General features: G+C 38.0%; 1 protein-coding gene across 1 annotated transcript; it reads right to left on the reverse strand.

Moving 5' to 3' along the window:
• Positions 1 to 10,717: 10,717 nt before the first annotated feature.
• PKIA (cAMP-dependent protein kinase inhibitor alpha) lies at positions 10,718 to 54,339 on the reverse strand. The gene is made up of 3 exons (XM_050313761.1): positions 54,172 to 54,339; positions 18,088 to 18,265; positions 10,718 to 13,257 (listed from the first exon to the last, which is right to left on the reverse strand). Exons 2-3 carry the CDS (start codon positions 18,236 to 18,238, stop codon positions 13,178 to 13,180), a joined length of 231 nt encoding a protein of 76 aa, XP_050169718.1. The 5' UTR covers positions 18,239 to 18,265; positions 54,172 to 54,339; the 3' UTR covers positions 10,718 to 13,177.
• Positions 54,340 to 72,089: the final 17,750 nt, after the last annotated feature.

Raw genomic sequence — 72,089 nt, forward strand, 5'->3', positions numbered from 1 at the left:
GAATTGCACTGTGAATTCAGAAATCTGTACTTGCCATCAAAATAGCATATGAACACCCTGTAAGGTAAATTCTCCCCTTTTTTGTTTGCTGGAGAGAAATGATTTCTTTCCTAGACCCATCACAACCCGTTTTGTTTACAGCTTTAAAACTCCTGCCATTCCTACTTTGAGGAAAAACTATTTTAACATAAAACATTGTTTAGTTATGAAACAGTCCCTTTACTCCTATGGATCATTAAACCACTATGAAAACAGCAGAGAGGCTGAATTTGGATGCTGCTGTGCTGCTGTGCTATAGAAGATTTATTGTCCTTATCCTTCTGTTAGTAATTCTTTGTGGAGTGAGATTGTCAGGCACAAAGCTTTCTACAGGCTTAGGAAACCATGCAATATGAATGTAGGAATCATCAAGGAAACTCTTTTAGATTGATTTTCAGGAAGACAAGATTTCTTTTCGGAAATAAAGATTCTTCCTTTTCTGGTAATCATCTTTAGCTACAGTGGTTTTTTTTTTTTTTTTTTTTTAAATGACCAGTAGAAAGCCTTTTTGTGAGTGGAAGGACTTTCTTAAAGGTAAGAAAAATTTCCTTCTGGTCCAGCTGCATGCTAAGTAATAAAGACTGAAAAGTACTATAAAACCAAAACTAGGTGACTTGATGTGGGTGTGCATTGGCACTGAATATTAGAACAACAAAACAAGCCTTTCATTTTGCAAGATGTGATTTTTTTTTTCCCCTTAATAGTACCTGGAAAAGTGGTATTCAGTCTTAATAGCCTTGACTTGAGTTCCTGACTTTGTAACTAAAGAAGGTTATACCCACATAACTGGTGTAGAGAAAATGTGACCCCTTGTTATTAGTAGATGCTAAAGCTCACTTACATCCTTTCATGGGTTCAGTTTGTGCTTCCAAAGCCATCAGCCTGAGATCTGACCTCACATTCTTGTAGTTTCTTACATTATTCTGTGATAGTTACTATGCAAACCTCTCCTTCATTTCCAAGAGGAATTTGATTTAAAGAGTTGTGTAGAAATGCTCCTGTTCTTTATTCAAGTTGAATTCCTAAAGTTGTAAAGGTTCAGCTCAGTTAGAAAGCTTGTAAATAGGAGTAGAGAGTGAAACACAGTGATGTGGTCAAATACCATTTCAAATATTGTAGTGCTATTCACCTAACAAAAGACAACACAGAAAGAATCACGTCTCGTCGATATCACCTGGGGAGTTTTTCCACTGTGCCTTTTGCAACCGGACTTGTCTATCTCGCATTGGCCTTTTTAGCCACCAGCAGTGCTTGTAGCAAGCGTGGGTAGAGCCCTTCTCAAATCTTTGTTCGAGAAGCCTAGCCATGATTCACCTAACAACCCTCCTGAAATTCTAGGCAGGCCCTGATAGAGTACTCCTTTTCCTTCTTATACAAGCTATTGTAATATTATATGAAACAGGAAAGGCAGTCACGCTCAGAGCTTTTTAGTAATGCATGAAGTAATAATTTATTACAGCTTTTTCATTGGTGAGTCCTTCCAAATTTGCTAGCCTTGGTAAGGAACTGAGAACAGATCTCTCTCTGCAATAGCCTCTTCCAAATGAGAATTTATGAAAGTGGTAACAGTACAGCCTGCGCTGCCAGAGTGAGTCCTTTGGCATCTGAGCCTCTGCCCAGAGAAGACATTTCACCTGACTGGCAGTGCTACCTTTCCTTTCTGCTTAGGTTCCCAGAAGTGTAAGTTTTCATTGTTTTGGGTACACAGCACTGGCTTACAGGAGGAATTTTGTAAGTGTTCTTTCCTTAGTGCAATACAACCAAGAAAAATGCTGAAAAACCTTGACAAGGAATGTTTTCTCATAAAAAAGAGGAAGACGAAACTGTCCTGATCTGTGATTGCCTTAATAGATATCCATCTATGTGACATATAGCATATATATGCTATACTGCATCCATCTGCCCTGTGACTAACTACATAAAGGATGACTACAAATGACTTTCTGAAACTCTTAAAGAAAAGGATCTCACTCCAGAACTCAGACTTGCAGGACTTAAAGCATGAAATGGAACAAGGTGAAGTGTAAAAGAGGAAAAGGTCATCTACAGTTATTCAGAAAAACAAAATTCTGACTTGTCTGTACAATTCTTAGAATATGCTTCAGTTTGGGATGTCTGACTTGCTGTTGGAGAGGTCCAGTCCTAGATGGAACAGAAAGGTAACACATTCTGTGACCAGCAGGACTGGTCATGGGACAAAGCTCAGCATTTCTAGAACTGGAGTTGCTAATGACACACTTCAAAAAGAAGAATCAGGCTGGGAAAGTCAGAGGAAGTGTATTCACAGAAGCGGCAAATAAGACCTGTCATTGCAAAGAAATATGTCCCACCCTTTTCTTAAAAATACTGCTGTAAACCAGAAACTGAACCAGAAGCGTGGTGTTCATCAGGTTTTCGGAACCTCTGTGCACACTGACTGTCTGTCTGTCTGTCTGCTGTGTTCTCTGGCCTTTTAAATGTTTTAATTTCTAATAGTCCTCTGTCATCTCTTCAAAAGCATTCAAACCATAAAGAATTCCTCCAAGAAAGGCAGTGAGCTCTGAAATATCTTTGCTGGATTCTGTTAAGGATAATTTTTTAGGATACAAACATTTTACATTAGAAGGAACTCCAGTCCAGTGTTGGACACCCCCGCTCCCTACTGATGGACTTGAAGTAACAATTTTGCAGTAAATACCCTAGGAATAAATACATTTATGCACGGATTTAAATCCTGCTAAAATATGAATCTGATTTACAGCATGGGCTTCATACAGAAATATAGGGGGTACAGTCGATTCCTGCCCTCAAAGCCAATAAATAAGTGTAATATTCAATTCAGCACTATTACTCTAGATTTACATCATGGGAGCTGCATTTGATCCAGCAGTCTCAAACCTACTCAGGAACAATGGATTTTAGAGAAATGGAGTCAAGGGAAAATGCCTACTTGTAATTTTCTTTTTTCAGAAAGTCACTTAATTTCAGTGTCTGACTTCATCGATTTCTCTAGTCATAGCTATAGATATATGGTATACTTTTCTGTCACATATATACCTATTTCTATGAATATAAATCTTTCTGATAAACACAGCTGTATAAGTTATATATTTTTTCCTGTTAGTTTTAAATGCATTTTCTTAGTGAAGGGTGGGTAGGTCTTTATAAAAGTCTTGTCAAAGTATTTGTTTGGAAAAGAAAAAAAAAAAAGAAAAGAAAAGAAAAAAAAAGGGAAAAAAAAAGTAAAAGCAACTGCTAGGTGAGGAAAGGACTAACTCCTATGGTTTTGTAGACTTTTTTTTTCTTCCTCTGCACATAAATTGTATTTTTCCAGTTGCATGTTCCTCTTGATAAAGGGTATTTTGGGATTTTTTTATGAACTAGCAACACCATACATGAAAAAGGCAGGTTGTGTTATAAAGGCAAAGACTCTAGGATGGGGAAGGAGTGAGTAACTGACAGCTTCAAAAGCAGCTGTTTGTCATTAACCTCTCTCTGGAATACTAATGCCAGAAGGAAATCTGCTCCTGGATGCCAATATTTTGTTGAATAATTATAGTTTAAGGAGGTTTTATCATTCTCGTTGATGGAGGGAAAATTTCAGATCAGTTGTGGAGTTTGTGATCTCTTATGTGAGAGCTGAAGAGTTACTAAGAGTTGGACTGTGTTCATGAGGAGGATTCAACTATTGCAATTCTCTGTCCTCTGAGGATGCCTACACTGACTCTGGGTTATGGGCATAGAACTGGGATCTGCAGAAGTCTTGTGCCTGAACATAACCATGTAAAGAAGAGCACTAAGTGGTGTTTAAGACCTGCTTGTCAAGGATGTAAATCTCTGCCTTTGGGCTTGGGGGTGCCTTTCTCTTCTTTGGCTTGGCTGCTCTTATTAAGTATGCAAATTCCTTTGAGTAGTTTCCTTTGAAGATGAGATTATCAATCCTCTCTGTTTCCTTAAAGAAAATAATCAGCATAGTTTTGGAGCCATTGTGAGGTAATCTAGTGGTTAGGGCGTTCATCTGGGAGAAGGTAAGTAAGGCCTTTAATTTCTTTTTACACCTAGGAAAATGCTTTAAAAGGAAGGCTTGAGACTCTCAGCACCAGAATAATTTCTTGCCTAGAAGGTAGATGATGGAGATCCAAAGCCTCAGACAATGGATGGGAATTTTTCTAAACCTCTGATGTCATGGATCAAAGCTTTATTCTTCAAACTGTTGTGGAAACAGGCACTATTGCCATATCCTTTGATAAAGTGGTGTCCTAGGAAGAATGACTGTTCGACTAAGACCCAGTGTACTTCTATGATCATCTGCCCCTGGCTTTGTTTCATGTATTCTTGAGGTACTTTCTTAAAAGAGCAAAATGACCCAAAGTTTCACAGAATATGCAAAGCTGGAAGGGACCCACACTGTTTGTCAAGTCCAACTCTTAGCTCTGCACTGGACAATCCCCAAAAGTCACACCATGTGCCTTAGAATATTGTCCAAATGCTTCTTGAACTCTGTCAGGCATGGTGCTATGCCCCCTAGTTTCTATGGCTTCAACAAGAAAGAGGAAGAGATCTTACCTTCAACCACAAAAGGAAACAGAATCTGGACTCTGAGCTATGTTTAGGTCCCTTATTTAAGGTTTTGAGTTTTGACTTTAAAAGATCACTGGTAAAAGTGGTGAACAGCTGTCTTAAAGAGCAGGAACTCAATTTTCTGGAAGAATGAAGGGTTTAGGAGGCAGTTCTGAGTCTCATACACAGTGGCTGCCATATTCAGAGCCGCTATATGAGCTTAAAAACAATCCCTGTGGGAGAATGCTTCCCTCCAATGTTTATTTCAGCTCTCTGGTAAGGATGAGTGAACATACTGGTTTATGGCTAGAAGATGATAACGGAAAGAAAGAGCTAACCTTTTCCATGTGTGAAGCTTCAAGGTTATATGCTGCACTTTCACTTCATGTACAGCACATTTGTACTTCCTTGTGATGCAGCCTGGCAGATTTGTTCATGGAAATCACAAATTTCAAAGCCCAAGCTGTCACACTGCACCACGAAAGCTTTTAAGATAAAATTGCTCCCTTGTCCTGTAACGTATTTGCAAAACGCTTGGTGTATTATCTTTGCTGGAATATAAATGCTAACGTGCCATTACAAAGACATTTGAACAAAGACAAAAATAATCTCATCCTGCCTGGACTATTTAGGTATTACAATGCTCAAGAAAAATATGTTCTGTTTTCCTATTGCTGGAGTTAAAAAAATAAGAAGTGAATTGGCACATGATTGTAGCTACTGAGTCACGTGATTTCTCTACTTGGGAAATTGTACAGTTGTGTCATTACAGAGATATGTAATATGCCACATATACTTATCTATATAGATCTATATGATTATATCTGTATAAATGTACTTAGTATATCTCCATATGGCTGTATCTAATCCACATGATTAGATGTATAGACATAAAGATATATAGCTGTAGATATAAATACATATTTTACATATTAATCAATATTTTATCGATGATCTTCATGTTTCAAGAAAAAAGTAGTAAGAAAGGGAGCCTTTCACTGGCCTGAACTCATTCACTTATTCACTGAGCAGAAACGTATTACTCCTGGCTGAGTAGAGGGATAGATTGATTTTCTTAGTCAGTAGGCCTCTGTATTATGAAAAAAAGCCTCAGCATGATCTTTCTGAAGCCCTTCCTAAGTGTTCTGTGTTCTGTAGACAAAAATGCAGAATAACAAAACCTGAATTTTCACCTTCAAACTGTTACCTACAGAGTGCCTATGCTTCTCTGAAATTGCATGTTTCCTAAACAAAAATGTTCAGAAAGCCTTTTCATTTTACTCAAGTAGGAAAAATGAGCTAGTATTTAATATATTAAAAGCAGATGTCTCAGGCTCAAACAAGCAATGTGTTAAGTGTTCAGAAAGTGGCACAACAAACTAGATAGAGACATGTCAGTATATGGTTACAGAAATAGTAAAAAAGGAAATCAGTTTAATAATGTGTATGAAACATATATTGATACAAAAGTAATAGATTACATGTAAATGTATTGAATTCTATTAAATAACATGTTCAGTTCAAGGCATTACCACTGGTATAATTCATTATCCAAGTTCTTCTGTTATATTCACTTTGCAGCACTACTCAAAATGTTCAAATAGAAAAGAATATGGTATAGATGCAAATACATTTCAAGTTGACATCTATCTTCTGCCTCCTTCTACCATGTGAGTGCAAATAAATGTGGTAACATGAAATACAGTATGAATACATGTCATCCTGTCTCTTTAAAGTAAAATGAATGGCACAATCCAATCCGCACACAGCTTTTTCACATATGAAAAACGTTTTCAAGTTTTCATAGAAGAACAATTTTCAAAATCTTATCAAGTACCACTGAAGGTGCTCTAGGATGACCCTGCTCGAGCAGAGGGGTTGGACCAGGTGACCCACTTTAAGGAGTGGGTCAAGCTCATAATTTAATCATGTAAAATGTGTAATTAAAATACTTTGCTCGCATAATTTTCAAAGATTTTTCCCAATACCTTAATCATCCCAGATCCATTGTGGCTGTTTGGACCTCTGTTCCTATAGCTTGAATTTCAAACCTTTCTATTTAAAAATACACCCTGGTGCCACCAGGAGGTGTCCGTGTGCTATTTGTCGGTTATTTTCCAGGGTACTTGTCTTTTTTAATTTTTGGGGGGAGGAGGGCTCCATAACAACAGCACAGTGGTAGCAGTTTCTATAGGATCATTATTATTATATACCGTTGGTGTTTGTAATTCCAAACAAATGAGGATGTTGTGTTTGTGTCCAGAGAGAGTTCTTAATTCTTTCCATGGATGAGAGCATTATGGAAGAAAAAGACCTGTTAAGTCATTCATTTTCATCCCTTTCAGCATGCCCTCTTCTCTGAAATATACTTTATAATGTATTGAATGAAGATATCAGTCTGTTGCTAGGGAAATGATGACTATAATCAGATGCTACACAGTCTACATTTTGACTGCATTGCAGGATCAAAGATGAGGCTTTGGAAACAAGGATATTTTCTTTCATTGAAACACATAAGTTGTGTCCTATTTGTACTTGTGTATAACTTCCAGGAAAAGAGGAGTGTATACTTTAAAAAGTTAAATATCACACAATATTTTTATGTTGCACATTTTCATTTGGTCTGTGATGTTTAACTAGAAAATATATCGTGTAGCTGCAGTGCAAATATACAGATAAAATATGTAGAGATCCATAGGACATTACAAATGACAAGACATCCTATTAGACTTCAGCCTAAAGCAGAGCCATTTTTATTATCACATGGATGTTCAAAGGATACTTTAGAGTGAATAATAAATTTTCATTTGAACATCAGATAGGAAGAAATAAATTAGTTGATAAAAATATGATCAGCCTTGCCTGGTGATAGAAGGTATGGTTCAGATGTACTCCACAGGGTCTCTTGAAAATCCTGTTCCAACCAAATTAAAATATAGTGTGTTGCAACAGTCACAAGCACTGCCTGCAGATGCTGTGAGGGAGGGCAGTGTACAGAAGTGATACTTTTTTTATGGCTGTACAGTCAGATTGACCACTTCTACTTTTTGCTGAATCTTCTATCCAATGTGTTTTGATGAAGTGCATGCCATCCTTGTTCAAAAGAAATGATTAGCCTAAAAAAGATTTCCAAATACAATGGCATACTGTATGCGTTTGGCAAAACTTCCTAAAATGTTAAAAGGTTTTTAAGTTTTCCAGATCTAATTTCGTAGTCACACTTCAGTGAGGATATGGTTTTCAGGCTGCAAATGTAACCCCCCCTCTCTTACCCCTCCCTCCCCAAAATTTTGTGTAGTGGTGGTAGTGCAATAGCTTTATTATTTAATAAATACAAAACACTTATCTGTGTCTGTTATTGGAGGAAGATGGTGTGGATTTTTCACATGTGTTTTTGTCTCATTTTGGGAGCACTCAAGATCATCTGCTTCAGTCAAACCTTTATAAGGCTATCACCTATCACACTAGCACATGGATCAGCACCAGAGAATGCCTTAATAGCAAATAGGATTGAAAGTGTACACTGATGGCTAATTTGCTAAAAGCTTACCTTAAAAACTCATAAACAAGTCATCACTTGCATTGGTCCTTTTATAAATACTTGGTTTCAGGGTACTGAAGTATGTGTTGCCTGAAAATACAATGAGGTCATTTGTACACAGATGTCATGTGTTCACAAGTCTGTCCTGCCTTCCATCCTATAATATCAGCAGCTCCAACCCATAATGTAAGAATCAATGTAGAAAGACAGAGTGTGAAGTCCTGCTGCTTACAGAAGACAGAGATGCTTTTTATAAGCATGAGTGCACTATATTTTTGTTTAGCTTTACTCTCTCCTTTTAAGATTTGTTTCTATTAACACTCCCTAGTTAACTCACTATATAACTCGTTATTAGATAGTGAGTTAATAGCAACATGAACCAATCCAGAACACAGTTATCTTATTTGTCCAGATCACTGTTTGACCATTATTTTCTCTCAGACAGATATTGGCAGTATGTTACATGAAATACTGGAAATGTACCAAAAATCTATATTGATTACTTCTGTCCCCACTCTGTGGTAGGAAAAAATAAGTTCAGTCTCAGCATGCAGAGATCAGTGAGAATGTTCCTGCATCTCGATTTCTATATTTTATCAGCTGTTAATTATTTCTATGTTCTGTTGTATTGGATCTGGCTGAGATGGAGTTAATTTTCAAAGAAATCTCTCATTCTCTTTCATTAGAACCCGGTGATGCTATGATTAGTCTCAAGGGTAAAGTGCCACAGAAATATGGATGCTTCTTTTGAAAAACTGAAGTTGGTTCTGAAATCAAAATATCACCTAAAATTGAACAATTTGCCTCCTTTTTAGCTATTAGCAACACATCCTGACTGTTCATCATACGATGGAGAAAGCTATTTTCTGCACAATTGTAAGGCCCCACCTGCCTTACTATTAAGAAAAGATATCTTCCTTATATTGCTGTTCTATCTTCTTGAATTCTCACTTCCTTCCTGGCTCTATTGCTTCTCTCACAATGAGAATTTTGAAACAGATCCCCCTTTGTGCATTGGTCAAAAAGATTAAGTGACACAACCCTTCCAGTACAAGACTAAAGTCACTCAAATATACAGGTATACAGCACTCCATATCCATATACTTCTAGGGTATTGTTTTACATGAGGGAAGAATAAGACAGAAAATAAACCAGTCAAAAAGAGAGGCAGAGCAAAACAAATAAGTCAGGACAAAAATACAGCAGTTCAACACAGGAATACTGCTGAGGTAAGGCAAACTGTCAAACTCGAGGTTACTATACTGTGCTCAGTCTCAACAGCATCTCTCAGTCTTTCCATTGCACAAAATTCACTGATGCTTCTGAAACATAAAACACAAACATCAAGCACACCTGAAATTATTCAGTTTAGCTGAGAAAGACATTAATACTGTAGAAGTTCCAGGTTAACTACTTTGGTAGTTGCTCCTTCTGAGCACCACATAATTATCCATTTGCACTCATACCAGGATACACTTTTTCCCATTTCAAAATTGTGGAGAAGAAAACCTGGCAAAGGAAATTACACAGCCAAATAGCAATCAGAATACCGACTTTGTTCATATTTATTTAATAATTTTTGCATGGAAGGTCATGGTGAACTTTTGGCTTAAAATGATAGTTTAATGAAGTAACAGTGTGTGCATGCTTGCTGCTGTCTTTCAACAAGTGCTTTTTGAAGCACATGGCCAACATTATCGAAAGAAGCAGAAGAAAGAAATGTCAATATATCTGTCCAATTCTAGTTCTAAAATCTGTATGTTTCAAGTGGACAGGTAACCTAAACCCTGCAAGTGGAATGCTTGCAGACATAGTCATGGACTTTATCATGAACAAAAGAATAGGAGTACAGAGACTTTTTAAGTGATGGTCTTGCAGGGTGAAGGAAGCACCAAAAACATCCATCTAAGACAGTAAAACAAACAAACAAAACCGAAAAAACCCCATCACCATCCCACCAAGGCCAAACCTTTAAGGAGTATTGTATCTTGCTAATATTCCAGAACTAACATTGCTGAATTTATGTACGATTTTGGGAAGATCTTTATAAGATAATCATGGATTAAAAAAACATTTAAGTATTTACTTACATGAAAACAATATAATATGTAGACGACACTGGAACAGACACCAGAGTGTCAAGCTTACTGAAAAAGATAACTGGCAGAAGGAAAAATAAGCCAGTTAAAGTCTAGTTCTGCCACCAGTGTCCTTGTTATAATACAGGGAATTAATAGTGAGTATCTAGCTTCAGCTAACTTCAACTAGCTCTTCTGTAATTGCTTTGGTGATAATAATACTCAACATATAGTGCTGTGACTTGGCACAGACTAACCACATGTTTACATTAAGTGAGGCCTGCTTATAGATGCTACAGAAATACCCCAAATTAAGAGAGCAAGCAGAGTTCAAGTGATAAAGCAAGCACTCATACACTTTTGGGGGAAGAGGAACATAAACAGCCTTTTACTCTACTAAAATTAGCAGTGCTATTTTCCATCACAAAGAGATGTGTTTCAAAATCCAGCAGAGGCCTCAATAATTTCTTTAAAAACAACAGAAAATAAGATGAGAAACAGAAGAAACAGGTACAAAATAGAGAAGAAAGGCTGAAATAAATTTTATTTAAAACACAAAAGAATCAAGGAGGAAAGTGTACTGAAATAAAGCACTGAAGGAAAATAAGGAAAACCATCACTTTAATGTACTGTAAATACTTATTTCACTATTGCCTTTTTCTGCAATATTTTACTGATGATGCTTCATGGATCATCAATAAAGTAATACTATAGAAAAACTCTAGAATATTATTTCCTTCTGGAGTTTGTGCTAGATTGACAGTAAGTAGTCCATGACAAAGGGGCAACCAGTTCAGCCTGAAGACATGATGCAAGAGCAAAAGGGTGAGAAAGAACTGAAATAAAAAAAAGGTCAATAATAATATGTTAAGTTTGAAAGGAACACCAAGTGAAACAAATGAATAAATAATTAGTTCAAGGGTAACAATGTTTTCAAAGCAAATGGACTACTTCTGTTACCAAGAAGATAGGACATTTGACAGCTAGTAAGAAGCAAGGCATTCAGCTTCCAAACACTAAAAGGTGAGAGTTAATATTACACTAATGAGCCACAAGCTACTGCTGGCTTGTTTTTTATTAACACTAATAAATGATCTCATAATACTGATCAGAAGTGGTTTTTTTCTCTCCACATATCTCACAAAAGATTTTCAGGTGACAAGTACTATGATACATATGTTAGAAACAAACAGCTGTGGCCACAAGGATGTTTTGTCAACTGATGATTAATATATTCAGGAAGCAATCACACTATTCATTAGTAAAAGTTTACAAACATTAAAAAGTGCATAACATTTGAAACCAACAACACAAAAATATATATAATATATATACTATATATAAAGAAAGTGACATCACCTCCTGTTAATAAAAGAAAACAAATCTTCTGACCCTGTGATTGGTGCTTGTGTGATTGCCATGGTTTACTATCAGTCACTCTCTTCACTCACCTTAGTCACACAGAGGTGTGGCTGCCCCATTTTGCAGCATTCAGCCTCATGTATGGCCTTGTTCATTGGGGCAGGATGGGGGGAAGAAAAGCAATAAGCAAAAGCTACTGCAGAACAGGTTATTAATTTGTAGATATTTTAAGTTATGTCCTGGATGGACAAACTATCCTGGTATTTTGATGAAGGTCCACTTTGGACTTTCATTTTGGAATAGCTGAAATGGGAAAAAAAAATCTAGTCTTTTGGGTGCTAGATGCCAAGTCTCTCGCTTCCCTTCCCAACTCCAAGCTGAAAGCCTGTTGTAGTGAACTCTAGCACTTGGCTGCGCTGGTGCATCAGTAGCAGGCTACTGGCTGGGCAAGCTCAACAGCCTGATCCACTGAGGCAAACGCAACGAATAGTAAAAATTGTCCCCCTGGCTGGATCCAGCCCATGATCCAAAGTTGGACTATCCTGCATTTTAAAACCTATTTCAGAATATGTAATTGGCAATAACCTATGACAGTTATTTTCTCATGTGTAAACAAGGCCCATCTTAAACAACGTGAACCAAGAAAACCTCTAGCACCATGGAATTTGTTTGAATTTTAACCCATACAACGTTATAAATGTATTCTTAAAACTACCATAACAATAAAATGCTTGGACTAACATTTTAAAAAAATATCTCAGAGAAAGATTAAGAAATTGGGAGTAAAATTAGAAAAATGAGGAAGAATAACATAAAAGATTTAATTTGAGTCTCTGATATGCAACTAACTACAGGAGAGTGGCAAAACTGTACCAAGGACACAACACACGCTCAAGTATTCACATTAACAAATCGTTTTGAAGGCTCATCTAGTAACAAATCAGAGTGTTGCTGAGTCATTTAGGTTTAGGCATAATCAATTTAGCAGTTGACGTTTAGATCTATCATGTGCACATCACCACCTTATGCAAAAAAACAGCCCTTTCAAGAACGCGTGGTAGAAAAATTCACAGTAACAGAAATATTCTTCATAAGCAGTTGAGAAGGGGCAGTGTGGAGCATCTAAGTTGTACAATACAAAAACCATTGTAAATAACAGAGCTGTAAAACAGATGCAAAGTTCTAAAAACAGTGCTTTCTTTACAGTTCTTATAATGGGCAAACACTTTGGCCAGAGAATTTTAAACTCTGAGGATCACACGAGCCTTTGCTTAAGATACACAATTAGACCCTCTGACGTTTCAAAGGCCATTTGCTACAAGATTTACCTGTTCTACTTTCTATAAGTGCTCCCATCGAGTCATTATGAAGGGATCCATCTGCTGACACTATCTCAGAAATTCAATACATGTTCAACCATTGCTAATGACAGAGGTAGAGATTCTGTCTTCTGTCACAGCTTGTACCCCCATTTTTAGCATTCTGTTGAGTGGGTTCCAGCAGTGAAGACACATGCACTTTCTTTTCTATCAGCTTGCTCATGGAAACAAATTTGTTCCTGCACACTCCTGTAGTCTGAAAACATCCAGCAGCTGCTCCACTCGGTCAAAGTCGGATGTCAGCTTTCTTGCTTTGCTGCCTCGCCTTGGGCCTCCCCGGTCTGTTCACTTGGATTTCGTTGTGCATCTCCTTCTCCTTCTATAACACAGAAGAAAACGATGAGTAATCCACCCTAAAATAAAGAAGTCTTGCTTCCAGAACCCTGATTGCTCATCCATCAGTTTCAAAAGTAAAAAGAAATTAAAACTGAAACATGAAACCCTTCATTACTAAGATAGCCATACTTTGTTTTTGAAGGTGTCTCTTGAGAAGCAAATTCCTAGTTACAATCACCACTATTATTTTTAGTAAAGACCTAAAGTAGCTAGAAATTAAAGAATTTAACAAATACGGTAGAGTATTTCTGAAAGTTTATTTACTATCATATTATGACAGTACAAGAGAAAAAACTTCATTGCTCCAAGTCTGAACAGAGTTCACTATAAAAACATGCAACTTCAATAAAAGAAATAGCTTATTAAAGCTGTATTTGTTCAGTGTGTCTGTTTTCAGCACCATGTCCCACTGCATTCAATCCAGCTGTCTCACTGCAAAGCTCAGAACAACGTGAGGAACAGAATACATCCTGTATACAAGGAATAATGTTAAGACATGTTGTTTCTTGTATCTTGTAAGGATTCTGAGTAATTTGTACTGAACTGGCTCGACACAGTAGTTGAGAGAAGGAAATTCCATGGCTAGGTTGTAAAGATGTCTAAACAGAGTAGTAGTGCCTCTTAACAGTAATCCATAGATCTCTAGAATAAAAGTAGGGTTATCAATGCAAATATTTATTGTTTCTTCATTTCAGATCATACTGTACATCTGCAGTTTTATTTCTCTTTATAGAAATAAGTACCATAAATATATTCTCTTTTCTGTATAGAAGAAAGGGCACATTGCTAATGGGAAAAAGTTCTTTGCATTGCAAAGAACATTGCCAACAGCTTAGACATGAGAGCTGTGTTTTGTGCAGGCACAAGTATTTTAGGCAGGAAAATGCGTCAGAAGGCATCGTGAATTATCAAATTCAACCTGATGAAAAGTTGTATGGAAAGCTGATTAAGCTATCAAACAGTGAGGTTTATTCTGTTCATTATGGGTTGAGTAATAAATAAACACTTGTTTTGCAAGGCACTTTCTCAGAAAATGATTTCTCAGTTTCATCTCTCAAATTAGAAAGGACTCCATCAGGATGGACCTACATGTAATTATTTACTATTTCCCTTTTGCCCAAGTTGTCCAGTCACTTTCTACAAACGCTCCTACATTTGTTCTGATACTGCAGAAGTCCAGATGAGTGGAATCTTGGAGTTTTGATCCTTTTTTGCCCGCTCTTTCCTCCATTTATTCTAACTACTAGGAAGTTTTTAATATCCCTTATTCTGGCTGGGCAAGCCAAACTTGCCTGGAAGAATTCTTATTGAAAAAAAACCAAACCAAACCAAACCCAAAGCTAAAAAAACCCCAACCAACTAACAACTTTGCAAGGTACTTGTGTATAAAAGAAAAATCATTCTGGACACAAAGCCTAAACATTTCACTATCTAAATGTTAAACATAGAGCACAAAGATTCTGAGAAAAAACACCAAGGTTCTAACGTTTTCCTAAAAGATTCTTCTCAACTCACTGAAAAAACTCAATAATCTAAATCCATTTAATCTTCAATACACTGTCTTGGTACTATATGCTTCTTCTGCTAAAGAAGAGATCTTCTACTAAAGACTATGAAACATGTTTACAAAAATAAATTTGCTTCTAAGTTTGGAGAATCCCAAAACTGCCAAAGCGCAGTCTTGAACTATTCTTCCTTTAAAATATGATGGGTCTAAGGTCTTCAGAGTTAAGACTGCAATTCTTACACAGCATTTTGAAACCAGCAGGAAGTATTAGAAAAAGAAACAAAACCAAATAATACAATATTCCAAGTCACCGTACAGTTGTGTGAGGTGGTAAGCTGGCAACAGTTACTGGTTCTGCTAATGTGCAGCTTTTAACTCATTTTTCTTCCTGTAATGTAACTGTCTCTACATGACAAGTGTTCATCACTATTTCTCATGCTTAAACCTAAAACATTTCTACCATGAACTAAAATCACTTTTAATCACAATTTTCTACAGTCAGTCCTTCATTGCAGTTCTGTATAACTTCAGCACACCATTATCCCCATTTTTTGTAGATGGTTGGACCACTACAACTTTTACAAGAGAGTGTCCTTTCCACTAGTGTTCGTAGCACCTAGAAAATGAGCAGTTTGTGTTAGAGATTAGATCTGCAGAGACTGGTCCTTGTTCTTCACTGTAGAATTGCTTCATTTAGCTATAAATACTGGTAAGATGTAAATACCAGGTTTTTAGGATTGCATTGGTTACCTTGAAAGTGTTTAGCAGGCTGCTGATTTTTCTACTAAGATCTTTCTTTTGCCTTCTTTCTTAGGATTTCTATTACAGTTTTCTACTTATCGGATGCACCTAGTGTTGCTTTTACTAAATTGACACAGAGTACTTGAAACCTGTATTTTGAGATTTGGTAAATATGTCCATTTCATAGATAATAGGTTGTTAGCTAGTTATGGACAAAAAAAACTAGGACAGCTGTTTTGAAGCGAGAGTATTATACAGTAATTATATGTATTATACATAATTATAAGTATTACAAGTAAATTCTTGATTATCTGTCTTGGGCTTATTGAAGAGGGGATTAACCAACACTCACTTCAGGTATCAGCTACTGCATGTCAAATACATGGTCTTTGAACAAGGCCTCACTGCCTAATGCCGTTCAAAGCCATTCTGGTATTTTACAGGAAATATATCTGCGGGATTTTCAAAGTGAATGTACTAAACATGCCTGGGTAGTTTAATTTACATATGTTTTACAACCACCTTTTTTATCTTTAACATCTGCATTATCCTACTCTGCCATTACTCCATGCAGTTGAAAGGAAATGTGCTTGCAGTTTTGCAAGAAAAATCATGTAGCTCTGACAAGAATAAAACAACAAGCAAAGGAAGGAATCAAAACTGGATGTCTATATTTATATAATTAGGTAGTATTTAGCATAAATTATTTGACATGCACCTCAAAAGAAATAGAATATAACCCCCCCAAAACACGTGCTTTCCTTCAATCCTGTCAGGTGTGATACATATATGCATCCCACAAGCATTAACATATTCTGAACTGGGATTTGGCATGCAAAATATTTGTTAGCCTCTCTTGGTTTGGACAGACATGATGGGGTAATACATTAATACTCACATGAATGCTAAGTTAGACAATATCTTTTTCAGTATTTTTGGTTTGGAGGCTTTTTCTTGGCACCTCGGTGTACTAATAATAGAAAATTTAAATACATTTTCGTTATATCTAACTGCAACTGCATAACCTCCTGAAGAAGTACCTAAGATAATATTATGAGCAACTTTGCACACTTTTCCGCAATGACTAAGTTACACAGTCTGCAAAAGGGATCTCCAAGAACTAAACAAGACTCCCGATTTATGTATTAAAAATTAGGCTAATAGTTATTTAAACCGTTCTCATCACTACAGAGCAAACTGCAGGTACAAAGTGCGTATCAACATATGTCACAGGCACAAAGTCACATCCTTTTTACAGCTCACAAGAGAACACAGTTCTGGCTTATAACCACTTCACAGCTTAACTTAAAATTAGGGATTGTTTATATCTTCTAAATAGACAAGATCAAAGACAATTTTGATAACTCTAAGTTTGAGACTGAAGAAAATTAAAGCAAGAAGGAAGGTTGGTCTTATGCATTTCAAATGGCACCTACTTTCTATTTTTCCAACATTTTACACCTATCCCCACAATAAAATAGACACACCTACACACATACTAATAAAGTTTCTCTTTTCAAATTGAAAAAACTAAAGGCCCTGCCTAGCTACAATTGCATGCATCTAGAATCTATAGGTCCCAAACTGGCAACTGCAGAAGGAATGACTTAGGATATAGACTAGTCCAAAAGCCAAAAAAATAGAATTCCCCACTTGAAACAGCACTATAACCACCTGAACATCATGCTGCCCACATCTGATTGTCCTATGAAAAGTCTGCCTCTCAGAACTCTTGTTGTCTCTGAGACAACTACGTGCACAAACAGGGCAGTTGCTTAACCAGAGTTTCTTCTTTGCTGCATTCATTTTCTTCTGCTGTTACTAAAATAAGCAAAACACCTCTTCCTTAAGATCTGGAAAGGGCATTCTAATATCTGTAGGATACATTCATTAACCCCCACCCACGTAACATGAAAATAATTATACGGTCATGTTACTTTTTTTAATGTAGGTTCTACTGGCCCTCCTTTTTCTCCACTAAAGGTGGACAACCCTTTAAAAATTCTGGTAATATCAAAGGTAAAGTAAGATTTAGGATTGCATTGCTACTTATCACCTTAGAAGAAGGACAAAATATTAGCAGAAAGGAAAAAGAGACAATTTACTCAGAAAAAAAGATCCAGTTAAAACAAACAACAATGCGTTGCTATCGCTCTGTCCTTTGGCAGCTGAAAAAAAATTAATTTTACAACAACCTTTCAAGCAAACACATGGCTTCTCCTTCAGGCTTCAAACCAGATACCTTCCATTAAAGGACATTATGAAGACTTGGGTTTTAATGAAGACTTCCATATTTTCTTCTCTATACTTTCCCTAAAATTTGTTCTGAAATGGACCCTGACACTAAGTACTCACTGAAGAATTACTTTTCTTTCTTTCAGTGATATGTTTTACTTGCAATAACCACTCTTTCCATTTATTAAAATCTGGGATTCTTATTGCAGGCAACCCCTGTTTATTAGATAAAAAATATTTTTGCTGCTAAGGGTCAAGGGAATAACGCATGCACATAAACCATGCATTTTAGTTTTAAATAAATGTAATGAAGGTTCATAATGTACTCACCTGCTTTGTTTATATCAAGCTCTGATAACTTTAAGGCTAGTTCACTAGAGTTCCCACCCGGAGAGGACACAAGTATGTCATGTAACGCATTTCTTCTACCTGTTCTTCCTGAAGCAATAAAGTCTGCATATGTAGATTCCACATCAGTCATTGCTAACAAATATCCACATAGCAGTACCTGGATGGGAGGAAAAAAAGAAAAAGACCACCACTTAGACCACCGGACAAACAGATGACTTTATGGAATGGGAATATAACTAGCAGGTTCTCATCATGGAGCAGATTTGCTAAATAGTAAAAGAAGATGCCTCAGTCTTGAAATTTGGAGAAATCAGAGAAGCAGCAGGTTAGAAAGCAGAAAAGCTGTGTGTACTTTATGCAATCTGTATTCAACAGTATTTTAAACAACTTCATTTTCCATGCTTCATAAAGTGATAGTACTTTATAAAAGCAATGACCTCAGCAACATAATTTCTTTATAGAGTTGTCTCTGCTTATAATATTAGCTGGGATGTAGGAGGTAGGTAGGGGGTGGAACAAAGTTCTTTTCTGCACAGAAAGCAGAGTGTAACGAGTAAGAAAGTACAAATCGATTACGCTTTTGCATGCAGAACGCTGTGCTGATACACAGACTACAGTTATGATCTGTATATTTTCTTTTCTGATAGTATTAGTTTTATAATTGTACATAAACCCCTTCAGGCTCAACTACTTTATTTTGGTGTGGTAGCTGCCCCAAAGCAAATGCAATACCGTAATGTTACTGAAATACGTGGAGACGTCCTGACACAGCAAGCAGGGCAGCTAAACTATAATGCAGAGGTTAGAAAGCAGTGCTCTGTAAGCTAGGTATAAACTCAGAACTTCCTGTCATTGGAAAAAAATTATTTCTTTTGTCATTATGGAATCATATGATGATGTGCACTAATGTAAGATCTGCAAAAGATACTCCTATTTCAATCTCAGTAAAAGAGAGAGATTTGTATCCCTGCTGGAATATTTGCTATAGGTCTAAGCTGTTAGAATTTAATTTTTTAAAATTAATTTACAAAATGTTAAATGCTGACTGCATTGCTTTTACTGTGGTTTCACTGGTACTCATCTAAGGTTTCCTGCAAAATGCTAGGCTACCATGCTTCAAATGTAGCTTCCCTCATGTTTTATGTTTTGATGTCATAGGGGAATCAGAGAAACTTTCTGCTAGAGCCCTACTCCAAAGAAAAGAAACTACAGAACTACTACAGAAAACCAGCACCCCCACACTTGTATGCTTCCTTCATTTCTGTGCAGTATTTTTCTGGGTTTGCATACTGCAGAGAGAGGACACGGTCATAAAGTACAGAGCTGTATACAGTGTATGTAATAATAGCTTCAGCTATTATTACTAAAATAGCCAGAACTTCACATTTGCATAGAGGGCACTAATCTTTTTTAATCAGCTCCTACTGCAGGTTCTGGACATTGAAGCAGTTTTAGTCACTGCAGACATTAACAGCAGCAAAGGGTTCAGCTTTATCTCTTTAAATAAAAGAAAAAAAAACCCTCATTTTTATAAATACTTTTATTTTAAAAATAGATACAAAAAACCCAACAGCCAATCCTTCTCCATCCTCAACTCTGATTAACTTCACAAACCCTGTTTCTTCTTCATCTTCATTCCAGTCCTCACATCCCCAACTTCAGTTGGCTGTATGAGGGTGTAAATATGATGTGTCTGAGAAGCCAAGAAAAGGGTTGTACACCATATTTTATTTAGTCTAAATATAACCATATCAAGTATCATTGCAAGACTGGCTGACTTGAGAAGAAGTTCACTGCTATCAAGCTTTGGTGTCCCATGCCAAAAATGCTGAACAAGGCTAATTTTACTTGTGTGAACAACCCCCATGAAACAGGAAGCTCCTTAAAAAAAGCCAAACCAATCAACAATCAAAAAAAAAAAACAACCAACAATCCCCCCCAAAAAAAATCAAAAATCAATCCACAAAACCTAATGACAAACACCTACGAAAGAAAAAGAGGTCAGCATTAATTGAAAGCCTGCCAGAGACACAAAAAAAATAATGCAGTGCCTCTTTGTTTAACAACAAAAGCTTTCAGGAGCATGAAAGCATACGCATTTCTTTCCGTGAAGTGCCCTCTTATTGAAACACTGCAAGAATATTGAAGCAAATAAGAAGGTCTTTGCCCAAGGTGCAGATGTTGCAATACCAAATGAATCAACCAAGTAGTAATCCAGCATATAACTTGCAAAGGTGAAGTGAGGACAGTTGTAATAAGGTAAGAAAAAAGTACAAGTTTTCAGACTTATCTGACCTGGTCACTGAATAATGTTCACCAAAAGCAGAAGATTAAAAGATTTTAAATGAAACTTATATTTGTTCACATCTGTTATTGCAACTAACCTGTAGGAAAGGAAGGGCAAAATATGAAATCAATAATATACAGGCTTGGATTTTGTCACTAGTGTAGGATCAGTCCACAGTCACCATAGCTATCACGCCTGTGAAGACATTAATTTCATTTTAGCATAGGAAAAAAACCTCCACAGATGTTTTTGGGGTTTGTTTTTGTTTGTTTGTTTCTTTGAATGCTGCATATGAATTTATCAGGCCCATAATAATCAGAGAAGACTATGACTGAGGTGGAACAAGGTGCAGGGCTGTACAGCTTGCAAAATGAGCCAGGTTGTACTCCATGAGCAATTCCCTGGATGTATAAACTGCACTACACAGAATACACCTCTGTAAGCTTCTATTGTTCTTGAAACATTCCATAAACACCAGGGGAAATCTCAAGCTTTTTTAATTTTATCTATGAAGCAAGGGATAAATCCACAGGAAAATGTGCTTGTAGAAATCTTTGTTTTAAATGTTCATTTTCTATAGGCTCAATATGGCATTTCTGACAACATTCTGATCAAAAAAGAATGTTATCAACACACATTTATTACACTTCCAAGTTTTCCTGCCTATCTTTTCTCCTAAATATCAAATAGCATTCTGTTTTGCACTGGCATTATCTTGAGACATTACTTCATAAATATGGAACTCCACTGACATCACCCAAGAGCTCCCCTTCCAGTGGATGGCTCAGTGCCCAGCAGTCTGTACTTATTCACTGAACCAGTTATTAAGGAATTACCATTCACTCAAAAAAACACTTTTTTTCGCCTTCAACCTCTGTGGAAGGAGCGTAATTTGCTATTAATTCTATTAAATATAATCTGAATTTCCTAAATAATTGCATTAACAGGTATTCCTGCATTAAATATTGTCATCACAGTCCCTCTAGTTCTACTAATTTAATTTTTTTTTTTAAGCTGCAAACCCAGTACTCTACTACATGGTATTAAACTGAAACAAGAGGGCTGCAAACCTCACTGCTTCTGCCAACTGAAACAGCATACTAAAGAAAACAGCTCTGTGAGCATGAGGACTAATGAAACCTGCTGCAAGACTGGATACCTTGGTAACTGATAAGATACTACCTCATCTGAAGTCTCCCCCAGCTGTGCTTTGTCCTTCCCCCCATGTAGAGTCACTGTGCCTGATAATGGTTTAGAGTTTGCAACACAGCCCTGGGCATTTTCATATAGCATCTTGTATTTCCTCAGATTCTTAGTTTTATAAACTTCTATAAATGTGGGTATCTCAGGCTTCTGTCTCTTTCCCCTCCTAACTCCTTCCTCCCAAAGACAGTTGTGCTGAAAATTATTTGGAAGTACTTAAGGAATTACAAAGGATAAGAATGGTAGGCACAGTTCATATCTTGGATTTTAGCCAGTGTATCAAAACATGTCTGTACTATTAATGAATATTCTGTATAACACAAACTGCTACACCTGCAAAAGGCCTCCTTCTACATGCTATGCAAACAAAGAACTTTTACAGGTAAGCATCATAAGGGGTAGAATTAGTATCCAAAGAATGCAGAAGGAGAAAAGGATGCCAAGGATAGGTTCAACAAGGCCAAGTGCTGGGTCCTACACTTGAGTCACAGTGCTGCAGGCTGGGGGTATCATGGCTAGAAAGCTGCCCTGTGGAAAAGGGCACGGGGGTGGTGGTCGACAGCAGCTGAACGTGGGCCAGCAGTGTGCCCAGGTGGCCCAGAAGGCCAATGGCATCCTGGCCTGGATCAGAAACAGTGTGGCCAACAGGACCAGGCCAGTGATTGTCCCCCTGTACTTGACCCTGGTGAGGCCACACCTCGAGAGCTGTGTCCGATTCTGGGCCCTTCACTTTAAGAAAGACGTTGAGGTGCTGGAAGCAAGTCCAGAAAAAGGCAATGAATCTAGGGAAGGGTCTGGAGCACAAATCTTATAAGGAACAGCTGAGAGAGCTGGGGTTGTTGAGCCTAGAGAAGAGGCTGAGGGGAGACCTTATCACCCTCTACAATCACCTCAAAGGAAGATGTAGCGAGTTGGGGGTGAGTCTCTTCTCCTGAGTAACAAGTGACAGGATGAAAGGAAATGGCCTCAGCTTGTGCCAGGAGAGGTTTAGATTGGTATTAGGAATACTTTCTTGACTGAAAGGGTGATCATGCATTGGAACAGGCTGCCCAGGGAAGTGGTCAATCACCAGCCCTGGAAGCGTTCAAAAGACATGTAGATGTGGCACTTAGGGGCATTGTTTAGTGGTGAATCCAACAACTGTTGGATGTCTCAATGTCTCAAGCAGTTGGACTTGATGATTTTACGGGTCCTTTCCAACCTTAACGATCCTATGAGGAGAACAGTATAATTTTAGAGGTACAGAAAGAATCAATATTTGTGTTTTCAGAAGTTTACCAGACTACTCCTTTAACTCCACAATTCAGTTTGTGCTAAATTTTCCATTTCCACACTATATATAACAAATGTTATCTCACAAGTTTCTTAAGATAGCGGTCAAATCTCTATAATTTAAAAAAACACAAAACCCACAAAACACCTAAAAAGTTTGTGATGGTTCAGAAATGTAATCCAAACTGGACTGCATTCCATAATAATTCAGTGAAACCCGGTATTACACAGTGCTATTATTCTCCCATTTGGGAGGGAAACTAAAAAAATTATGTGGTATCCCAGCATGAATTAAATCAGTGTCTATGCAGTTTATGGGTCAAAGGTATCTAGATTGTTCAGTTTAGCCTGTTACAGGGACTAGATACCGAAAAGAAGCCCAAATGAATTTAAAGGACCTTCACTAATTGGTATTCTTTATTATTTTAAAGGAAGACAGAAAACGTGCAGGCATTTGACACGTAGCTTGTCTATGGAATTTGGCATTTGCTGTTGCCTGAGACAAGAGAGTTGCCATTTTTTTGGTAAACCTGCAGTGTAAGGCTAAGACATATGATGCTTCAGTGTTTACACCCCCTCTTTTTCCATGTGTGCTTAATGGCAGCATAGAAAAAGGGATTTTCAAATAAAACTCTCCCAAGCTTTGGCTGCTAAATGTTGTATCACGATCAGCACATTATTTAAATGTAATTATCTATATTCAGCTTTCATAAGGGAACAAAAAAAAAAAAAGAGAATTTGTCATTTAATAGCATGTCTGATTTAGAGAAGGTGTATAATTATGCTTTTAAAATAAATTTTGGTTCCAAATCTAGCCTTAGGCCTCTTTCCAGTGAGGATATAGATCTATTCCACAGCAACCTGTACCTAGATTTCTACCTCATGCATGGTCTTCTGTACTGAAAGCAGAAACAATTTAACAAAAGTGTCTTTCTTCCACAGAGATTATATTTATTGTGCTATACAATAGTTTGCTTTTGCACAGACACAAATGAGCAGGAAAACAGCATTAACTCTTCAAAGCCAACTAAAAGAAATAGAAATATTGATGCCAGTTACCAAGCTAGGCATATTTTACTCTGCACTTTGAAAATCCCTCATGTAGTTTTGTCTGCCTGGTGTTTCTGAAATGACCAGCTCTGTAAAACAGTAATGTAGAACAGGTCACTTACCTCTGACAATTAGCATACTTTTACAGCGAACATACTGTATGTAGCAATCCTAGTACTATTAAGATCTTAATGGAAATTAGTGGGTAATTCAACTAGTTAAACAGTGAGACAGAACACAGAAAATTACCACCTGAGATATTTTTACCAGAAAAAAAATTAAGATCATTTAATTTGAATAAAAAAAGCATTGTGAAGTTAGATATCCTTTGGCTCATAACCTACACAAACAGATCATTTACAAAGACAGTTACTAAGTTTTGCTTATCTGAGTTGCAGTTTACATAAAGAGATGTACAGAAGTAAAAGCCAAATAGTTACATTCTTATCATGTCCTTGCTCAAGCAAATTTTATTATGCCTATGACCATAACAATTTGGTTTTATCTTCCACTGTTCCATAAAACTGGGCAGTGAAATAACAGTAGCAAATAATAATCAATGAAGCAATACTAGAGAAAACTTGGTTCTATAATTATAAATAACAATACATGTTTTGATATCTTGAAATTAACACCCTATGGAGGAAACTAATCATGACATTTAAGTATCCACATAGGGATACTAATTTAGGGAACAGAAGAAGGTAACCTAAAATCTATCATCACTATTCACTGCCTAACCTAATGAGAACACTGAGTGGCAAACAAAATGTGTTTATGAAAAGAAGCATCTATTGCTGTGTGATTTTTTTACTTGCAGTTTGTGAATTAACCTCTTGGCTTGTGAAGGGAAGGAGAGAGTTAAAGCACTGCTTTTCAGGATGCTCTGATACTTTCTATGAACAACTAAATCCATTGCTATAGCACCTCATAATCATAGAGGTAGATAAGGGCCTCGAGCCAGATGGGTACCTTCAAGCTCCTCAAGTGACACACATCTGGCAGCCCTGCTGAGCATTCTCACATCCATCTGAACTGTAGGGAGGTTGATGTTTTAAGGCTGTAGGAGGATGAGGCCAGGTATGCAGCACTGCAATTCATTTGTTTAGAATGGTGTAATGCTCTGAACCAAGGAACACAATTAACACAATACTGAACAAATACAGTGTTTTGTTCCAATAGGAATAGTTTCAGCCTTTGCAGAAAGCCTGTCCACTGTGGTCTTTATATGCCAATCCAGCAGCACTCCTTACAGAACAGAGAGATGAAATAAGCTCAGGAACAGTAAGACAACACAAAATACACACCTCAACATGAAAAACAGGCTCTTCCTCAACTGCTGGATTACTGGAAAAGACCAGTATATAGAGGATTCATAACTGACTGGCAGCTTGCAAATGCTTTGTGCAGAAACAAGACTTGCTGCAGAAACATGAAGTCTGCAGCAGGATGTTTAATAGAAGGGAGGGGGGCTGGGTGAACGTGTGTGGGCTTTGCTCGTGAAGCATCCCCCATCTTCCGAATCTTGCCTTTAATTCAGGATTCATGCTATAAGCAAGTTTGTTCTCTGAGACACTTCTGTCAATAGTACCAGCATTCACATCCAGCGCTTCAAAGGTATTGATCAGCACGAGTCTCATTAGCTGAGTCTGATGTCTGTTCGTTAGAGAACTTGATATAAGCACTGTGGAGACTATTTTTGCAACATCCACGTCTCCTTTAGTCAATGCTAAATACAATGGCCTATATATGGCCTCACGGGGGAAAAAAGAACGAAACACTACTTAGAAGTCTGCAAACATTTTAGGCCAAATTGCTGCGAGCCACTGTTATCCTCACAAACAGCTTTCCACTGAAAAAAGATACAGGTTTAGCAAACTTTTAACTGAAGGTCTGATAGCAAAACAGTTCTGTGAATTACCTGCAGATCAGTACGAGCCTTCTATACAATCAATGCTACATAGGCAATAATGTGGAAGCCACTCAGATAAAGGGTTTTCTATCAAACAGATTTCCAATTTTTAGCAGAAGCTTAATGCTATAGAAGGGGCTAAGAATTAGATCTATTGGATCCAGAGAACTGGGTTTGTTCAGCCTTGAAAAAAGGTGAACAAACCTTTAGAGGAGACCTTATCACTATTTTCTAGTATGTAAAGGTAGTTACAAAGAAAATGAGGACTTCCTTTTTACAAGGAAGTCACTTGGAAAAGATGAGAGGTGATGAGTGCAAGTTACTACTGGAGAGATTCCAATTGGATACATGAGGAACATTTTTCACAAAGAGAACACTCAGCCATTGGAATAATCTCTCCAGGGAAGTTGTGGATTCCAGAATATTGGACACCTTTAGAATTCAGCTGGACAGGGTGCTGGGCCATCTTGTCTAGACCATGCTTTTGCCAGGAGAGGTTGGACTAGATGATCCTTGAGGTCCCCTTCTAACCTGGTATGCTATGATTCTATGAATCCTACTGTAGATGACCTAAAAGGATTCTGGTCCATTGAATTTTTAAATTCAGCATATATAAAATGCTTATCTGTGTAAGCCCTATTTCCCTCAGTATCTTTTTTCTCCCCCACAGTTATATATCTTGCTAGATATCCCTTACCAGTACTAATGCTTTTGAGGTCAAAGCAAAAAAAAAAAAAAAAGAGAAAAAAAGAAAAAAAAGACTTCATTCCCATTAAAACAAACAAACCAAAATCAAACAAACAATAGCACACAGACAGTATGCAGTACATTGCATTATACTTTTCCAAATAAATGGAAACCAGCTGTGTTCGTCAAGAAATAGCTCCAATGTGCAAGGCAGTCTCTGCATTTGTAAGGGCTGAAATACTCAGCTGAACTATAGATTTTATTGGCTAAACATCCTTAAGTAATTTATTATAGTTGTTGCAATTCCTTGAAGCAAACCTTTAAGATTCATGCTCTTTATTACAAGCCAAGAAATGTAAACCATTTCTTCTGTATTAATATATGCCCAATTTGATAAAATACATAGCTTTGTTTTGCTAGGGTAAGAGCTTGCTCTTCACTTTTTTAAAATGTCAGTAAAGGTAAGCAAGAAGATATCAGCTAGCACTGCCAAGACTTATCTATATGCATGTGCTGGGTTGGGGGAATACGACGGAATTACAAAACCACAACATGGCTGTGAGGAATCAGATTTCAGGTGGAGAAATACCATCCAAAAGGGTCTGCAGGACAAGACCAGAAATTAAAAAGAAAGCACATGGAGATGGGGAGGAAGCAGTGCCTTAGATATTGCAAGAGTTCAGTTACAGAAACCAGTTTACAATGAAAAAGGAAGACGGGTGGACTCTTCCAGCTGCTCTACCAAAAGGCTTTCGGTGGGCTAAGTTGACTCAAGGACTTCACACGGCCACTAATTTAAATGCAGGGCTTGGCTCCCCCATTGCAATGGGTTGCTCCCATTCCCAAGTCAACTAAAGTTTGCATTGACAAAATGTTCTGCATTCTGTCAATTTGACTGATATGTTTACAGCATCTACAACAGCAGTTTGCAGGTAACAAAAGCCTTTGAAAGGGAAAGCATGTAGGTAGAACACCAAAAAGAAAATGTCTAGATAACAGTATCATGACAGCATTTATAACAGGATTATGCACCAGCATTTTCATAAGGTTTCTTCCAGACCTATTTGTTAGGATTCTTCAGTGTTTCAGTACAATATGTAGTCTGGCTATAATAAGGTATTCAAGATATCTAAACTCGCCACAGTTTAGCTACCCTTAAACTCTTCCTTAGTATTTAAAAAAACAACTGTCCCCCTCCAAGGCACTTTCCTCAAATCCTTAGAACAATGTAAGCTACTAGACAGAAGCAACATTTTTTTGTATTATATATCTTTTCAGCAGTTTCTGGTGGAGTAGCTCAACTGTTTGCATGTGACTACCTTTTAAAATCATGCAGTCATGACTCATCATGAAAGTGTGTGTTGCAGCATCCAGAACAGAAGAGCTTGAGCTTATTACTGTTTCTGCTTGGGCAGTGGCAAAAACTGTACTGGAAGGAAAAGGTTTCCTTTTTTTTTTTTTTTTTTTGACAGCAAGACCAACCACAACCGTATGTTTCCAAATGTTAACTACTGGTTCCTAGATTTGCTTTTAATAAAATAAATTACCCTTCACAAAAAAAAAAAAAAAGCTGCTATAGTATAATATGCTTCTTTTAAGATCTCACATTTCACATGTGAGAGCTTGGAGTTGCCAAAAATATACCCAATGACACCATGCTTTTCAGTGTTTGCAAAGATAAATCCCACTGGGCTAGCCTAGAGACCTGTGAACATGAGACAAGCAGCTTTTTAATAACGTAAGCATTTGAGTCTCTTTGTGCCACAATACATTAATCAATATTTTATTCCTGCTATATCTGGTCAGCTTTTTGGTTTGTCAATAATAAATTGCGTTTTCCATCCATTTTTTTTCTGTATCAGACATTTAAAATCTACTTTACATTTGAATTAGTTTTCCCAGCCATCAGACATCCTGCCTTTCTTTTAATTACTATCTAGAAGCTATAAAAAAGGGCACAATTTGGCTAATGGCATTTGCAGGTTTTTTTATCTTAAAAGCACTTCAATTTATTATACTACACATAATAGGTTCACATTTTATACTGTATATCATTTCATTTTGGTTTCTCTTAGTCTCAGCCTTACGTTTTTAAAGGTTTCCATCATTTTTGCATTCTGTTCCCATGTGTACACTGACTACTGTAGAGACTAAGGACTGCCTGGCTCTGTTGCTATGCAACAGCATAGCCTACTTAGGGCTTCCTGAAATAATTGTCTCAAATGTGCTTTTTTTAGACTTGTTTCCAACAGGAATACTTTACAGATTCTTTATAATGGACCACTGATATTATCGCAGTGTTAGAAGGTGGTCACCTGGGAAGTTTTGGTACCTACCTAAGATAACGAAAAAACCCCAATGTTACTGCTTGAAAAATTCAGGACGTATCTGCTGCATTAACATCGGGAGGTAAACATCTCAAATATTCCTATATGTTTACCAGATGTTCTCCAGGTGTATGAGAGCCATGTATTTATCAGAGAAAAAAAATAATCCTAATTTTTCTTTGTTTCACTCTATTTCATTCAAGGGGGAAAAAGCACTCTCTATTAAATATATCACCACGCAGGAAAAATGAACACTCTTTATATAAAGTCTATTATAAATTTAATCATTTAACAGAAGGAACATATATGCAAGTATTCTGCAATGTATGCAGAATGTATATGCAATGTATGCAATTCATTATCAAATAAGCTGATTTTAGAATTCTTTAGGACAAGGTTGAAAATTTTTAAAATCACATTACAGATGTGACAAACTGGGTCTGTATTTGGTTTTTGAGGTACATTCAGGCAGCCCTTGAGAAACTGTCCCATGAAACGTTCAATTTTTCCAGCCTCAAACAGGATTTCTCTTTTTACAACCTTCTAGTGCTGCTGCTGCAAGGATGGACCAATATGTTTTGTTTTCTTATACCTGCCCCAATTGGAAATCTTAAGCTAATTAATTTCTGTAAAAATATGTAGAGCAATAAAAACACAGGGCTCTTAATAAAGTATTGATCAATTCCAGAGGGCCAAATGCCTTACAATGCACCAGGCTGAGGGATTAAAGGAAAGAGGTCTAACAGTACAAAACATTTTAACAAAATGAAACATTTTACCTCTTATTCCTTTCTCTTGTTCACCTTAGCATGTTCAGCAGCAGTTGTGTCTATAGAGAGCAGTGTGACAGTCCAGAATTGAGGTGGAGAGAAGAAGAATGTTTGCCAGACCCAAAGAAAATAAGAGCAAGGTTTAAATTAACGCCCTTGCAGAAGCAAGTCCACCTGCAGTCTTTTAAAGCAGGAGGGGGAAGATAGCAGCAATTTCATATTGTTTGCAAGATTTGAAGTCTTTAAGATGACTTTTTCCTAAACAGAGTAGTGTGTGGTAGGCAGAGGTAGGGGCTTCTCAAACCCAAATGCATGAGTTGCTATAAAGGGGTAATTTTCCATATTCATATGCATAACCACATACATGCATAATAGCCAAGCTATCCAAGAATATGATTCAGCAAGGTTTAGTGACTGTGACTCTCACAGAATGATGCATTTCAAGTCTCTGTCCTCTAAAGCCACAGCTTTAGTAGTACAGCTCCAACTCAGATCTGTAACAATACTGTTTTGAGAGCAAAGAGAACAAAACCTGAAGAGCAGCAACGCTTGGCAGGATCTCCTTTATGGCAAGCAACCACTTTAAAACCTGAAAAATTACACAGGATCAGGTGGAGGGGAGGAAGGCATTAATAAAGAAATCTTTGCCATGGTGAAAATCCTTTATTATGCGCAGTTTGCATTTTATATTATGCAGTATTTATGGGCATTTAGAAGACAGGCCAAATAATTTCTAACCTAGACAAAAAAAAACCCTCACGTTTACCACAATATGCTTAAAGATAGGAACCTTACTGACTTTTCCATGTTTAATAAAGAATCTAAGCAAAGAGGAAAAAAGCAAAACAAACAACAACCCCTGTTGCTAAATAATCCTTTGTGACCTAGGATCATTTTGTAAACTTTGGAATGAAAACTATGCACTTTAGAGAACTGTCCTGACAGATTTCCACATGCTGGAACTGGATGGAAATTAAAAAAATAAATGCCTTGCGCAGACTAATATTTAATTAGCAACTGTGCTGCATTACACAAGCTGTCCATGACACTCAGATTTAAGATGGATTTCTAGATGCAAAGCCAGGTACCCTGACAAATACAATATCCTACAGCAACTGAGGAAGATACAGGCTCTGCAAACCAGAGCTACTTAAAATCAGTGTTAGAGATTTGAATTTGAGGGTCAAATATTACTCTTGTCCCCAATTTCAAGCAAAACTAAAGCTCAAATACTTAATTCTTATCCAACTGATGTCCCAAGTCTTCATCTACAAGAAGAAAGGACAAAATGGAGGAAGATAACAGGGTGGGCAACCTACAAGAGCCAATGGAGGAAGTATATAAACAAAGTAGGATTTTCTGTACTCTCACAGAGCTCATCGATTTCAGCCAACCATAAAAACTGCTCAATCACTTTAAGAGATGGCCTATTAAAAACCATATACAGTAGATGTCTTATATTCGTGCCAAGAAAAGTTAACCAAACAAACGCACACATATTTCCTGCAGCTCAAGTTCTGAAGTCTACCTTGCAACTTTCCCTTTCACAGAAGTTGCTGAGTTATAAAAAAGAAAAGCCTAAGAAGAATCTGAACATACAGTTCTTCCCACATGCATAAAACAAGTAACATGCAACAAAGTATAAGCTATGTTTTCTGGATATGAGCATAAACACACAGGTATGAGCAGCAACAGGAGAACTTAAAAAATTCTTGAGAGAAATTCATGTTGTCAGACTGCACAAGTTCTTCCTTACTTGAATAGCTTACCTAAGCTCTGAGGCCATGTAAATCATAGATTCCCTCCTTTTTTCTACCTGCTTTTTTCTACCTGGTATATTGTGGATAAGGAAATGGAGTACCAGCTGTCTGCTTACAGAATGCATATGCAGCTAGAATATTTCTTAAGGCTTCCAATTCTTAAATCCTGGCAAAGGAAAAAAAAACTCTCAAGAGTAAGAAACACTCACAGATGTGAGTTCCTGGATACCATTTTTCCCACAAAAAGCAAGCTGCAGGTATAATCTCAAAGAGGAAGAAGATAACTATATAAAAAACAGTGCTCAAAAAACACACACACCTCATAGTCACTACAGAAGTGCCTTGTTGAAGTAAAACCTAAACTTTAACAGTAAAGGGAATAAAATAATTAAAGTTACTGAGAGCCAATGAAAAGACATATAGGCAGAGCACGGTAAGAAACTGCATGAAAACAAACCCAAATGGACTCACAAGACTGAGCAGGAAGAAACAATCAAATACAAAGATCCTCCTGACAGAGAAGAGACTTATTTTATATGCAAATCTTAGCAAAGACCTTGGGATGGTGATAGCTAGCTGTAAGCCTCTACCCCAACCAATTAGAACTGTCCACCTTTGCACCTAGAAAAACATGTGAAGGACCATAACACCAGTCCAAATTAGCAGAAACCAGGAATATGCAGTCAGATCAATCCATAACAGTTTCCCCTCTGCTGCTCCTTCCTCCTCACACTTTTCACCTGCTCCAGCACTGGTCCTTTCCATGGGCTCTTCCCATGGGCTCCAGTGTGGGCCCAAGTTCTTTCAGGAAATATCATGGAGCTCTGGTGTGGCACACTCTGGCAGGCAAATACCTACTCCACTGTGGTCCCCTCCGCAGGCTGAAGTACAATCTCAGCTCCAGTGCCTGGACCACCACCTCCTCTTCCTCCTCCTTCAATTCTGTGTTCCCTCTGCTGTGTCTCACTATCTTTGTTTCTTTCTCCTCTACCTGCATTGTTTACTTTTTTTTTCATTTCCTTGCTTAAATATGTTTTCCCAGAGACATCACCATCCTGGCTGAGGGGCTCATCTGCGACCTGCAGTAGGTCCATGGAACTGACTTGATCTGTTTGTGTCCAGCATGGAGCAGCCCTGGCCTCTCCTCTCAGAGGCTGCCCCTGTAGCCACCTCACTGCCAACACCTACCCACCAACAAAATTCATATATCTTTCAGATTATAGTAAGTGGCTATAATTGACCATCAGAAGCACTTACTGTGCTTTCCAGTGTCTTAAACTCCACTAATTGCTGAGATTGCCCTTCTGTCGCTTTCTTTCACTTAAGACTGAGAAATCACAAACACGGGAGGATCTCATCCTTGGTATCTCACAGCTGATAGGAGGCAGTCTCTTTCCAAGCAAAGGCTATGTGGTAAGCACGTTAACACCACAACATAGATAAGAAGGCACAATTCTCTACTCACCAGCCTACACCATCACAGACCAAGAAAAACCTCAATGCTTTCAAGGGTCATGATCGCTGTAGCCATGACCTTCATAGACACCAGAAGCAATGTGTTTTTCCCCAAGACTGTAGCCCCTGTTTTACATGAGAGATGACAAGGAATCTTTTCTATGTTATTTTAAGTAACTTCTACACAAGATTAGGTTTGACATTTTTAGGTTTCTATACTAAGAAAGGTAGAAGAGGCATATATACCAGCTTTTCAACCTTACAGACTACTTCCAAAAGGTATTCATTATAGAAAAAAAAAAAAATTATGAGTATTTTTCAAGATCACACCATATTATTCAGTTGAACTAATGTCTCTCAGAGGAGCAAGAAGTGCCAAGAATGCAAGCACCTTGCAAGAGCTGACACGTTTGTTTGTGGATTTGTTCCAATCATTGATTAGCTTGTTTATAAAGTAAATACTATATAAGAACAATAGGTAAAAAGAAGACACTTGCCCATATGCCAAGTTTGGGTGAATAATTACAGTATATAAAGACTTGTATTCTCAGTTTCAGGTGACCAACATAAGATACTACAAAGGACTACATGCTTCAGAAATTACTATGAACCACGCATGAAATTTGAAGAATTCAAACTTTGAAACCACACTTTGATGAAAAACACTCCCATGTAGATTTCAGCTCAGTCAGAAATTCATCCATACTGTAAAAACATTAAGGGAAGAAATGGCTGAGGGGAGAAGATGACAACATTTTTCTTTTTACTATTAAGCAATTAATGCCCACATTTCCTAACATGACTATTTACAACTGGATTAAAAGCTTCACTGAACATGTGCTTCACAGGTAACCTTTAGGTAAGTAATTTTAACTTTTAGTGCAATACATTTGAAATTTGCCATTCCAACCACCAAAACTGACCTTTCTTACCCTTCCCTTTAACAACATTTCCCATTGCTACTACATACCTTATACCTACAGCCTCCTCATGATCCAATAAAAACAGCACCAGTATTTTCAAACAAATAGCATTGATATTTGCACAGCAGAAAACATTCCATATTTGTTTTCATCAGACTCCAATGAAATCAGAGCCAAACTAAAAATGGAAAGACAAGATGTATCTTCAGTCCAGAAAAGCTTTTCAGCAGTCTGAATGAAATAACATTCAGATAAGACACAACTATACCATGCTAAGCCTCCAAGTCTTTCTGTTTTAAATCTTTCTTTCCAAAATGCTCCTCCTTTCCCTAAGCAACTTGCTTGTTAATGCTTTGTCGGGAATATCTCTGAAGTATGACTTTCAGAATCAAGCAATATTTTCTCTCTTTTTTATTTTGCCACTATTCTTGCTCAACCCCCAATGGGGATTATTCAAACATTAACACTTAAATATTAAAATCAATGACATTTTTAAAAAATCATATAATTAACTATAAAATATTAAACATGCAAAGCACTGAAAATAATAAAAAAAACCAACCAAACAAACAAAAACAAAAAACCCCAACAAAATATATCAAGAACCTGGAAGGTTAACTGAAATAGAAAACTATTTCCCCAGAGGTGACCTTTGGATAAAGACTCACAAACTCTAGGCATTTTGTTCCTGTGTGAAGCACTGCTGGAATCTACATGTCTTGACATGTGACCCTCCCTTCCACAGAGCTATTCTGTATGATATCATTCCTGGAATAACACATTTTTAACCAGACAGCAGCGATCTATGTGTCACAAGATGTTTTTTGGGAATCAGTACAAATCTTTTGGCCATTTGACTTGTATGCCAAACGAGGCAAACTTATCTGTAAAGACAAAGGCAATTTGGTTATTTGCCTGAAACTCCACATATATCACATTACATAACATGATGGTTCTTAGGTTTATTAGGGCTATTTTAAAGTAAATTATCCTTTTGTTTGACCTACCTCAGGATACTATTTAAGGAACTACAAAAGCTAGTGGGTTAAACAGAAAGTAAAACCAAACTTAATCAAATTCTCCCCACAAAAAATAAACACAGAAGGATTTCTTTCTTTTCTTAACAAACATATAACTGGACTGCTGAGAATCATAGAATCATAGTTGGAAAGGACCTCTGAGATCATCAAGTCCAACCACTGATACACTACCACCACAGTTACTAGACTATGGTGCTAAGTGCCACATCCATCTTCTTAAACACCTCCAGGGATGGAGAATCCACCACCTCTCTGGGCAGCCCATTCCAATGTCTGATTACCCTCTCTGTAAAGAATTTCTTCCTAACATCCAACCTAAACCTCCCCTGGCAGAGTTTGAGAACATGCCCTCTTGTTTTACTGATAGCTGCCTGGGAGAAGAGACCAATCCCCACCTGGCTACAACCTCCTTTTAGGTAGTTGTAGAGAGTGATGAGGTCACCCCTGAGCCTCCTCTTCTCCAGGCTAAACAACCCCAGCTCCCTCAGCCTCTCCTCATAGGGCTTGTGTTCAAGTTCCTTCACCAGCCTGGTTGCTCTTCTCTGGACCCGCTCCAGCACCTCAATATCCTTCCTGAACTGAGGGGCCCAGAACTGAACACAATACTCAAGGTGTGGCCGCACCAGCGCTGAGTACAGGGGAAGAATCACTTCCCTGCTCCTGCTGGCCACACTGTTCTTGATGCAGGCCAGAATGCCATTGGCCTTCTTGGCCACCTGGGCACACTGCTGGCTCATGTTCAGCTTAAATGTGTTTAGCTTGAATGCATAAAGGTGAACAGATTCTCTGAGTCTGACAATTAAAAGAGGATATTATTTGAAGGCAAGAATAAATTAGGTCCTATGCCATCCTCATGACAAAAACAGTAGTACAGAAAAAGACATTCACCATATTCACTTCACATAAACAGAAAGAAAGGGGGTTGTTTATTTTTAAAAACCAAACAAAGCCCCCACACACCCAGGAAAAACACAAGCACAACTCTTCCACTCATCATTTAGACCAAACACCATCATTTAGACACACAAGACCAAACAAATGCCTCTTACCCAATAAGTTTGGTTGAAACATTTTCAGTCAAGTTTCCAATTAAATGACAACTTGAAGAAAAAAAAAAAACCCAAGAGACCACCACATAAAAAACCCCAGATAAGCTAAACAAAACTAACCACCACCTGTAATTTGATTAACTACAGATTATGATTACACTGCCAACAAAGGCAAGCGGTTTTAGTCTGGTTATTAGGAATGTAATCAAAGACTCCACTGAGCTCTAATGTTACCACATAAAGTTTTTATGAAGCTGTCACAGCATTATGTCTTTCAGATGTTACAACAATAAACAACCAAGTATTTCAGAGCGAAACCATATGACTCAGATTTTTTTCCTCTGTTCAGCTTCATAGTATGTTCCTTCTTCTGCATTCTTCCTACTAATCTTGGGCACTCTAAAACAACAATAATAGGGCAGAGGAGCTCCAGAGACAGAACCATGCCTGGTGCTAGATAAGGAGAAGGTTCTTAGAAACTAAACACTGATGAGGTACATCTAGAAGAATAAGTAGCTTCAAGTCAGCTCACGTGCTTCATCAATTACTCTCAGTATACTGTTATAAGGCCAAATATCTTTTTCCCTAAAACACACAGAGCCAAAATCATGCTATGTCACGAGCCTATTTCCATTTGATATGAAGAAGTCTCAAAAATATTGTGCTGATCATGGTTAACACCAAATAGATCAGGACAGAATTTAGGAGCTACAATCCTATGATAGTTTTGTTATAAGAAAGCAAGAATTATAAACAGGTAAAACCAAAGTATAAATTATAATAGTGCATCATGAATAGACAAAAAACCACTGTGCTCTATATAAAGCAATTACTTCATGTAAATGTAGCAAATGTATTTTTTTTCTGAGAATCAGAAGTGTTTTCTCTACTCAGAATGAGTATTTTTCAATAACTTCCATTAACGGGTTTGTGCAGAAACACTTTGGCAGTTGTTGAAAGTGAATACACTTCAGGAGAGGAGGCTACGAGGTCTCCTAGAATAAAGCTGCCAATATTCACAATCGGGGAAAAAAAAAAAAAAGCCAAACAAACAAAAAACTCCAAAAAAAGCCTTGAATTACTGCATTCTTCTCTTGATTGCTGTTGTTTCTTGTGTCATTCCCCCCAGTACAATATGAATGATACACCATTATTAATTTAAATTACTTTACTTCCCAGAGTTGCTTTATGTTTCACAGATTTCAGCATGTGATGAAGCTATTCTTGAATATCTTCTATGTGGGTGGGTTTTATACAAGAATAAATTTAGTTTGCAATGCCTGTTGTCACGTATCTGTGTCTTTCTGCACCAGAGTAAGGTACATTAAACAACAGCAAACTCATTAATACCTAAATATGGAATTGCTTATTTGGTTTGCATCTCATTGTCTTAGTGAGATTTTCACTTCACGTGGCAGCGTTTGGAAAACAGAAGTAAACTCTTCACAAAAAAAAAAGACTGCATTCAAATCTTAGAGGTTCAGGAGAAAAGCAGCTTGCCATTGCTCTATTCCATATGCAGAAGTTTGAGACCCATATCACCTTGGCACTTGAGCATTGCTCTGCTGCATTTGGACACCCTCTGGGGCAGGTGTAACTGAGGCTGTCTCTTGCATGATCTTAGGCCAGCTTATCCCTGTGAGATAAGCACTGTGTGACAGAAAAGACTGTCTTACACACAATACCAAGACCTAAGAGGATTTCCAGAACTGCTCACATGTTTTACTCCAGAGTCAGTTAAAACCAACACACTTAATCTAAGGAGTATGATCCAGAAGTGGAGGTTTCCTGGGTTTTGGCGCACAAATCACAAGACTACAAAGTCAAACATCCTCTTGCCCACAAAAACGCACGGGACCAGAAGGAAAACAAGGAAAAGAGCTGTGCTTGTACATGATAAATCAGTTTCAACATACCTTTTATACTGGTGGTTCTGTCCTCTGCTCAGATATAGTTTAGGTTTCTTGAGATTGAGGACAGTCTGGATTCCAGGTCTCCTCCTTCCATGACATGAGGCTATTACATGGAAAATGAGCAGTGAGATTCACTTCCTTCCTATCTCCACATTGAAGGTTTTTGAGTTACACTCAGACCCTGAGTCAGGATTGAAAGATCTGTATGGGCACATCTAGTAGATCACCAGATCTCTTTGAATCCCAGAAAGACTTTGTTCGGAAGGGATATCTGGAGGCCGTCAAGTCCAACAACCACTTGCTCAAAGCTAGGCTAACCTCAAACTACCATCTGGTTGCTCAGAAACTTTAGATGCATTTTGAGTATCTCCTGGGCTGGAGGTTCCTCAGGCATTTTTTTGACCTGTACCAATACTAAACCATTTTTTAAGTGAAAGATTTTCCTTTCATGTAGTTGGGATTTGCAACTTGTGACCATTGCCACTTATGTTTTTGTTGCAGACCTCCAAGAAAAGTCTACATCTTCTCCATAATCCCTCTGCAGGTAGTGCTGTTAAATCAAATCTCCTTGTAGTGCCTTCTCCATACTGAACAAACCCAGTTCACACAGTCCCTGCTTGTAAATCACGTGCTCCAGCCTCCAGTGCTTTTTGTAGCCTCCACTAAACTTGAGTTGGCATGTCAATATACCCCTTTTGTAGCAGTGGTCCAAGTGACTGTGATGGCACACTGCTGCCTCATCCTCAGCAAGTTTAGGATCAGAGAGTTCTAATTACCAGATCTTAAACAACCTTAGGTGAGACAGACAATTAGTAAATACAAAGAGTCTGGCTAGCAGTTCTAGATGCTTATAATTTTTAAGTAAAATAGGAAAGATTAGAGTTTTGAATTCAGTCTCCTGAATTTACTCCTCTCAGTAAAAGGTACATGTAATTCCCAGATATTTTCTTGTCTCAAGAAACCAGTTTCACTGGAAGCACTGCACAAGTAGACAGAACTAGTTGTCAGAAAAATTGTTTAATCCACAATTAGCAAGTTTAAAAAGTTGTTTCTATCAACATGTCACAGCTGAAATGCAGTCCTCAACTTACACACACAACTGAGTCTTGGCAAGACAATTCCCTGACATTAGGATGGCCTACTCTAAACTTGCTTGTTCCTGATACATAGTACAAGTAACTAAATATTTTCCTTTTAGTCACACATCTGCACAGAGTTTGTAAAATCAGATTTTAGCTTTTAATTTACTGGAGGCCAGACTTAAACTAAAGTGGATACCCCTTTGTATCATGGTACAATGTAAAATGCTAACATCAGAGCCCAAAGCCATTAATATACAAAGGATTAAACTATTACACTAGTTCACAAAGAGTGAGACTTGTGACTCTTCACAAGCAATCTGTCTTCTCAGCTTCTGGTCTCAGGCAAAGATTACCTTCCAACCTGCTTACAGGCCTCAGACTTCAGCAGACTGCCTGCATGAACCAGCACTGAGAGACCCAACTGTGAGAACAAGACAGCATGTTTTAAATTACAGTCTCTGTAATTAGGCACAGTAAAGGCCACCTACTCTTCTGGAGAAAAACCTGTTAATTACTCTGCTGCCTGCCTTCTGCTGCCATTTCTTGTCCTGAAGGACCAGCTGCCCTTTTCCTCTTACTCTTCCTTCTGCTCAGAGTCTATTTCCCCTTCGGAAAAGGGGACCAATATCTATCTGCCCCTCCCCTCCCCATATACCAATATTCAATTAGGAACATACCCCTTGATATTTTTAAGCCCCTAGCAGTGCTATAGTTTGAGTAACCATAAAGATTTGATTAATTAAGGTTGCAGAAAGTAGAAGTATAATCTGATACAAAATTAATGTAAAGTGTTCTCAGGACACCAGTTTTAATTAACTTTACTGGAAAAGTTTCACTGGCTGAATTCTCATCAGATTCTAGCCATACAGTCAAAAATATTTAATTTCTCAAGAGAATATGAGGATTTGCATACTTAACTCCTAAACTCGCAAGAACGCACATTCTCTGGCCTTGAGCTTGATGATAGTTTAAAGGCTGGTATGTATTTTGCTTCTAATACATATACATATTCTATTTAATAAAGTCTTACATGTATATCTTACCTGCAAGCTGGGTAGCATACTACATGAGGCAGAACAATCTCTACGATAAACTGGTCCATAAGAAAGCCTTCAGAACACAGCAGGCATTGAAATAAGATTTTATTTTTTAAAAAAATTTGTGATGTAAAATAAAATAGTAATAAATTCTATCTGTTAGTAGCATCTGGAAAAAAATTACTTAATATGGCATTTTTGTAAAGAAGTTTTCTCATTAGTATATTGCAATCAGGAACTTTTAAAGCCTTTGTTTTTAAACTGAATTTGTGAAAGAAGCTAGGAAAGAAGGATGTATAGTTAGAAACAATCACTTAGACATATGGTCTGAGCCTAGAGCTGACCTTCATATTTGTCCTTTGAGAGAAAACAAAAAGAAAGAGGAGGGGTACAAGCACAGAGTGATCTGGAACTGCTAGAGAGTGAAGACAAAAGATTTTGCAAAGGCAACTCTCACACGGCGTTCTGGCTAGAACACTGAAAAACAAGTAGTTTATAAATTAGGAAGGTCTGGGTGGGGGCTTTTTTTTTTTAGTGCTTTTTGGTGTTTTGTTTTTTTTTTTTTTTTTTAAAGTTGCTTCTCAGAGATTCCTCGAAAGACCTTACTCATTTTACTCATTATAATTAGGGAGCCTTTTTTTTTTTTTTTGGCATTTCTTCATCTTGTGCTTCTCATGTCATTTTCAATAATTAATTTGAAAGACCCAGTCAGCATGCTCTGACTGCAACTGATACAAGAGGTTCTCTTCATGCTGCTAGATAACATGCATATAGCACAGCTGGCAGTCCTCTGTTTTCACAGCAGTCAAGTCTTCCTTGTATCTACTACAAGAGGAGTAGGAAAGATAATGGGACATTAAGCTGCCCTATTGATTTTCAGGCAACATGCTGACGTCAGGAAGAATCTTACTCTGTTGTAGATGGAACAAGGAGCTCTGATCGAGCACAGCCTGTACCAAACTTTAAAATGCAAAAAGACAAATAAAACAAAGTTTGTATTGTTTGCTACAAACAAAGTAGAAAGAACCAAGACACACAAAGTAATGATGAGGAATTAATGGGGTGTAAAACATTTAAAGGAGGCAAACAAAGTGATGAGTCATATGGAAGGAAACAGAAATGCCCAATTTCAGTGTTCCAACAGTTCGGCAGTTTTCCAGCAAGAAAGTGATCATTTTTGTGGATTTAATACATAAATTTGCAATGAACAGGATCACAGATGCATTACATGTAAACAGCCAAAAAAGCACTAGTCATGTAGGTCTTTTAGGTGGTCTGGGAAAACTCAATCTGCTTTGTGCTGCCTTTGAATTCATCTAACAAACATGCTTAGTGAGCCTTATGAAGGTATTTTAAGGTACTGTTGACAAATTTGCTATATTTAAACATTCTGACTACCAACACTTTTGAACAAGTAAATTTAGCTTGCATATCTTTGGTTTCAGAGTTTTATTTTAAGAGAAGGTAAGTTATCAACAGGAAAATATTTTTTTCGATTGGTAAAAAACAGAAGCTGTATGAAATTATGTAGCTCCAGATACCCATGGCTCTTTTGATCACTTCATAATTCTGTTTTTACTTTCTGCTGTAGGAAAAACTTCCTTCTTGCTTTTATTTCTTGGTATGGAGGGAGGCCAGGGAGGAAACAGAAAGATATGGGAACACACTTTACAATATTGCAAACCAGTGCAGAGACAGAGCAAGAAAGGGAAGAGCAGACATTCTCCTTCAAACAGATACCTATCGGTATTTTCTGAAGAGATAAGATTCTTAACTATTCCACCTTTTAGGAATCTTTTCACAGTGAACACCAAAGCAGCTGCTGACAGTCTGGGCCACTACTGATCTAAACACCACCATGAACTTTTTGGGAAGTCATTCATCACTCACATATGACAGGTAGAAAAAAGCTGCAGAGTGTAAGACACAGGTATGAACTTAACACACCCGAATGCTGAACGATGCTGACAGTATGTACATGGAAGATGTATTTGCCCGGCATGTGTGAAATAGCATTGCAGTTTTCACAGAGTAAGATACACTATTAAGCCTATTTCTTTCAGTCAAACTTGTAACCTGCAAAATATGTCAGGGTCTCCTTGACAGGATCTTTTTTTCATTATCAGTGACTTGCATTAATTATAATCCCGTCCTTTAAAGCTACACATGAAAAGTATATAGTTTTTTCTACTGTTTTGCCTGGGATTCATCAGATCAATAAAGCTTGGTAACTAAATCATTATGTTTTTATTTTTTTATGAAAGATATTATATAAGCTTTCTTCTGATTCTTGCAATTTCCTTGCTATTCTAAAATATTTGAGTGAAGAGTACAGAAGCACTGAAGAAGGAACGGTGAACAGTTTAAATTAAATTTGAGTGACACTGTTGGGTTTTTATAAGCAAGTTGTACCAAACAATGTGGGACAAATAAATTCCACTCTTTTTGGTAGCTCTTATATGCACAGTAAGAGAAACAGACTAGAAAACTGGTCACAGATGCCATTTGAAGATGAGAAGAATTCCACAAAACTTCCACAGAAAAAAATGGACTTCATCAAAGGCTTGCAGAAAAATCTCCCTTGAAGATAAAAACCACTTCTTGCCTATGTCTTCTCCTAGGAAGCTTGAGGAAGGAGTCAAAATTATTTCAGCTATTAGATGAAGTATCTTTTCAAGAAGGCAATTCAAGTAGTAAAGACTACAGATGACAATTTGGTTAACTGCTTTCTTTCTGAAATGGGTTATTTGAAGTAACACAGTTTTAGCTCCCTCAAAGCACCTGGCAGAAAGCTTACATGTTGAGACAAGACCCAGGTGTAAATATATACTTTTTCTTCAGCTTCAGATAGATGAGAAAGCACCAAATATGTTCTCTTCCAAAACAGATTACTTGCCAAACCACGTATTTTCATCAAAAAAATAGAGCTAAACTATATACTGTCTCATAGATCCTGCTGGGGATGCTCCAGCAAATAAAAGGGTTGAGGTATTGCTCAGTGCAGATAACAGAGTAGCTTTTGTCACTTTTAAAATGAGAAGAAATTAAGAAAAAAATAAATTCTTACCTGTACAAAAAGCAGCAAAACATGCCAGTCAGTGAGACCAAAAAAGAGATTCTGGTAATGTTAAAGTTGCATATTTCACAAGTACTTGCAGACTTGTCATGATTAAATGTCAGGATGAGACCTAGGCATTCCCATTCTCCACATCATCATTCCAGTTTCCATGGAAAGAACATGCACATTGTGCACAGTCCAAGTAAGTGTGCTGTGGATTATCCAAGTGCAGATGGTGAGGCACTCAGTTGGCATTTCAGAGCTTATTCCAACCTTGGTTTATTCCTCTTGGGTTCAGAGACAAAAGGATTTCCAGAGAACAACAAAGGATCCTTCAGGAGTAACTGGTTATTGTCAGATACAGCTGTGTGCAGATTTCCCAGGTGAAACCAAGCAAATGAATACAAAAGCCAGAATGAGTTTTCATCAAGTTTTATGTGAGGCTCTGGAAGCAATCAGTAAATATATGGAAAGAGAAATACAAAGAGAAAGTAACCTGTATTCTGCTTTGGTTAGCTTTCAAGCAATCAAGTACTTGAAGGAATAAAGCTTGAATTAAACTTATGAATAGTTAGCCCTTTCAGTTAACAGACAAGCCAGCATTCAGCAAGGCCTTGCATGCAATCTTCTTTATTTAAAGAAGCACATGGATATTGACTTCAACTATTTCTCACTCTCAGATGTCACCTTAAATAACCAAAAATTCTGGTCAAACATGCCTAAAACAATGCTGAAGGGTAAAAGAAAACAGATTCTTTTCACATACAGGTACATAACACCCACTTCAACAATTTTTCTTTATTCCTAATAGGCCTCTATTCTATCTCTTTATACTTGATCACTTGTAAATTCAAGACCTCCAATTCAATGCCTTCAGTAGCTAAAGGATTTGAAAAATCTTCTCTTCTGATTCCCATTTTACACGTTAACTTCTCACAATTAATGCCTCTTTCTTTAGCTTGCTTTTAGCTTTCAAAGGCTGCTCCTGCATGGAATAAACCCTTATGCTTCACTATTTAATCCTACTGAATCTTTTCAAGCTTCCCTGAATAGTTTCTCATTCAGTGATACATCAAGTTAGATATCAACAGCCTTCAAGCCCAGTGTAAGATTTTGGCTTTCAGTGAGCTGACTAGCTGGAGAGAAGAACATGAACCTGTGAGAAAGACAAAACAAAAACCTCAACACAGAAGCCTTTGTTCCTTAGGTTTTAAGAAGTCTTTATAACCAAACTATAAGATAGAATCCCCTAGCTAATACCAAAATACATACACATGCAGAAAAGAAAAAGTTCAGAAGAGAGATCATGGCTACCTTTACTTCAGGTTACTCAAATTTATCTATTACTAATCTTTGGAAAAGGAATTACTCCCTCACTTACATTGGTCTCACATTTGTTAGTTCCACAGAGATGGCATTTTATATGGAGGAGGAGGGAAAAACTCAGCCACTGGACAAACAACTGACATATCAACATTAGTATGAATATACAATTAAGCTTTTAGCTCTTATATTTGACTTACACAGAAAGACACACACTAGATCCACCCTCCCACTCTTCTGATGACATTTAACTCCTATTTAACTTCTTTCAAACCTGTCCACATCTACGTCCTTTCTTACACAAGAATCTCTTCAGAGAGAGGACCCTTGGTGACAAAATAAAAGTCTAGTATTTTAGCCATTGTTATCAGAATGATAATTACTTTATTAATTAGCACTATATAGGGAGAATCAACCAAATAAAAGTGCTAAGTTATGACATGGATTTCACATCACACACAAGAAAACATATGTAGAAAGTAAAACTATTGAAAGTATCTACAACTGTTACTATAAAAACCATGTCACTCCAAAATATTTCTGCTTTCCTTGACAAGGCTTTCAAATGCCCTCAGAGAGTAGAGATAAATTAGAACACTTCACTGAAATTACTGCTCTATGAGCAGAACAGGAATACTTCAGAAAGGGGGATGGGAAGTTGAAATTTCTTCAACAGAACAAATGGCAGATATGATTAAGTAAGTGTTGAAGAAGAGTGTCACAGAAGGAACATCAGCTTAAAGACAGATATCACAGGAAAGCTTCCACCGTTTTCAGCAGCTTGAACAGAGAGAAGACAGTCAAATTAGCTAAAAATCTGGTCTGCCTCAACAGCAACCACATCAAAGGAGAGTCAGGTAAACTAAGAGGCTTCTAATACAAGAATTTATTTTCTAAGCAACATTCAAATCACCTACTGGGAAATGGCATCTAACTCACACCAATTCCCAGACCAAGTTTTGACTTGTTCAGAAGAACAAGTTGACATATATCAACAATGCACAAAAATCCTTGGCAACAGTTTAACAGTCATATATCAAACTGTTCTAGTCCTCAGCAGTATTCACAGACACTGTATAACTTAAAGCAAAGGTTACAACTCTGATCCTTCTGATAGCTATTCCATGAAAAAAACAACCCAAACCCAAACTCAGAAATTTGTAACCAAAATTCATACAAGAATAGAATTATGAAAGTGAATACTGAGGAGCAGTCCTGAGAGTGTAATAAATCACTACTAAACACAGAGACAACTGCTCCTCTCAAAAGGAGCTGGATAGAAGAGCTTACTTCACAAGAACATGCTTGGACACCAAAATGCGGTGCTCAGGTGCTGCCTTAGGCTCAAAGAATACACAGTGTTCAGCAATTGACTCAGATTACGCAGTCTGAAAAGTAGAGGAAACTTAGAATGGTTTTGGCAACTTCTTCCCCCTCCCACTGCAGTAGGAAATCAAAGCAACATACCACCACAGGAAGATGGGCAGTCATTTGGATGCTGATCCCAGAACAGTGCTGAAGTTTTCTTCTTTCTAGAATTCTGCCTCGTAGTTTGCTTAAGAAATCATATGCAGTTGTTTAAGGTATGCAACCTTAAACAATAAACGTCCAAATAAACGTCCAAGACAATATTTAAGAAATACTGTACTACCAGGAAAGACAACTATAAAATCAAAAATTTTACACTACAAAATTCAGTTTAAAAAAAAAAAAAGTTTGCAAAACTTGCAAGAGGAGTATCAGTCTCTGGCTTAGCCAGACCAAGAATGTTAGAGGAGGATGGAAGAAAAGAAATGCTAGCAAAGAGAGTACTTGGAGAACCTAGTACACTTACACAAAATATATTTGCATAGTGTGTTGTCTCACTGGAAATGCTGCTTAAGAAGCAGAGCAGCAGTCTGTAACGGATGAATGGACTTCAAAAATTGCTTCTATGAGGCACAAAAGTGAAAGGAAAGAGAATTTTCTGCTTGGAAGGAAATAGCACGGTTCAGCGTGCTGCAGCAGTCATCAGAAATCAGTACCTTTTTCTGGAGATTTGCATAAATAACTCTGATCTGCAGTCTTATCAGCTATACAATTGTGGGAAAACAATGTTTAAATAACAGTTTTCATCCCTTACTTCCAAATGTTGCCAATGAAAATGGAAGTGCTGAAAAATGTTTTGAGATCTTCCACGATGAAAGGTGCTGCATAAATAATACATTTCTCCAGTATCTGAAAAAAAGAAGATAGCAAAAATGTGTCTCCTTGCTCTTTGGTCTCAGCAGCAATTGCATAACTGTGCAGAGTGTACCACTGAAAAGTATCTTCCAGTGTGACAGTTAGCTAATGCATCACTCCCTGCAAAACACCTTCATGCAATTTCTTCCTTAAAGGCTAATGAAATCATTCCCCCTTATTACCTTATATTAAAAGCCTACTGTCACATGAACATGTAACAAATATGAAAGTATCACTGAGGAAGTGATGTTACATGCTTAAATTTCTTATCCAGCATCCGCGTTCCTCCGGGCACAGGGCTATCATGTTCATCTTCTATAAATACCCATTAAACTTGATCTGTTCCGGAGATGCTTTGTGCACGTGTTGGGGATGCGTGAAGGCTTTGCACCTGTTTTTACCATGTATCATTGATTCTGATTTTGTAAAATTGGAGAGAATGTTGCCATTGCACCAGCCAGGCCCTGGTAGTACCACACTAGGTATAGATACAAAAATTAGACTTCAAAGGACATGTAGCAGTGGTGGCTTTATTTTTGCATATTGTCACTTCGAGTGAATGACACTGGCATTATACAATTCTTACTACCATATCATATTATAGCTGCCATCCAACAAATCAACACCTGAACTCTCTGCAGGCACATAAACATATGGGGTAAAAATAAAAAAAAGAAGGGTTCCACAAAGCCTCTAGGTATTCAGGATAACTTGGAAAATTCCCTATTCAGGACAAATATTTTGCTTGGAAAAGGTTTTGGTGTTTGTAAACATTAGAACCCTGTATATAAACAAATATATGATAAAATGGGCTTATTTCACTGACAAAAAGCTGTAGTTCCCTTAGGCTTTAGAGGCATGCTGTAATCCATTTTGATAAGCTAGCTATGTCTCTTTCTCAAGTCATACAGCTTCTATATTTATGCAGACTCCATTCACATCTCTTATCACGCTTTGACTCCATGAGACCTTACAAATAACAGTTACTTAAAATGCAGCAATCTATTTTTAGGTTTTTTTAAATAGTTTCACATCATGCCTGCCTTTTAGAGTCTGAATTATTTTCACATGCTCCAATTCTTATATGCATTAACAAAAATTCTATTCTCTTTTATTTTCTCCTTGCCATGTCTGAACTCACAAACATTAGCTCAACCCAGTAAAGCTGCCATCATCCAACCCTCTTAAAACAAGAGAAATACAAAACAAAGGTAGGGTTTATGACCGATTCTCTGTTGCTCTATAAGGCCACACACTGTATTTTGTTCTTTCTTAAAATTAAAATATGCATTTTTGATATCCAGCTATCAACTTTTATGTCTCTTGTTAATGGCATCAGTTCCTTGCAGTCATCCAAAATATTATTTTATTGATCCTACAATGAAAAATAACCTAACAGGGGAACAAGAGATCAGCCCAACTGAAAAAGTAATTAGTAACTGGAAAAAATATGCATAGTGAAAAAAATGGAAAAGAAATGGGACATAAACAGAAGTTATTACGCTACTAGATAGAGTTCCTATATTCTGACCATTGCCCACCAGAAATAAATTTTCTGGAAGCATAAAAGAAAGTGACAAAGAATGAATCAAATATGAAAAGCCTATATATGCAGAAAGAGTGGACAGAGGAAGATGTTCTTGAGGAAGAAGAATGCGACAGATACATGTGAAAACTTGACTCCTGAGAAACTGAAAAGGAAACAATTAACATTACTCACATCATGACAATTAAAAAGGTCCCCAATTAAACATTAGGTAAAGAATTTTAAGCGAAAACAAAGAGACCTAATTCCTTACGCTCCACACGCACTGACTCATGTAGCTGCCAAAGGATAATGTGGAGCCTGTGAACAGAAATCAGATAAACCAAACACTGCAATGAGGACATGATGCCTCCTGCAATTAAACATAACAGTGCAAACACTGCTTTATGCTCATGGAACTCCTAATCAATGCTGAGCACCAAACACTGCGAGACTGTATCAAAAGATGATTACTCCATCTAATTTATTCATTACTTCTCTAAGCATCCTTTACTGGAATTTTGCCAGCCATCTTATTTTTATAGCAGATTTATATTCTCACAGGCTACATCTATAATATGCCACAGGGTTTTTCTGTTGAATAAGAAGAATTTTTTACCCACCCTATACAGTTTGAACAGGCATCTGACAGTCACTGTTCTAGTGTGAACAGCTATTTTTTAGTTTATTAGCAATACTAAACACAAACAATCAGTGCCATCTGTCATGTACCACAGGAATAAAAGTAAATTCTTCATATATATTTTATTTAAAAAAAAAAAAATCACAAAAAATCTAAAGCCACTCATCCTACTAGTTACTAGGAGCTTTTGCTAAATTTAAATGAGACACATATTTTGTTCCTTTTTTTTTTGTTGTACATTTTTCAGGGTATAATAGTGTTTTCTTGGAATTCACTAGCAACATGCATATATGAAGAAATTTCTGTGCCTCAAGCAAGTAACTTGGGAAGGCTGAAAGTAGCAGAGGCTGTTAACACTGATTGCGCTTTCAAACTTAAAGTAAACTGACACTTAACGTCAAGAATTTTTCTTGGTCTACCTGTGGATAGATTATTTCAAAGGAGAAATATATTTTTAACTTCCACTTTGACTGGGTTAGACAAAAAAACCAACCAACCAATTCAAAGACAAAGGTAGAGAGCTGCAGATCAGAAATATTAGGCAGAACTCAGGAAATTTTTTGAAAGCAAAGGTGAGAATCCAAAAAAAAACCAGGAGCTGGTGGAACATTTATTTACCTAAACTTAGTTTAGTCAGTTTAAAACTGACTTTCCCATTATATATATTTATATCTATATATCTGTATATATATAGATATCTATCTCACATATTAGGAAACACTCTTGGCCAAGGCTCAAGTTCTGCAGTTCTTACTTTCCCTTGCTTTGAAGTGCAAAATTGAGCTGCTATTGATCCTTGGCCTGATCACCAGCTGAACTTAAGACTCACAAATGTAGAGAATCAGTGTGCTCATGATTTTTTAAGTTCTTTAGGTTGATTAACTATCTGAATGGCAGCACTTTCACAGAACACACAGAACACCTTGTAAAGGATTCAGTGACAGCTCTCTCAATAAGCATCATGGCTTTGACTCTTCTGTGAGATTTACCTCTCTCCTACCTACTAACAGTCAGCAAGTGAAGTCAAGATGCTGAACAGGAACCAATTTAAGGCTGCTGCTGAAGTAATAATATCCTTTACCAATATGATCCACAGTATTTTAAGTGAGGTTTAACATGTACTATAAACAGTATCATGGAAGGGCCATTAATAAGCATCTGTGCTATTTTAAAACAACAGGTGGTGAGATCATTTCACCAAAGCTATGTGCTCACCATATGTGTAAGTAGAAATTCTGTAGGAGGCAGAAGGCAAATGAGTGAATAGTTAGCAAATATATATATTATATAATATATAAAATTATATGGATATATTAAGATCTGTATGATCTCATTAAAACTGCAGTACATTTTATGGGCTAGCTAACAGCTGCCAAGATAACTTTGATATACCTTTGGATCTTTTGGAGTAGTGCTGTAACAAAGACATGACACAAAGGGAAGCAAAAGTAAGAGAAACTAATATTGAATATTGGTATTAGACCTATTTGTCTATCACATCTGAGGACATACTGGGACATTAGTGCAGAAAAGGATGCATAACTGTGTAGAGACCAGGCAGTTGCTATAAAAGCAGGTCAAATTCCCTATGAATCCTGTAGAGGCAAAGAACAGCAATGTAAAAAATTTTTAAATTCATTTTATTAGAAGTTAGAAAACAACCAAAATTCTGCTACAGAAAACTACACTCTAGCTACCACAGGAATTCTTCCACTGCAGCTCTACTTCAGAGTTGATGTTTTATACTTGGTTCAGCCAGGGAAGAAGGGTAGAGATACATTGGAATCCTTTTACAATCACAGAAACATGACCAGGTTAGAAATGCAGCATATCTTCAGTATGTCAGGGAAGACAAAACCCTTACTGGTGCTATCATAAGAATTAAAAGGAAAAAAAAAAAATTTTTTTTTGGTCTGACTGGGACATTTGCACCTCCTGTCCTATCAGAGTCCATTTTGTGTTACTTTCTCCTCTGATAAGATTATATTTAAAGACTGGGATATGTACTGGAAACATACAGTTCTAGTACAATCAGATTGTTTTGTTTTATAATGTTGTCTTATTAATTTTATAGGACTACAGAATATGAAGACTTCCTCAAAGCTAAGCTCTCAACGCATCATGAAAGCAATACATATAAATGGATTCACGCTTCTGTTCCTGTTACATGCAGTCTCCTTCAAGGGAAAGGCTTAAGTCAGCCTGCTGTTTCAAGAAGCATACGCAAACTCTGCACTTCTATCTCCATATTTCATAGTAAACTCAGGGGCTCATTACCCGCGTTGTGAAGTGCTGACTTACCTGACTACATCAAATCCAAGATAAAAAGATAATCAATGCCTGTCTTGTTCCCACCACTAATATATTTTAAATGAATAAAACTCTTATCTTAGAGTTTATTAAGCTCTCCTTAACGATTGCTACTTTTGCAGTTGACTGGGCACTCACATAAAGATCTTCTATTGACAATAATTAGTTCACATTTGCATAGTAGAAGACAAAGTTTCAGTTTATGCCTGGCATTTATTTTTCAGATGGAAATGTCTTCTTTCCTAGAAATGTTAGCTATGCACAAGAAGCAAATTTGGAAAGTGTCAATGCATTGGCTTTTCAAAAGAATAAATGGTATCACTACTGTTGAAATACTCTTGATTGTTTCTACATGCTAAAGTACATAGTTTTAAGTTCACATTTGAATATTTGTCCCCTTACACCCTGCTCAAGCTTTTCTTCAAGGAATTCTTAAACTTGAAAAAATAATCCAACTAAAAGCCTAGTAACAACATAACTGAAAAAAGACATGCTTCCTCTGAAATATGGTTATTTCAGCTAATTCAAACAGCACTTAGAAACATCAGCTTTAAATATTCTCATAATAATAGAAAATACATTTAACTGAATTGTTCCATTTCAACCCTTGGAAAGGACAAGTGGAATCAAACCTCTGCAACTTCAAGTGCATTCAAGGTCACTGGGTTTTCCAGTTTGTTCTCCTAAGGAAACAAGCTTTATGCAAACATACCCATATGGCCCCCACTCATAAAACTTGGGCAAATGAACCTCCTGTTTCAAAGGCTGACTGCGGCCTAGAAATCTCAAAGATAATTAAGCTCTTCCAAATCTGAAGAACTAACCCAGATGATGTGTTCCAAAATAGCAGAACCTCTGAGGAAAAGGCAACTAAATCTCAGCTGCTACCCAGTCTGTCTAGCACCAACCAGCTGGCCAACGAGGCTGTTCTTCCAGTCAGCGGGGCTGCTGCCCCAGATCAACCACAATAAAGATGCTTTTCTCTGCTTGGCAGAGGTATGAAAGTTACAATAACAGAAGGAGGAAGAAGAGTTCTAGGAGAGAAATCTTAGGAAATGGATTTACACCAGTTACGCCATTTAACTAAATTCACATTGATAATTAAGCACACTTTTTTTTTCTGTGGACACATGCACATTACACCATTTGCCTTTGGAGTACACAAGATAAAAACAAAAGTAATTCAAGTTTGCAGTATGGCTCTTCACCAAATAATCCTTGACACCATGTTGTTTTAAAAAAATGTTACCAGTCTTTTGAAATATTATTTAGGTTTCCCAGAAAGCACAAAGAGCTAAGTTTACTGGGAGAATACTGCGTCAACATTAATGAGTACTCATACTACCCTGTGTTTGCAACAATTGACCAGGAGGCCATTCTGTGAAGAAATTGGCTTATATCAACATGGGTGGACTAATACGAGAAGCACCTGAACCCAGCTACATGGTTTCTTTTTTCAACCAAACACAACTACAGAAGAAATCAGCCAATGACTACAACATTTCAACCACTGAGACAGTCAGCCATGCTCTATTTTAGAAAGGAAAAAACAGTAGAAATATCCCAACCAACACTTTCAAGTGTTTTACAGGAACAAAATAAATGCTGGTAGATAAAAGACACAAGTTTGACAAAATGAGATTTTTTTTTTTTCTAGCCTGAAATACATACATTGGATATACCATGGTGTGCTTAAAGCAACAAGCCTACATGGGGTCATAGTTAATGACTGTTCTTCAGGGCCAAGACTTGCTTGTTGGACTGATTTCTAACACTGCAATTCATCACTCACTCTTTGTTTTAGCCTTGTGAAGCCTCAGCTGTCTTTTATACACATTTTCTGTCTCTGTAGCCATCCATCATTCATCTTCTGCACACCCAGCAACATACTGAGGCAAATACACTTATTTAAACATCTTCCCAGAAATAACAAAAACAAACCAAGCAACTCCATTACCTCTGTTAGTACTACTTCTGTCACTAGCACCATGATCAGAGGATTCAACCAAGAATCCCACAACTGTCTGAGCTTCTCTCTGAACACATAGGGTTCCTTTAAGATGAACATATAGGTAAACACACATCGAATAAAATAACCTTCAGCTTCCAGTACCTTGCTTCCTTTTTCATTAAGAACAGATTAATACCTGATCCTTTACTTCCCAGAGCATTCACTGTTTTAATATCCAAACCACACAGAGCCATTAACCATTACAACCGCAGACAGTGCTTATTCTAATGATCTGCACACTAACCTTAGCCTCCTTGCCCTAAAGCCTAGCTGCTTTAGGGCAAGCTTTTTTTCTTAGAGAACAAATTTTAAAATAATAAAAAAAGTAAATAGGCCGGGCAGATTTTTTTCCCCTTCTACTCAATTCCAAAACACTTCTCATTTGGCGTTAAGACCTGTGTATGCACCATAAACAACGTGCAATGTCAACAGCCAACCTACAATCGGAATGCCCTCTTGTTTTTTCCACTTCTACAGATGATATGGTGGAAGAGCAAGTCAATAATTCTTCCATAACACAAACACGCATTTGAATTTTGCTGCTATTTTGTTCATCACGAATCTTGTGCTGGATGATAAAAACGGAAAAAGAAAAAAACCACACGTCTCCGAAAAAGTCAACAGAATCCATTTTGGTGTAAGGGCTGGTTCACCAACTTCTACACTCTCTAGTTTCCTGTGAAGCGACTTCCAAATGCAGGACTGCACATGAGACGACATCCTTTTTTGCTGCTGTTCTCCCGAAACCCTTCTGCCCTAAGATGTCTTCCCCGTCACTTGGGGAACGCACATCGGGCCGAGGAGAGCCCGGGGAGCGCGGGGCGCGATCCCGCACCTGCCGCAGTGCTCGCAGTGCTCCCGCCCTCGCCCCCGTCCTGTGCTGCGCCACTGACAAAATGCCCCTCGGCCGCGCCATCCCTCCTGACACGGGCACCGGGAGCAGCCCGGGCCGCTCAAGGGGGCTGGCACGGGGCCACCGCACATCCTGGCAACGACAGATAAAACGCAACACTGTGGCTCTTCGGAGAGGGCAGCCTCGCCGCTTCTGGAGGGAACGGCGGGAGAATGGAGGAGAGGGGAAGAGAAGGAAGCTCGGTGGGTCAGCACAGCCCCAGCCCGTGCCGGCGCTGGGCAGGCGGGGGGGCCGGAGCGTTCCCCCGGCCGGGCAGCGCCGCAGCCCCCGCGCCCGCAGCTCCCGCTCACCTTTCAGCGACCGGCTCAGCGCATCTTCCTCCCTCCCTCCCGCAGCGGCTGCTGGTGGCGGCCCAGAGCCCCTGGGCTCTGCGGGTGCCCGGCGCTGTTCCTTCCTTAGCTGGCAGCAGCTCCCGCTGTCACTTCACCCCCACATCCCGACGCCGCCGGCAGCTGCTGCTGCTGCTCCTAAATTCACGGCGCTCCGGCGGCATGAAGTCATCCTCCCCGCCCCCTCCCCGGGCCGCCGCACTCCGCTCCACCGCAGGGGGGGAGGCGGCCCCGCTGCCCGGCAGCCCGAGCGCCGCGGGGCTCTGGCGCTGCCCCCGCACCGGAGGGCCGGCGGTCCCGCGGGAATGCACGTACCCGGCTGCACGGGAGGCTGCGGGGGCGGCACCGTCCCCCGGCGCTTGGCGGCGGGTCGGGGATCCCTCCCCGGGCACGGCGGCGGGATGGGCCGCTCCGCCCCGCTCAGCCCTCCCCTCCCCGGAGTCCCCTCCGCGGGCCGTGGGAGCGCGGCGCTCCCGCCCGGCTGAGGAGGCTGTGTCTGCCGCTCCAAGCGCTGTGCCCGCCACCGGGTCCGCGCCGCCGGCCCGCCCGGCCGTACCCGGCTGAGCGGCGGGGAACGCAGCAGGGCAGCGCTGCAAGGGCGAAGGAGAGCCTGCCCCGGGAGAGCCGTGTGCTTGTCTCGCTGTTCGAAGGAAGGTCCGCTGTAAGCGCTCGTGCTCGTGTGTGGGCACCCAGTTCCCACTCTCACCTCCCGGCCTCAGGGCGCGCCAGCCCTCCGCAGCCCGCGCCCCTAAAAATGCAGCGCTCCCTGGGGTGGAGGGGAGTTTCTCCGGCAGCAGCTCCTGCCCTGTGCCTGGAAGGGGAGAACAGAGGAAAGGCACTGTGCTGTGCTCAAGGTCACATGGGCACGCTTCTCCCTTACCAAGGGCGTCCTGATACTTCTGAGACCCAGCAGTAGGCATCATGTCTATTTTTGTTATTCAGAGAGTGCTGAGCACGTACTGAGTAACCAACAGGCTCATAAAGAAGGCTGGATTCCTATCACAGTTTACAATCCCACGACCCATCCCATGTGCAGGACAAGCAGAGTTATGTTGCTGCATAAATAACACCAGGCAGTCAGTTCAGATAGATAATACATGTCACCAGTGCATGTCAGATCATTGTAGTCTGAGAGCTCTTCATATTTTATGAGCAAAGCAGGGTTGTGTCTGGTCAAGAAAAGTCAGGCTGGACAAGCTCCCAGAAAAACCAAACACCGGAGTTTCCAAAGTGCTATGCCAGCGAAATTGACCTGGTGGTCAAGTGGTGCCTCAGCAAGGTTTTGGAGTTGACCCACGTTGGAAATGTTCATGACTTCCATGGTGGTAAGGTCTAAAACAAGAAGAGCTGCTTCAGTGGCCTTGGTATAGATAGAACAGTTGTCTGTAGCGGTAGAGTGAAGCAGAAAAAGAGAGAAGAATCTCATTAAGGTGAAGTCCTTAGTCTCTCAGAAGAAATACAAAAGCTCTGAGCCTAAGTTCGTCTTTGGAAATTAATTGTGTTTATTTTTATAGCAGCTATGGTAAGGCTTTTCACCTTAGCCCTACAGTTGTGCTGTTTTGGGCTGCCTCTGCTTACTTCCTGCCTTGAACCTCTTCTGCTAATTGGCAGTGCAGACCTAAATGTGCAGCACTGGCAGCATCTCAACAGTGATATTTAATTTCAGTAGACAGTGTGTTAGGTGATCAAAGTGTTATAAGTAAAATGAAACTGAGTTGAAATATAGTAATAAAAATTTATTGAAGATTTATAGAAAATGCAAATAAGCAAAACAGCATGCTGGGCGGCCGGGGAGACTCCTGCTCCACTCACGGCGCGCAAGCGCAGTAAGCAAAACCAGTAACTTTTATTCCCTTATCAGTTTCCCTGCCATAGTTACTTGTTCTCCTTCTATTGGATCTGAGTTTGCAGGTCTGGTTCTGGTTGGTTTCTTTGCAAGTCCGTTTTAGTTGCCAGGTGCTTTCCTGTCCATAGTTTCAATCAGTATTTAGTCCTCGAGGCCTAGTGTGCAGCTCAGTGCCCAGGCATCTCCAGATGTCCATCTTGGATACTCTGTATCATTCCCGCTCCTGACTCTTTGATTCTTGTCCTTCCCTCCGTTACTTTATGCTTGCTATGAGACAATAAGCTTTTTATAAAAGTAAGATACAAAAATATTTACTTAACAAGGCACAATAGTTTGTCTTTCAAGCTTAAGAAATGCAAGCTACATGCTTATCAGCTTACAATGCTGATAGATTAATGAACCATTCTACAACTGTACAGTCTCCTAACCGTAACAGAACAGTGATTATAATAACATATATATATATAAGAATATAACATGCACTACAATTTAATGAGTAAATTTCTATTATTACTAATTTGATGAGTAAATTTAACTATTACTACTTATTACAAAAGGGTCATCTCCACACACACAGAGGAACTGGGAAGCACTTGGGCAGGCAGGAGAGCCCAGTCAGAGGAAAGGAGCCCGTGTCCAGCCCCTTCCAGGGAAGCCTCAGCCCCACTGAAGCTGGGGGAATACCCAGCAGCCAACCAAAAACCTCTGTGTATCACCTCACAGACTGAGGGTGTTAGCCACCTAGGGGCACAGGACACATAATAGGAAGAATATGTTGGGGTTGTTAAGGCTTATTATGGGATGTTTAGAGCAAGAGTCAGAGGCAGGAGAAGGAAGGGATCAAGTGATATGGGTGATATAGGAATGAACAAGTGTGAGAAAATAGTCGGTTAAGGAGGTAAATAGGGCTAGTCCTGTGTAAACAAATTGCTGGTCAGTATGCTCGTCTGGCTATGCTCTGCTCTTGATCAGCACAGTCTCTCCTAGACTAGACTATTTCTAAATCTTACTGTGTGAGAGGTCTCCCTGTGTGTCTCGGTATGGGGTGCAAGTGCCAGCAGCAAGAGTCACGCTTCAGGTTACAGGGACCCATGCCAGAGAGGAGGTAGGATTTCACCGTTGCTGTCATCTGTATTTACTTGAGTGTTTCTGTCTACACTGATCTGTGTGATTGGCCATGTGCATATTTGTATATATATTTGTATATACGTCCATTGTATTTATGTGCCTGTTAGGAATATGTGTTCAGAATTGCTACTGACTAGACTTAGGAAAATGTTGCTATGGCAGCCTCTCTTCTGTTGGGCTATATGGTTCAGCAACTCATAACGCAATCCACTAAATGATCAGCATACTAGAAAATCCTTCATCTGTTAAAAAGCAAGAATTATCATTATTATTATTATTTAATTATTATTATTTATTTGGTAACAATACATTCCAGACTGAAGAAAAGCAAATACTCTTCGCCCAAGTTTTAATTAGTACTATTCAATATACATAATTGCTAAAACCAAGGAATAACACATGGGTAAGACACCTATAGGATTTTATTTTGTAGAAAAACCTATAGGTGTTTATCCTTTAGCAACATTCAAAGAGCCTGTTTCACACAGAGAATGGAATATTTGATTTAGTAATTATGGATTCAATCAATTTAAAATGAATACCAGTATAAATTGATTGAAATCTAAGTACTTCAGCTTTTAAAAAGTATACTGTAGGGAAAATAGAAGGAAATAGTGAAATCTGTTGAACTTCTGAATATGGGGAAAAGTCTGGAAATTTCTTTAATAAGTAAGAAGAACATTGTATAAAGAGCACTCAGTATTTATCTGCAAAGGAAGTGACTTCAAACAAGACAGTAGAAGTAGTAGGAGGAGAAAGCTGAGGCTTAGAGCTAAGAATTAGAAAGGATATGAGATTTGCCAGCTTCCAAAGTAGATTGTTAAAATAAATATTAAAAGGTGCATCACTTGTAAAAATGTAAAGAAATCACAAAATGAGGAAGTTGAGCTCTTTTTTAGTGAAGATGGGATGAAAAATCTTGATAATGGCTGACTGGAGTGAAGTGTGGAGCAAAGGAAAAACAATGAAGGGGAATGAATGAATGTATACAAATGGGTTATTATACTGCTTCCACAGTGAAATTAAAATCAAGAGTGTGTTCAAGTCACAGGAGTAAAACTCCATCTAAATTTTTTAAGTCAAAGGTGGTACCTCATTCCTGAAGATAGTCAGGCAGTACCAGTATTTAAGAAAAGAGAAGAGACCTAGAAAATTTCAGTTACATGACCTAGTTGGTGATAGCATGCAACACTGAAATTCAGGGATGTTTTTACTAAAGAACCCATTTGATAGACTACAGAATATAGAGATAAGTGTACATGTGAAAGATTAGGTATATGAAGGATGTCAAAAAGTTGTCCTGTTAAGATATCACTCTGGAGAAAAGTTAGGGATAGCATTTCAAAAATTTGGATTGGATATTTTTAATGCGTTTTCAGTAGTGGTATTGGTAAGTAAGTACAAATTAATTAAAATTGGGTAAAAAACATGAGCAATATACAGGAAGTTTAGAATTACATACTAGCCAGATGAGGAGCAAAATTGTAGAGCTGGGATGAAGTTTTAATGGGAAAAAAGGCAGAACTTTCAATTATACACTAGAGACTCAACATCTGAAAATCACAAAGGACAAAAAATCATAAGTATTAGAGATTATGGAATGACTCTGAGCTAGCAGTGTGGTAAAGTTTTGAGAAGGTAAAGTGTATTTTTATCGCATATCAGCTGTGGCTAGTATAGATACAAAATTTTGTTGGCCTGGTTGAATCTCACCTTACCTGTTTGAGTTTGCTGTGGTAACACTTGTCAGTAGAAAGTGTGTTACAATTAACAAATAGTTTTACAGAAAGCTCTTTCTTCTTTGCAATTACCAGTGACTTGCAGACACTTCAATCAAGTGGTCAAGTAGTGACCACTGCTATTTCTGACCAGTGAAAAATGAGATGAGATGGCAAGAATCAAGTCCATCCGGAGAATAATTTGTAGGAAGTGTGTAACAATGCAAACATGCACGTATACATGAGCTGTGAATTGTAATAGTAGAAGATACTTTCATACATTGCTTCTGGGTTTGACTTCAGCGTCTCTGTAACTTAGAGAATGTGTGTGTCTTTCCTGAATTCTGGGTCTATGTTCAGAGACAGAGAAAGGTAAACTCCTATGGGCCTACTTTTCATTTAATTTTCACCTAGTCATTTACTGCACCAAAATCCTATGCCATAGATTGTGTAGCAGTACATTGTGTAGCTTATTGGAGCTTTCTGAATCTCTCTTGTTAGGAAATACTTCATTGCAGTCTTGCTCACGTATACATATGTCAGCATATACTTATGTAGAAATTATATACGACTTTTCATGAGCATTAGGACCTTCAGGAAGTTCTTAATGAAATGAAGTCCCCTGGAGGTAACTTAGCTTTGTTACTAGTCTGCTTGGTACCAGTGGTAAAAGTGGCATAGACCACGAGGGTTGGTGGAAATGGATATGATTTACACGACGTCTTACTAGTGAAGGCATATGTTTTATGAAGAACTGTTGTGGTTTAGACCAGATAGCCACTTGCTAGTGACCCCCTACAATGGGAAGAAGAGAATTGAAAGGATAAAAGGCAACTGGAGGGTTGAGATAAAGATAGTAAAACAAAAACCATGCACACAGGCAAAGCAAAACAAGGAATTCTTTGAATGTTTTTCCATCTGCAGGCAGGTGTTCAGCCATCTCCAGGAAAACAGGTCTCCATCACGCAAAATGGTTGCTTAGGAAGACAAGTGGCATCACTCTGAGTATCCCCCTGTTCCTTCTTCCCCCAGCTTTATATGCCGAGCATGATGCCATGTAATATAGAATATCCCTGTTCAGGGTCAGGTGCCCCAGCTGTGTCCCCTCCCAACTCTTTGTTCACCCCCAGCTTGCTCGCTGGTGGTATGAGAAGCAGAAAAGGCCTTGACGCTGTGCAAGCCCTGCTCAGCAGTAATGAAAACATCCCTGTGTTACCAACACTGTTTTCATCTCAAATCCAAACTGTAGCACCATACATAGCTTTTATGAAGAAAATTAACTCTACTGCAGCCTGTAGTACAAGAACATAAGAAGATACAAGGACCACTGCACACAGGCTTCTTTAAAGTTTATATTCCTGAAACTAGGAAAATTGGTTGTACCGAGTATAAAAAAGAACTCATATCTCCTGACCAACTGTTTATGTGGCAATTACCTATGTTAAGTTCTTTTCATGCCTTCCGAAAATTCTGATTCTTTTGGAGTCTCTGCAGTGCAAGCCAATGTGCTATTTCCTGGAGAGCAATAGATAATTCTGTTATAACTAGATAAGTTATCATCGTTTGCCATAAGCTTTTTTTCCCCTTTTAATATTAAACTGAGTACTAATGTACACTTTAATAACAGGGTTTTTCTGGATTTCCTCAGACTACAGTTAAATGAAAGCATGACAATGAATAAGCAGTTTTAAAGAAATTTTACTAGTTTTTGTAACAGATCTGGGCAAAAATTTTACATAAGCATTCAAAAAGTGACAGAAAAAAACAATTGTCACATGCCACCAGCAGTGAAGTTTAAGATACTGAACATTATTTTACGGTTCCCATGGAGAATATAGTAGAGTACAGTCCCTGCTGGATATCAAAATAGTCTTACTGATGTTGAAATACTATGTGGGAATACAGCATAAGAACCCTGCATTACACCTCTTAATAAGTTAATGCCCAGCCAATCCCTCTGACACTGCTTATAATTTCAGGCCCCACAAATAAAATTATACACAAAATAAAAACTGCTATAGGCTTTCTACTAAGAATAGACAGTATTTAAAAATGTTGATATTAGAAGTATTGTTTCTGCAGATATTTTTTAAAAACAAATAGATTAAGCTGTCTCTCCATGACCACGGTTTCAATTCTCTACTCCTTCTTTCTTTATTCTTTCTTTCTATTAAAGCTTTATAAGCCTTTAAGTAAATGAAGTAAATGAACACATTTTCTTCAATTGGTTGAAGTGTAATGCCTATGGCAGAAATAGTGACTCAAAAGTCCTCTGATGAAGAACATTGCAAGAGGAAATACAGTGTCAACAATATCCAATAGACTTATAACTAAAACCATCATCAGGAAAATACTTAAAGTAGTGATGTATTTCTGCAGTCATTCCAAACCATTTGGGAGGGAATAATTATTTAAGTAAATTCTGATTGATCACTTGATAACTATCAAAAGAATATTAATTAAAAAGGATTCAGTACATTCTTTTCTAATCTTCAGCAACAGGAATTTTCAAGTAACACGGTCTGGTTGCAAATGGTTTAGAATAATCAAACTCTGGTTGCAGAAAGCCTCTTCCAGTGTTTTTCAGTATCCTCCTCTTAAGCTAGTTGCATATTTTCTTAGACTGGGACACTTAAGTTTTCAAGGCAGGGACTGGTCAAAGATTTGTTTCGTACAACATTGTTAGGCACTAGCGAAATACACTGATAGTAATTTACGATGCTTAATAACACTATGATGTTTTGACTTTTATCAACAAGACCCAGTTCAATCCAAAGTTACAAGTTGTTTCAGCTGGAAGCTGTGTGTGTACAGGGGGAGATCGTAGCCCTTAGCCTCCCTGACGTAAATAGGAACAGATGTGTTCTCCTCTTTTTTTCCCCTTGGGACTTCCAGTATTGTCTTAGTAGAAAAGAAGTCTGATTTCTTAACATTTTAAATTACAACCTTGTTTGTGTCTTATTTTCCACCGTCAGCTTCATTGCTTGTTTATACATTTTCTAAACTTTGTAGGAATAATAGTCCTATTGTAGCATTTTCTATGCTTAAAAATACATTACTAGAATTGGGATACAATGCATCCTTCCAAGTGGGAAAAATAACTTACAAAGATAGAGTGCTGTTATAATCATATGCCATAAGGGAAGAAATTAAGACATTAAGCAATCTCAATTCAGCATTAGCCATAATGTTTTCTAGGTTCTTGACTTGTCAACCTTCACTTCTCACATTTTTAAGTTTAGTATGGGGAATGTGATATTTTTAAATTAAAAAAAAATACTGTTGTGATAATTCTGATACCTACATAGGTCTTCCATATGCTTAGTTGCATTAATGGATATCTAGTGATCTAGTGAAAAGTTGTCCCCAACAGGGGTTGGATTAGGTGATTTATAAAGGTCCATTCCAACCCAAAACATTCTATGAGATTAAAGTGAGATGTCGTAGGACGTTACCTTTTGCTTCCACATCTATTTGTCAACATGAGAAAAGCAAAAACTGGAGAATCTTGACATATGTTGTTCGTGTCCTCTTCTAACTCTGTCTTTGCATCCTATTGGATCTTCAAGCTCTTTCCTATCTTCAGGTTTCTTATACCAGCCCCCACAGATGTTAGTTGCTCCTCATTCTTTCTACTAGTATTCAATGTAGCTCCTCTTCAGATTGTGGGATTTCCACTTCCTAATAATATATGGTGACGAAAAATGAATTAGAGGATCTGTAGTTCAATCTCACTTCCTTTTCATCTCCTCCCAACTGCCAAGTGGCATTTTGGCCTGTCACCATATCCCATCAGCTCTTTCTGAAAAGCCTGAGCCAATGTACTCCTCTAATATGAACCAATTCTTTGCTCACGTGACTTTTGCATTTAAACTTTGCATCTTCGTCTTCCGTGCAGTCTGATGCCAGATAGATAGAGTTGACTGTCACAGAATAAACAAAGTGAAAATTTCAGCTTTCCAGAGCTGGTACCAGGTAAGTAGTTAATGAAAAGTCCTGTCGACTCTTCTCTGGAGTGTGTTTTGTGAGAGTGGGATCTTAGAAGTGGTTGTTGTTCAAACTCCCCAGTTCTCTCTGGGCATATGCAGTTTTCAGACTTCCAAGGATTTCAATATATTTGAATATTAGTGTTTATTTCAGTTCTTTATCCAAAACATGTGGACTAAAGAGAGCTCATCAGATTTATTTTTATACTGGTTAGAGTTACTCTGACAATTTTTGGAAGAAAATAATTTTCTTATAACATTGAAGTACATTTTGAAGCTTGCACAACTCCTAACCGTATAGGTCAAATGATTAAAATTTGCAAACATAATCAAGAGTAAAAGAGTCAAGTCCAAAATGGGGAGTAATTCCTGTAGCAGAGAGGCTATTCTTAGTGTAGGTCTGTGTGCAGTGTCCACATTTCATTTTACTTAGATGCCTTCCAAGGAGTTCAGCTTCAATTCATGTTTAGCATTTAATGTACAGCAGGTGTTTCTTTAACTGTCATTGATACAGATTTTAAATTCTGTAAAGTTTTAATCCTGATTTCAGATTTCTTCTCTTACACCTGTTTGTTTTAGTGGAGAAACCCATTTAAGATGAGTCAGTGAGTCCAGGTGCTTATTGTTACGTAAAAGCCTTTAAGGAGATGTGTCCAAAAGATTGTCCACTCTTCATTTTGCAGTGCAGCAGAGAGCCTCTTGCAATACTGATAAGATCTTTAATTAAAAAAATAAAAAAAGACAAAACCCCCTTTACTATCAAAATCTGCAGTGCATAACAGGGAAGAGAGAAGCAAAGACCATGAGAGCTGCCAAAACCTTGTGCTTTTGCAGATGTAGAAAATTTGACAGCAAAATGTGCCACAGTGTTTCAGTATACTTTGGGTTATTATTCACTGCCAAGACAGTTTAAACCAGCCAAGAAACATGAGAATCCTGTCCGTCTGACCAGAGAAAATACATATTTTCCTAATCCCAAATCTAGCACAATGCAATAGTTTGGTTTTAGGTAGATTTCTCAGTAACATGTCAGCACCCCTAAAACTTTGTCTGAAGTAATTTCTAAAACTGAAGAATGCCTGTTTGGATTCTATATATCAGCTTTGCTTCCCGTTTCCCTTTCTGTATCCCTTTCTTTTCAATATTCTTGGGAAATTTTTTTCAGTTTAGAATTAAAAAGAAAAAAAAAAGAAATCAATTTTGGATGGTGGCTAATCTTAGTTTTCTAAATAAAAGAAGCTTGTGGGTTGCTTGTAGTTTTTTAAATGTTGGTGAGTAGGCGGCAGTTAAACATATCCAGTTTTGGTTTTCAAGGCATTTGCAGTTCTCAGTTGTTTCTTTGGGTACCATATTCTGATACTTTTGATTAGGTCCCTGCTCCTGCCTTTTCTTGTACAAGTGTAATGTTTTCTGACTTTAGTGCAGTCAGGACAACACTGGACATTTGGAGTTCAAGTTAGTTGATAGTCATCCTTAGGAATATATTTTATCAATTAAGACATCTGCAGGTTTCCTGAGAAATATTTTCTTTGTTGTATAGGTGTGTATATTTAATGATTTTTTTTTTCACCTACAGACTAAACCCAGGCAAATTCATTATTAATAATTGCTTTGCCAAAAGCTGTTTGGTGGTTTTGATTATTACAGTTAGGGTGTTGGGGCTTTCTGCTCAAAAATATTTCCCAAACCAAGTACTTCAGTGGTTCTGTATCAATGCTAGTGAATCTTCTCTTTCAAAACATAATTTTATAAAAACTAGTTGACTTGTAATTTTTTTGATTTAGTTTTGCCCTTTCATTTCCGAGTGTATCTGTAACTGCTTCTTGTGCCTGCCTACTCAAAAGCTCAATGCCTCAATAGGAATCCCACTTTGAAGTCAATCTGTTGTAGCTGTGGATTTATTTGAGTCTCTTTACATTCCTAGAGTATGTTTGTCAGACATGAAACAACAATCTTTTGGAGATGACTCTCTCATCAATAGGTTAATGGGATATTGTTTTGTATTATCAGGGGAAAAAAGGCTACTGGAAAAATAGTACAAATTTCAGCAAGAGTTGAATGGAAGGTACAACTGTCACAAAATCCTTCTGCAAAGACTTTCTCCAGATAAGAGAAGGGATTACCAAGGAAGAACTTGTCAGGAGATTTCATAGGTGTTTTAATGAACTCAGATATTATTGTCATAAACGGGAATAAACTTGTATGATAGGTGGAACACTGATATTTTATAATGTGTGGAATTTCATTGTACTTGTAGCGATATGAGCACTCAGGCTGATTACACTGTATGAAATGAGCCTTGGATATCAACACAGGCAGTATCTTCCAGAGGTAATACCAAATTGTGTGACAGTGGAGCAGCAGAGCATGCTCTATCTGAAAAGTGCCATTGGACATTGTATGCTAGCTATCTCAGGGCAATGAAAGATTAATTAAGTGGATAAGTATCTGAACAGCAAATGTATCTTCTAGTTTTGTTAAATCTGAGCTCTGCCGCTGCTGCCCAAAGTCACAGTTGTATTCATTTCAGTTTCATAAGCAAGTACAGTTTTCATCATCCTTTGAACAGAATCTAATCAGTACACGTAATCAAAGCTGCCTCCTTTTTGAAATTGAAATTTTACTAGAAATGTAAAACAAAAAAGTGATTTGAGTTACCATGGCACAAAAAAGCTTTGACTTACATCAGGATCTGGTTAGGCTAGGTGCAGTACAAAACCAGCCACAAACCAAGATGTTTTGCTGTGTAGCTAACATTCAAAGGATCAAGATACTGGTTAGTAGGATACAGATGGGTACTTCAGTCCTGGTCTTCCCCAATATGCAAGAATCCTAAAGCAGGAGCAGCCAAAGTATTCATATTTACAGACATGATAAAAACAAATGGAATAGGGATGGCAATGAGATGACTTGTGAAGATGTCCCATCTCAGGTCTAGAAGGTTTGCATGCAAAACCACAAAGGTAGGAATGCACAGAAAAGAATACTGCAATCAAAGTGATGGGATAGAAAGTTCATTATTGTAACAATGCTCTGACTTTGTACAAGCAGGACATGTGGTAAAGCCAAAAAAAGAATATTTTGGTAATTCATAAGTATGTAAATGAGATTTTTGATTGCATAGCTAAATAGGCAAAGGAAACCCCCAAAATATTTTAGAAATGTTTTGAAGAGAGACCATGGCCGAAATAAAATCTAGAAGGACAATAGAAGGAGAGTAAGGACAGAACTCCAAGCAGGCAAAGATAGGAACTAAGAAGCTACTTTAAAGGCCATCCTAAAAGAACTGGGATCAAGAACGTTATTTCCCACAAATGAAAAAAAAAAAGATTGCACAGTCAGCAGATTAAAAATCAGCAGGAAGCAGGAAGTACTTCTGGTTCTGAGATTTTGGTAGAGTGGCGGGAAGACAGAACAGAAGCTTGTTTTTTCTTGCTTTTCCCTCCCATTTCCCCCTCAAAATAACCTTCCTTTGTTTTCTTAAAATAGTTACTGGATAAGTCAATAATACAATTTGTGTTTTAGTTTTCTCTAGAATCTGAGTTTTTAGGGATTTATCAGATATTTTGCTCTATATTGTAGGGCTTTTCCACTGAAAGGTGTCCTTGGATGGAAGAATAAACTCAATTTTTACAGTTATTTTATTCCAAATGTCTCTAAGAGACTCTGGATTATGATTTTCTACTTATCCTCTTTGATTGTCCTTAGAATTCCTTGAATACCTAAAATTAAGGTCTGGATATACTGAGGAAAAACTCTGAGTGAGCATAGAAATCCTTGCCTTTTGCCTGAGACCTACACAGTCTACAGTTTGTGTCTGCTTACTTAAGATCTAAAGTGATTCTGTCTTACAGCCTGGAGAAGAGCTAACTGGTGCTGACAGCAGTGGTGTCATGAAAAAGCGCATCATGGTGCTCACCTTATATGGATATACAAAGAGATTAGTGCATATGTGGTTTATATGTGTATCTCAGGTATCTGATAGTCTAAATGATTAATGCACTGAGGGATAGAAGAAAGGGAAAAGGAGTCTTTTGTATCTACTTTACAAAAGGAGAAATGGAGCACATTGATATGTGAGCAAAGTCAAATAAGAAATCTGTGACAAAGCTGGAAATTGAACTGTGAATTTTTAATGCCTGAAGCACTCTATTTTCTGTTAAGTATGGGGTGTTTTTATCCACTCTAAGGGTTATGAGAAGATTACTGGATTGTTTGTTTTTTTTTTTTCTTCATAGTAAATTCGATTTTTCAACAGCTCTGTTTATTGTAGCAATGAAAGACGACATTGTGGAGCTGGTCTTCATTTCCATATGGAGAGCAGTTAGCAAAAGATTGTTGAGTGCTGGTTCCTTATGACATCCAAAGATGTTCAAACAGCATTCTGAGAGTTGATAGCTTTGAGAAGTGGTTTTTACAGAGGAAATTTATAATATACTGAACCAGTAAAACCTCAAATTTCTAACAGTTAAAGAGGAAAGAATTAGGAATTTTATTATCCTCTACCAAAACCATAAATTTTGTGGCTCTCTTAAATGCTTTATTTCAACACATTGAAATTTCTTTATTGCTGAGACTTTCTATGAACAAGATCCCATCTTATGATTAAGTAGCATAATATGTTTATATCAACTTTATTTTAAGGGAAAAGCAACCAAACCTGAATATGTAGCAAGTTCTTTCATTTTACTTAGTTATGTCATCCCATTACGTATGAAGAGTTTTAATTTTAGTTAGTACATTTTAAGAATTGGATAATTGCCTAATTTTATTCAAAGTAATGAACTTGCAATAAAACTTGTTACTGTTACTGTTATATCGAGGCACAGAAATCACCTCTCCAAATGGATGGTTTTGCTAATGAAGTGTTTTCAATAATTCTATCTTTTTTTTTTTTTTCAACAAATTTGTTACAGCAGCATTGGAATAGATATTTAGGCTATGCCAGGAAGCAGAAACAAGCCTGAATCAATCTTTATTTTTGTAAAAGGTAACTGGCCTTCCCCTGGCTTCTCTGATAGTTTAGCCACTAAAGGTTTGGAATCTACTGAAAAAGTCTGCTTCAGTTTACCATTCTAGGTAGATATAATGCTTACATGTGAATGTAAAACTTTTCCTAAAGTTTTCTCAAAGCTTCACCAAATATAAAATAATGACAGTGCCAAAATTTATCCCTGTATCCCTGTCAGGCCTCTATTGACTCTTCATTATTCCAGTTCTAAATTGAATACAGCCTCAGGGAAGGAGACATTTATGTAAGAGGGTTACAGTGGAAGAATCTATGTCCTAATCCTGTATATGAAAAACAGGCCTTGGAACCAGCATATCTTCAGCTAATTAAATGTGGCCATTCTTCTCCTTGAAGAAGGGATGCTTTTCCCTGCAAGTTACTAGGGTGTTTTATAGTCTTTTTCCTTTGCCACAGAATAACTTTGGCTGAGGAAACTAAAATGAGCAAGTAAAAAAATAATCTTGATAGAATTAATATTATACAGTATTTGTGTGCTTGTATAGATGAAAAATTTGTAAGCCCTAAACATTCCCGAGAAGGTTATTTCTCCCGTGTAGCCAGGTTTCTCTTCTTCCATTCACCTGTTTATTTCCTGTTCAGAGAAATAGTCCTTTGGGAAGGAGGTTTCTCCTGATTGTATAGGAAAGTCCTAGTCTCTTTTGATAATGCCAGTAACATGTAATAAAGAGATTAGGAAGACTAGTATTTTTTAGGCTGTTTTGCTTATAATGTGTCATATTCCATAAGCATAATTTCAGTGCTCTCTGATATCCCAAATGATGCTGATTTGAAAAGCAGCATGACATTAAAAACCTCTCACTTGCTCTAGAATAGATAGCTGCTGGATGTGGCTATTCAAATCTACATTCTGTGAAAGAACAACATGGGAGAATTAAGGCAAATTCAGAAATACAGCTGGTGCACTTAATTGCACAAAAACTAAGTTCATCACTTATTCAGCATTCTTTGTGTCTAACAATGCCATGGGAAAACAAAGGCATGTTTTTTCTCCTCGAATGGACTGGGCAGCTCTCTTTCTTTCCTCCTTTGTTTCATTTACAATATATGTATTGTCTGAACACTTTGCATGAATATTTTTTGCAGTGGATGCCTTGTCTGTCTTGAACTCTGTAGATCCAATGCTTTAATATTCTGAAGGTTTCACATGCCTCAGAATCTATATTTTATTGGTAATCTTTGTGTCTAAGCCTCAGGAAAAGTAACAAAATAATTGTTAAAACCAGACCTTGTTGTCTGGGAGCAACACGCACTATAAAGGCACTAAATAAATGCACAAAAAATACACTAAATTCATATTGTGGCTAAAGATTTTTTCCCCCCCAGGACATCTACTGAAGAAAAGCTGAATTACATGTTTAAGCAACAACAACAAAAAAACCCAACCAAAAACCAACAAACAAATTTTACAAATAAAGCATTTAAAGAAATCATTATTATAGGGATAATTAAAAGGTTTTTATTAATGATAAAATTATAATAAATTTGATGATTGAAAATAAAATGGTAAACGAATGATGATAAAGTAATAATTTAGTGTTAGTTAAACAATGATTTAAAAATGAATTGAGAATGATTTGACGATGGTTTAAATGATGATGTAAATTAAAGTTTAGATGGTGATTAGACTTTGATTTAGACAACGATTTAGACAACAATTTAGACAGTAGTCCAACACTACTCTTAGCACACTTCTAATAATTAAGCTATAGCTGGATATATATATAAATGACTGTAGCACACAATATATTTTAGTCCTACTGTAAAATGTTGCTTACCACATTATAGGTATCAGATGTTGGGTAAAGGTCTAAACCTCGAGGAGTCACCTTGAAGCACAGCCCTGCTCCTGGACAATCTAGAGGGCTGCTGTACAATCAGTAGCATGCAGGAGAACACAGAGAGCTTAGGAGAGCCACAGGTTTTTATAGTCTAAAGTGATTGACTCGTAGGCAGCCCCCTTCCCTTGGTGTATGTGCAGGGATGCAGCTGTAGCACTTTTAATTCCAGCCCCAGTTTGAGCTCCTGATAAGACACAGCCTGTACTCCTTTATTCCTGAGAAGATGCAGCCCAGCATGGTCATCACAGCTTGCCCAGCAGGGCTGATTCCAGTCAAGACTCTCTGGTTGGTGGTGCTTGAACCATGATGCTGTTTGCTCATGCAGGGAAGGTCTCTCCATCACACCAGCTCACCATGTAAGAAAACACAATGAGCAGGCAGCAGCAAAGAGAAGGGGGGAGATACACAGGGATATTTGTGACATGTTTCTTCTTGAAACATGTAAGTAGTAAGTGAAAAAGGAAAACTTCACTGTGAGGGTGCCAGACCACTAGAACAGGCTGCTCAGAGAAACTGTGGAGTCTCCTTATCTGGAGATATTAAAAACATAAGTGGATGCAATCCTGTGCAACCTACTTCAGGTGAATGTGCTTTAGCAGGGTGTTGGACTAATGACCTCCAGAGGTCCCTTCCAACCCTAACTATTCTGTGATTCTGTAATACTCTGAGTTGTTGACTCTAGGAATGCCTGTTAGGATCACAGTAAAGCAGCTTATATGAACTTAGAGTTTGGTTCTTTCCTTTTTTTTTTTTTTAAGTATTTTAAAAAACTAGAATGACATACATAAATTGAACCTTTTTAAAGGCTGTAAAAGCAAGATAGAGAAAGAGGATACAGCTGACGTAATGATGCAAGAATGCCGGGGGTTTTATAAAAGATTAGGTTGTGACTTGTCCGCAGATCTCAAACACAAAGAACTAATTTTTACTGAAGTAGTTAAAATTTGCCAAGCAAAGTAAATTTGTCAACCCACATGAAAACTTACTGAAGAAAGTAAAATTCTTGGATAGCGTGAGTAAGAGAGAATAAAAAAAGAAAAACAAAACAAAACCCAAACCAGAAAAGGGACTCTGTAACAATAAGGGGAAACAAAGATCAAATTTCTAATCCATAGAAGTTGTCTTGCCAAAATTGCACCAGTTAACATGAGATCATCCAATGCAGATGTGTGTAATATCATAGTGTAACTACAAAGGATTGCACCAACTGCACCAACCATACACAAAAGAGAATCTTCCAGCTCAGAAAAGGCCATGGAAGTAATAACACCAGTACAGCAAAAGCAATTAGAAAACTGTCTCAAAAAACCTAAAATCTAATTAATGGGCCCACGTAGTTAGAAGAATCCCATTTGCCTCAGAAAGATATAAGGGTTGCACTAAGAGAATGTTATGGTTTTGAGTTCTGCAATTTGGCTTGATTTGCCTTCTCCTTCAGCAGCTTCTGCCACTTGTCGGGTCAGACTCCAGACAGCTGCTTTCCACTTTCTGTTCCTCCCTACAATACGGCAAGAATCATCAGTGAAAAGGGCATAACACTTTTCTTCTTCTGGTGACTGATTATATGGTGGAGCTTCTTCAGCTCGATCCACTTGCTCTTCTTCCTCTTCATCTGCCAAACTGAAGTTCCCACCTTCAGTCCAATTTGTTATGATCTTTAAAATTCCAGGGTGATTCAAGTTTACGATTCGGACACGCTGTGTAATCAAAGTAATCCACTTGCTCCATGTAGCATCAGTGGCATGATGCATAGAGGACATCTTTCCCTTGAACATCCAGCTCAGCACTGGTAGCTGGGATGCCAAAAGAAGCTTCTGTGCCAATCACCTTTGAGGCTGCTTGTATGCCTTCATACACTGCTAGGATTTCCTTCTCCATGGGGGTGTAGCTGGCTTCAGAACCTTTGTAGTGATGGCTCCACCGATCAACAAGAAAGAGACACAAACTTTTCTGGGGGCCATAGGAATCCAAACACCCCCCGAAGGGATAGGGAAAGGGGAAAAGGAACAAAAGGAGACAAAAGGACACCGAGCAGATATAAGTAATCAAACCTGAGAACTAGTAAAATAACTAGTAAAACAAATCTCACCACGTCCCTTAGAAAGAAGTAGGATTTGCACACACAGCCAGCACTCTGCTATCCTCCACGTGGCAGGCCAGCGGTCGCTGCAGGCCTCAGCCTTAGATAAGCGAGACCAACGCAAGGACCCACTGTTCCTGTACCCCGCTGGAAGAGAAGAGAGTGAAGGCCTCTCTTCCCTTCTTATTTATACCCTGATTTATGTAAAAATCGTATGGAATACTGGGAACACTGCCTCTTCCTTGGTTACA

The sequence above is a fragment of the Myiozetetes cayanensis genome, unplaced genomic scaffold (genome assembly GCF_022539395.1).
Source record: "Myiozetetes cayanensis isolate MyiCay16 unplaced genomic scaffold, myiCay2020 scf1, whole genome shotgun sequence".
Taxonomy (NCBI): Eukaryota; Metazoa; Chordata; class Aves; order Passeriformes; family Tyrannidae; genus Myiozetetes; species Myiozetetes cayanensis.

What these genes read in the sequence shown, in the direction of transcription:
- PKIA (XM_050313761.1), bottom strand. Translation starts at nt 18,238, where the DNA reads ATGACTGATGTGGAATCTACATATGCAGACTTTATTGCTTCAGGAAGA. An exon ending in GCTTGATATAAACAAAGCAG is followed by an intron (nt 13,258 to 18,087) that starts GTGAGTACATTA and finishes TCTGTGTTATAG; the next exon opens with AAGGAGAAGGAGATGCACAA.